At 45.1% G+C, this 71,424-nt stretch overlaps 1 protein-coding gene and 1 pseudogene across 5 annotated transcripts; both read left to right on the top strand.

The window, feature by feature from the left end:
• The window catches only part of LOC118255541 (myosin heavy chain, skeletal muscle, adult-like), a 17,546-nt pseudogene extending 14,563 nt beyond the window's left edge, over positions 1-2,983 (top strand).
• A 12,593-nt stretch (positions 2,984-15,576) lies between these two features.
• LOC118255546 (myosin heavy chain, skeletal muscle, adult) lies at positions 15,577-35,780 on the top strand. Of its 5 annotated transcripts, none has more exons than XM_035561829.1 (38): positions 15,577-15,783; positions 15,872-16,015; positions 16,108-16,264; positions 18,205-18,232; positions 18,331-18,442; positions 18,522-18,614; positions 18,742-18,805; positions 18,898-18,996; positions 19,103-19,206; positions 19,295-19,433; positions 19,965-20,083; positions 20,169-20,318; positions 20,932-21,102; positions 21,748-22,054; positions 22,169-22,242; positions 24,936-25,023; positions 25,107-25,224; positions 25,736-25,859; positions 26,500-26,636; positions 26,998-27,253; positions 28,128-28,370; positions 28,719-28,895; positions 28,975-29,120; positions 29,220-29,310; positions 29,398-29,787; positions 29,934-30,060; positions 31,203-31,321; positions 31,720-31,916; positions 32,332-32,515; positions 32,604-32,769; positions 32,942-33,066; positions 33,225-33,533; positions 33,700-33,903; positions 34,189-34,314; positions 34,409-34,579; positions 34,666-34,770; positions 34,909-35,004; positions 35,625-35,780. In XM_035561829.1, the coding sequence occupies exons 1-38, from the start codon at positions 15,577-15,579 to the stop codon at positions 35,778-35,780; spliced, it is 5,823 nt and encodes a 1,940-aa protein (XP_035417722.1). The 5 variants fall into 5 exon arrangements, with proteins under 5 accessions (XP_035417722.1, XP_035417724.1, XP_035417720.1 ...); XM_035561831.1 differs by having other exon boundaries at positions 21,748-22,059; positions 22,192-22,242; XM_035561827.1 differs by having other exon boundaries at positions 21,748-22,059; positions 22,171-22,242.
• Positions 35,781-71,424: the final 35,644 nt, after the last annotated feature.

The following is a 71,424-nucleotide window of genomic DNA, read 5'->3' as shown; positions in this document are numbered from 1 at the left end:
GTCCACCCACCACTCCACACGGGTGTGTGCCTGCAGTGATGAGAAGAGACCTGTCACCCTGGTGTGTGAGGGCCCTTCCCTTTATGCCCTATGTCTGACCATGCCTTGTTTCACCCTTCCCTACAGAGGAGATTTCTGACCTCACGGAGCAGATTGCAGAGGGAGGAAAGGCGATCCACGAGCTGGAGAAAGTCAAGAAGCAGATTGAGCAGGAGAAATCTGAAATCCAAGCTCCCTAGAGGAAGCTGAGGTACAAAGTGCCCATAATGAACGGTGTCCACAGACTGAAAGAATGGGGGAACAGAAATCCGCAGATGTGGCAGGAAAGCCAAACTGTATTTCAAAAATGGTATTGTATTAGAGATTACTTAGAAAGCAAGCCATAGTTTTATTCACTGTTCCTACTAACTTGTCCAGGCCTCCCTAGAACATGAAGAGGGGAAAATCCTGCGCCTCCAACTGGAGCTCAACCAGGTCAAGTCTGAGATTGACAGGAAGATAGCAGAGAAAGATGAGGAAATCGACCAGCTGAAGAGAAATCACCTCAGAATTGTGGAGTCCATGCAAAGCACCCTGGATGCTGAGATCAGGAGCAGGAATGAAGCCCTGCGGCTGAAGAAGAAGATGGAGGGAGACCTGAATGAAATGGAGATCCAGCTGAGCCATGCCAACCGTGTGGCTGCAGAGGCACAAAAGAACCTGAGAAACACACAGGCAGTGCTCAAGGTATAAACCAAAGTATGTGCACGCAGGCATCTATCTTGCCTCATGTTACACCAACATCATAACTGTACAAATAATTTATTAAAAGAGCAGGGAATGTCTCTGATGTCTCTGTCCAACAGTGCTGCAGTGATCAGCCACCTCATAATCTCTCTTTCTCTCTACAGGATACTCAAATACACTTGGACGATGCTCTCAGGACGCAGGAAGACCTGAAGGAACAGGTGGCCATGGTGGAGCGCAGAGCAAACCTTTTACAGGCTGAAGTTGAGGAGCTGCGGGCAGCCCTGGAGCAGACGGAGCGGTCAAGGAAAGTGGCTGAGCAGGAGCTTCTGGATGCAAGCGAGCGTGTGCAGCTCCTCCATACCCAGGTCGGATACTTTGCTGGAAATGAATCCCGTTGTGTAGACACCACAGGAGATAACATAGAATGAGATTGCTATGTATCTTGCTTGTTGCTATGCATCTTACCGTGTACGTATTTGAAGAGCAAAGCTGTGACATGACCAGTCCAGCCAGGCACACGTCTGGTTTGCCGCTAGGGCTTTAAAGAGGACCTTTGAATCCTTTAAATTAAAGACTTGCATAAAAAGATTACTCTCACTCCCAACTCTTGATGTGGAGTTGTTAGATCTGACAGTACAAATCCTATCCTTCCTGTTGCACAGAACACCAGCTTGATCAACACCAAGAAGAAGCTGGAAACAGACATCGTGCAAATTCAGGGTGAAATGGAGGAGACAATCCAGGAAGCCCGCAATGCTGAAGAGAAGGCCAAGAAGGCCATCACAGATGTGAGTTGGGGCACTCTGTCACTGAGGATGGTGGATGTATCCTCCCCCAAAATGTCTTCGGCCCCAACCTGGCTTTGCTGCTTTGCCTCTCCAGGCGGCCATGATGGCGCGAAGAGCTGAAGAAGGAACAGGACACCAGTGCCCACCTAGAGAGAATGAAGAAGAACCTGGACATGACGGTGAAAGACCTGCAGCACCGTCTGGATGAGGCTGAGCAGCTGGCACTGAAGGGAGGCAAGAAGCAAATCCAGAAGCTGGAGGCCAGGGTGCGTAGGGATGGTATTTGTGCACAAGCGAGCATGTCATGAAGGGAGCCACCTGGAAAGCTCCAAACATGGGCTTCTCATTGCAGGTGCGGGAGCTGGAAGGGGAGGTAGATGCTGAGCAGAAGCGCAGTGCTGAAGCCGTGAAGGGTGTGCGCAAGTACGAGAGGAGGGTGAAGGAGCTGACCTACCAGGTAAGGCAGGAGGCGTCTTTGTGCTGACGCACCCTTCTCACAGAAAGCCAAAGCATTTTTCCGTGAACTCCAAGAGGACGTTTTCTGGTGGCGTGGGGAAACCAACTCTCTCTCTTTCCTGCTTACCAACCACTCTAGTCTGAGGAAGACCGGAAGAACATCCTCAGGCTCCAGGATCTGGTGGACAAGCTGCAGATGAAGGTGAAATCCTACAAGAGACAAGCTGAGGAGGCTGTAAGTATTGCTTGGAGAATGGCCATGAGCACCCTTCCATCGGGGCAGCACAGTCATTGAGATGAGCACGAATACAAGGAAAGAGGCATGAAAGTAACTCCAAAGACACAACAGTCTTGGCCACGTGGTTCATTCCCGTGTCAGCAGGCCTCGCCTTCTTCTGGCCATGCTGCACTCAGGGATGAACCAAGGGTTATTCTGCTGCCTGTTTGATTCAGGAAGTCAGACCAAAATTCCTGAGGGCCTCGTCCATTGACTGAGAAGCTCGTGAATCTCTGACGCTGGTAACAGCACAGGGTTTCTGAGTCTTTCTCAACCTAATAAACCACATGGAAAATTGGGCACCGAGTAGTGGGAGAATAAGCACACAAAATGAGAACACCACGTGACAGAATTGCTCCTCAAGAGTGACACAGTACAGGTGCAGTTTGCAACAGTGGGGTCTGAATAAGGGAGGATGATGAGCTCTTTGAGAGGTTTCTGGGTCAGCAGTGGTAGGTAGGAGACAGGAGGTCTGTGCTTTCTCCGCGTAATCACCAGAGCCCCTCAAGGCCCAGACGCATGAGGAGTGAAACCCCTGCCCTGGGCTCTTCACCACCAACTCCCTCTCCCCACACAGGAGGAGCTGTCCAATGTCAACCTCTCCAAATTCCGCAAGATCCAGCACGAGCTGGAAGAAGCCGAGGAGCGGGCCGACATTGCAGAGTCGCAGGTCAACAAGCTCCGAGCGAAGAGCCGGGAGTTTCATGGCAAGAAGATAGAAGAGGAAGAGTGAGGATGTCGTGTGGCAGCAAAGTGGCCTGAGGGATGCACAAAATGTGAACCCTCTGTCACTTCTTCCATAATTGGGATTTGTAGCCCCCTGCATACATAGGGAATAAAGTCTGTAGATTACTTCACGTACCCACCATGAGCATTAGTTGTCATCTGCTTCTCTTCTCTTTTACTGGTTAGGTCTGTATCATCATTTGTTTTTGGGCGCAGTTTTGGTTATAGCCTCTGTATACCAACATCACGGTACAGCTTTCTGTCCCCTAGTTCCCGATGGCTCATCCCTTCTATATCACTTAGGGACTGGGGCAAGATTGCAAGTGGCAATTCAAAGGCAGAGAAATCACAATAGTAGTTCCTGATAGTGACTTCTTCCAGTTCAGCCTGCTTACGGTTTGGTCCCAAACCTCTGGTGTTATGTTTGCCCATACAGCGCCTCAATCGCCTTCCAGTTGTGCAGCAAGCAACAAAACAGTTAACCTAGACAATGTCAGGTGTGAACTGCTCTTTTAGCTAGCCACTTTGGAAGGCGGATTTTTGTGGAGGGCCGATAACTGACAGAGTTTATGTTTTGTTGGGAAGCTGATATAAGGTGCTCTTTAGCCTCCAGTATGTTTGCTTCATTAATTTGGTTAGATGGGGTTGGGGGACTGTGAAGACTGTTGTGCCCTTCCGAAGAGATGAACCCTGTTAAGTTCAAGTCCACCTTATATCGGGATCAGCACAGAATCCTTTGAAAGGGTAGATAAGCCTGTGGATGGGGAGACCCATGCAATAAAACCCATGGGGATTCCCAACCCTTTCAGCAAGGTCTCCCAACAAAGGTTTTGGCAGAGAGAGGAAGCCATGGGATAAGAAGGAACCTTCTCGCCTGTCTAAATAATCCTCAAAGACACAGAACGAAGGAGGAGTTATCTGTGAGTGGTCTGTGCTGCCAAGCTATCCATAAAGCAACCTGAAGAGGTGCTGAGCGGGAAGGTGCGCAGTGTTTCCTGATGAAATAATACCATTCCAGGCAGTAAGGCCAATGACTGATGCCTAAGAACCAGAGAAGGCTTTAATGGCACTGAACAGACAGACATTAAAGATAGCATACAAAATTCAGTACAGTTAAAAAGAGGCACTTGGGGGAACATAACGCAGTGTCACATACAAACGGGTGGACACTAAGCTGACGATTACTGGTCAGGAGCAAGCTCTTCCACATGTGCTGGATAACTGCGTGAAGACATCAGCTCACATCTCAGCAGTCGTAGCAAAAGGCAAAATAAAAAGAGTCAAACTGATTTTGCAAGGAATTATGAGTGGGCACAACAGAGACAACGATCACTCCACTGCATTGTGATCAGAAGTGTGATGACATTTTGAATACCACTCACAGTCTGATTCCTCCCATTTTTAAAAGGGCGCAGAAGGAGCAGAAAAAAACATTCCAAAGGTGATGAAGATGACCAGATGCAAGGAACAGCTTCTATAGGAGGACCAATTAGGCAAACCCAGAAATTTAAAATAGTCAAGCAGACAACCAAGTGAGATACAAAACAGACGTATAAAGCTGGCACCATGTGGAGAGGCCTGAGAAGGATCAACATTCTAACTGGCTCTGGCTTTAAAAGATACAGGAGAGTGTGGACGTTGCAAGGTGGGGGACAGTGTGTGTCTGTGTCCTTTTGGGGGCCAGAAAATGTGGTTCCAGTCAGAACACACCCACCAAATCAGGCCCGAGGACACACAGGGATAAAAAAAATTGTTGAATCCCACTGTTTGTGTGCAGGGAAAGTTTGGCTTGTGTGCTGCTTTTACCTGAGATAGAGTTAATTTTCTTAGTAGTGGCTCATATGGTGCTATGTTTTGGATTTGTGATGAAAACAGTCTTGATTAGTGTTACACTGATGTTTTAGCTGTTGCTGAACATTGCTTACGCAGTGTCAAGGTCTTTCCTGTTTCTCCCGCTGCCCTGCCAGGAAGTAGTCCTGGGGTACACAAGATGCTGGGATAGGAAACAACCAGGACAGCTGACCCCAATGGACCAAAGGGACGTCCCATGCCATATAATGGCATGCTCAGCAATGAAAGCTCGGTGAAAGAAGGAGGAAGCAGGGACATTCAGAGTTACATCATTTGTCTTCCTGAGTAAACATTACACATGATGAAGCACTGCTTTCTCTGGAAATGGATGAATATCTGCCTGTTGATGGGAAGCAGTGAATGAATTCTTTGTTTTCCTTTGCTTGCACACTCAGATTTGCTTTACCTGTTAAACTGTCTTCATCTCAACCCACAAGCTTCCTCACTTTTAGCCTTCCAATCCTCTCTCCCATTCCCCTGTGGGGGGAGTGAACAAGCATCTGTGTGGTGTTTAGTTGCCTGCCAGGGCTAACTCACAGCAGCTGGCTACAGTAATGGCACTACTGGACTGTCCGAGGCTAAGAAACACATGGGAGCATTAGCCAGAAATGTGGTGTGCCTATTGTGTTTCACAGACAGAAGCAAAGAAGGGGGAGGTAGGCTTCTGCATCACTCTGCTGCGTTTACATGCCCGTTCTTTGTACGGCTGTCTCTTTGGAAGCCTACACACTTCTTCAGATCTTATCCTTGTCAATTTGGGCAGTAGCTAAGATGGCAATTGCCTTGGGGGCTTCATTCCCCGCACTGCATGCTCTGGCAAGAGGGCGGTGCAAGGGAAGTCTGGGGAGTGATCATCACCTGCTCAGTGGTCAGCAGTCCCCAGCCATAGACCACAGCACCCAAGTTTGAGGCAGCTGGTCCCTAAAATCTTCAGAGCTTGAATTCCCACAGCATTTCAAAAGAAGGCTTGCTAGTGGAGCTCCTGGGAAGTGGGTCATTTTAGCCCCCCCAAAAGAGTCCCAGCATGCTGATGTTGAGGCACACTGCCCTGCAAAGCTACTGCGTGAGAGCTGAGAATAGGCTAACTCAGGGTGTGTACCTCCCTAGCTTCTGAACCTGGGTCAATTTTAGAAGTAGGCAACTGCACCATGCTCTAAGAAGGCAGACGCTGCTCTTCTCTCAGAAAGATTCACTTGGGCACAATTCTCCCTCATGGCAAAAAGAGAAGGGGGTGAAGTCAACCCAGACCCTGGGTTCTCACCGGCCTCTCTTGCCACATGGTACCCTATCAGGAACAGAGCAGCTGCATCAGGGGAAAGCCTTCTGCATGGCAAAGCGTATTAGATTCACTCCCACAGACTACTTTCACACTGGCTCCCTGACCAAAACAATAGAGATCGTCGTAATAATTGTCCCAGTGGAGAGAATGTGAAATAGCAAGCGTGGTATCACTGTGAGCCTAAGCAAGACACACCCAGACCTTCACTGGTCGCACACAAAAGAAGAACAGGGCCGCAGTGCGAAGAGGGCATTCTGCCCCTCACCTCCCTCTAGTCAGCTCCATGTTCCAGGGAACACAGCTCACTGGGAAAACCACGAGTTTCTAGTGACTATGATGGAATAAAATCAACCTTTATACTAAGCACAGGCACCCGCTCTTAAGAGCTGAGTGCCAGGATCAACAGGTACCTCCCACTGCTTCCGTGCTGGTGGTCCAAGTGCAGTGCAGTGGTCCAAGAGTACTGCTGTTACACACGCATTCCCCTGGCTGGTATACCTGTGTTGTGCTCCACCTTTACGGATCTGAAGAAACTCCTAAGGAGGAGCAAGTACGCTGCTCACTCAGGGTACTGATCTTCATCAGCCAGTGGTCAAAGTACTGACAGATACAAGTATGGAAAGGAACTGCCCAGCAAAGTCTGCTAGGCAGTGCCGAGCTTCAGTGACAGGAGACACAAGGACATCAGGCCTTCTGCGGCCGAGCCATCATACCACTCACTGCCTGTTACCCCAGCTTAATGACTATGATAGTCACATGGTACTATGATGATTTTACACTCCCTGGAAATAACACGGGGATTTTAGAGAGCAGCATCAGAATGAAAAATAGAAGGGTAGAAAATTAAATGGGCAAATTGGAGCATAGCTCTCAAATCCATAGGGAGAAATTTGACAACGTACAAGCACAGCAGTGCACAGGGGAATTTAAAAATAGACACCAAAATATAGATATGCTCAGCCAGGAAAAGGAGATCTGCAGGCTCTAGTGAATCCAAAACTCAGGATGAGTCGTCAACGTGATGACGTTGCCAAACAGACAAATGCTTACGCTATGAAAGGCCCTGACCGTCACAAATGGGTGCTGGCACCCAAACCGCCTGTTGAGAATGGACCTGTGCAAATGCTACCTCTCAGGCCATGCCCAGGAATTCCTAAGGGAGGGCTAGCTCGAGGGCTATCCCCGATCAGACTCCTAGTTGAGGCAGCCTTGTTATACAAGAAAGAAATCCACCCGTCAGTCTGTGTGTGTGAGGACTGTGTCTGCCAATGTATTGGTCTTTCTCCTCTGGAACTAATGATCAAAAAAGAGCTTTTTCTCTACTTTGGCAACAACTTCCAGTTTCATAAGCACATATGTCACGTGCTCAATCAGCTGAATTGACTGTGTTTTGCAGACTACTTTCTGAGCGATATAAAATCAAATGGATTTTGGAAGATATCACAGTAACTTCCTGCAACAGATGCTCTCGCACTGAAAATACTCTTAGACTCATCAGCTCCTTGATGTACCCATGTGAGAGATTCTGAGGAATGTCTGACTCGAGTTGGTTGACTGTAACCATGTACTTGCTTAAACTTATGCTATAAATCTCAAGGCCTGCTACTCGTAATGCCACTCTCACCAGATTCAGATCCACCCCACGCACTGCTGCTCTGCTGACCAAACTGCTGATGGAGAATCCCCAGAGTGTGGCAAATAAGAAGCATCTAAGGAAAACACCGCCGACAGAGACTCTGACGATGCTCAAAGCTTTGGAATAGGAGCCTATAGAGGTAAAGCCCAAGTTTAGCTAATGTACAAGGCAGCCAGCAGTGCAGGGTCATAGGATGGCTCTGTTCCAAGACCCTCCAGGCATTCTGCAAGATAATGGCTAACTGGAGGCATTTCTCGAGGAGCTGAAGAGCCTGATCTGGGCGGCAGGCGACATACACCTGTGCTGCTTGGCAAAGCAGTGATAAAAGTGCAGTGGCCTTTGCACCTTGAACTGGAAAGGATACAGGATACATTTTCCCCTATTCGACCTGCTTGGAGCTCAAACAGTGTTGCCATCACTCTCAGGTTAAACTCATGCCTTCCCAAATACAACCCACACGGATATAAAGATCAGTTCCTAGCAGACTTTAGTAGCATGAGCAGGGAATGTCAACAGGACAGGGTGTGCAAGCACCGTTAGATCCTCTAGCTGCTAGTCTCCCCCACAGGGCACCAGCACCCTAGCACCCTTGTGGCTGGCTGCCTGGTGGGAAGTCACCATCACTGTTTCCTGCTGGAGCTGGACTGCTTTACACAGATGATTTACCATTCAAGTGGGCAGGGGCTTGTACCCATCCTCATGGACCAGAGATGGATCGCATGCAATAAGCTAAAGAAGCCTGCCCAAGTCAACTCTACTGTCTCGACATGAGCCAGCAGTGCGCGCCTGCAGCCCAGAAGCATGCTGTGTGCATCAACAGAGGAGTGGGCAGCAGGTTGAGGGAGGGAATTGTCCTCCTCTACTCTGCCCTTGTGAGGCCCCACTTGGAGTACCGTGTCCAGGTCTGGGGCCCCCAGCACAAGAAAGCTGCTAACCTGTTAGAACAGGTCCAGAGGAGGGCCACGAAGATGATCAGGGGGCTCTCTAGATGCTCTCTAGATGCTCTCAAGATGCTCTCTATAATCCCATAGATGCTTTAAGCACTGAAGTTAAAGGTGTCGATATTGCACCCTTCCTCAGCAGTCCAGCAGTCAGACAGAAAAATCAAGCCTGTATACAGCCACAGTGGGAGAACCTTTCTGATCACCTCCCTTTTTCAGGAGTAGGTTGCCTCCTCTTTTATTTTTTTTTCTTACTAATTAATTTATGACTTGCCTCCACCCCTCCTCTTACCACACAGGCTTCTTCCCCTCCTCACCTGCTCTGTAACAGGAGCCTTCCAGTTGCTTTGATGGGTTATGGAAAGAAAGGCTATTCAGAAGGTCACCTTCTCAGCCAGGACCTACTGCCCAACTGTGATTGCTTCCAGTGACATTAGCTGAGAACAAAAGAGGCGTCTGAGTAAGTGTGTAGCTTGGACGCTCATTCAAGTGCAGCCCATCTTCAAATGACAGGTCTGTCCTACCAGCCTCTCTGCTTACCTGTCTGGTTAGGCAATCTATTCCTTCTCCACTGAGATGCTCGGTGGTTTTCAGGCAGCAGGATGCCATGGTAAGAAGGTCATTGCTGGAAAGAGAAGACACAAACTATACAAAGAGCTGCAAATCAAACTCCCTAAAGGAAAGATGCATTCACTTCCCTTTTGCCTTCCTGCAGCAAAGACCTGCAGAAATCGGTCTCTGGGTGGAGGAGCAGGATTAAGAGATGGCAAAAGGCCATCCCAGTCTCTTCACGGCTAGCGTGATACAGTTTTTGCCTTAACCAAATAACCCACAAATGGAGTAGACATTAACCTACACGGCATAGAGATGGTATGCTAGGAGTGGAGAAAACACTCCTTGTATTTAATTTAACGCGACTCAATGCCCATCAGCAGAACAAGCAGACTTCTTAATGAGAAACGTGGCCATAGCATACCCAGGCTCCAACGCTCAGCCATGTCTTAGCAGAGGGACAGCAAAGAGGACTTTTCCTCCGAAGGATTAGAGTGCCAGCATTTCTGTTCAGCTATGTCTAGCATTTCTGAGAGTTCTCCTTTTACACAGAGGGCAGCAGAAACATTGCTGAACACATGGGCATTCCCTGTCACATGGCCCATTGGGTCCGATGACATCTCTCTCAGCATGCCTAATGAAATAATTGCAGCATAACTGACAACACCATTTGAAAGCTGCACTTCTTGCCACGGACGTTTTCAAACACCTCTTGTCTCTGCTAATACTGGAAATGCTTTTGCTTCATTGCTAAGAACCTTGGCTTATTGATAAGCAAACACAATCCCAACTCATTATGTGAATGGAAGTTTATAGTGGCTTTATTTTTTTCACATATAAAGTGTTGTATAACCCCACCCATGAAAGACACCATCCCATTAGCCCTGTGGCAGAAAATTCACTGTGTGAAACAAATCACAAATGAAGAAAGGAAGGAAGGAAGGAAGGAAGGAAGGAAGGAAGGAAGGAAGGAAGGAAGGAAGGAAAGAAATGTGGGTGCTTTGATGACACACTGACATCTTACCTCTGCTGTAGCTGCCACTTCAGCAACCAGCATTCTCCATCAAGTCTGCTTTGCTACACGTAAGCCTGAGGCCACTCTTCCATGTCACAGTATCCACGGGCAATTCACAGGGCACACTGATCTCTACAGGCATATTCTGCTAATCCCAGCAGCATGGCTGATAACAACACTAGCATGCTGCAAATCCAACAGGGATTGCTTTTTCCAGTCTACCAGGACCGCAGACTCTATCCCATGTTTCTGGGATTAGCAGAAGAGTAGTAGGCTCAACAGCATCCCACATAAGCATTTAAGAAACCATTGAGAAAGAGTTTGACTCCATTCTGGCCTCTGCAGTTTCTGGGGGTGGCTGATTCTTTTATCTGAGACATGTTAAGGACTGAACTTAACAGGATGTGTAATAGATAAGTGAAACGATGGCTCCAGCAGCATCTGGGGCTCCTAGCCCAGGTTGGCTGGGAACAGGCACTGTGAGGCCCAGGACAGGTAAATGCTTTCTGCCAAGCCTCAAAAGGCCAAGCCGAGACCTTGTATGAAGCAGGACTGAGGTCTAAAAGAATGTTGGCTGGCTGGTATGAATCAGTATCCCTCCTGCAGCGCGCAGGACCAAGAGACACCTTCCTGGTCACCGACAGTCACAGGTTTCACTGTCAAAAGGAAGCACTGCATGACAAAAGAAATCAGTGGGCAGGCTGGAAACATGTTTGAATTATGCTTTGTAGTTTGCTGTTCTTGGGGACATGTCCAGCAAAGTGACCAGCGTGCCAGAGTGGGAAGGAAATGTTACTCTTGTGTGCGGGTTTGTTGGCTTCTTTCAACCACACCCGTTCAGTAGCACAGACCTCTTCCTCTCTGGTTGCTCCATGGGTCTTGCCACAGTCAGGAGACTTTGAAGAAGCAACTCAGTCATCAGTGCTGAAGGGATTAATTGGAGCAGCTAGCTAGAGCTGCCAGCAGGGCATAAGCAGCCGGGGGATGTGGATGTAAAGAAGGAAGGCCTAGCTGGAGAGATTGGTGGAGGGAAGAGTAAAGAGCTGGAGGAGCTCCTGGGAAAGGAGCAGCTAATGAGAATGGCCAGGTTAGCAGGAGCAACTAGCTGCTGTCAGTTTAGGCCATGCTGTCCAGTGTGGCTCAAGACAGCTGTGCAACCTCCATGAGCTGTGGCAAGATGTTCTACGGGAGGAGGAAGAGACAGATAAAACTTCAGGGAAGAAGAGGACTTTACATTATCACCTGGCACTTCAGGATGGCTTAGGAAAGGTGGAATGGTTTATTGTATCATGTCCCCACGAATACATCTCCTCAAAATGTTTGTGAAGTCCATCGTTCAACTGCTTCATTATGGCCGCATGGTTAAAGGAATCTAATGACAGTAACAAAGGTACCCGATGCTATAGTGAAGCATTAAGCACAGACTGTGTGGTGGTGACCTTGATGCTGTGCTCCTTCAGAGACTTAGAAGAGAGCTCACCAACAGCTTCTTTTCTCTACTGGAATTCACCAGCTGCTAAGGTTAAATCTTACGTCAAACATATTGACTCCTAAGAAGATGCCTTCTTGAACTTTCCTTGTTGATTCCCACATGGTCCATTTGGGTTGACTTTGCTTGCTTCTCTCTGGGCAGAAAAGAAGACCAACGGGTCTGAAGAGGGGGCCAGGCCAGTGACTTGCAGCCATGCATCTTCTCCTGTCATTGCAACTAGCTAGGAGGTCCTGCTCAGATTGGTCCAGGTAGAAGGAGCAGAGGACCTAAGCAGGAGATAGCGGGTGTGGAATTTCCTTCTAACTAGACAGGTTACAAGGTTGCTGCTGCTGCTCTAAAAAGCAGAGCTGAGAGTGTGGTTTGCATTGGGCCACAAACTCAACAGTCCTTGACAGTGCTCCATGCTTGTACTTCACTGGTGCTCACGAGTGTCTGTCTCAGTTCATGCTCACTGAAGACAAGGCAAGGAAACTCACATCATAAGGACTTGCAGAAAGTTAGGTGGAATCTATTTCCAGCATGTGCGAATGCCCTCTCCTCTCTGGGGAATGTCAGCATTCCAACACAACGCCCACACAGTACTGCTGTGCAGGAATGCCTGTTTCCAGAGATTTCTCTCATTCTGTCTCTTCTGGTTGTGCTGTGCTTTGCTTCTAGTCCCAGTGGGCTCCAGGCTCTGTAGCAATGAAAACAGAAGTGACAGAAAGTCAGTGGCTGACAGGACCCTTTTGAACCGACAGAAGGGTAGGGAGGCGCATCTGGCACCACTTACCCCCTCAGTGGTGGGAGTAGCACTACTCGATGGAGAGGCTGTGTAGTTTTTGGCTAAGCTCACTACACAAAAGTATTTTCAGCATGAAGACTGAACCCCCATATGCAACAGTCTGGAGAATTTTGCTTGGAGTATTTTTCATTCTAAGTCTGAATGAAAGTCAGCTCCTTACCTCTCCCCTCAACTCCACCCATGGTCAGTTGGGCTCACAGTATTTATACAGGAATTGTCTTGGAATTATTGTCATCCTCTAACTTCTGCATGTGAATGGAAATCAGAGATTGCCCAGGGAGGCTGGATTTCGGATACACCCCTGAAGCGCATTTCCCACTGACTGGCTCTGGTCTCCTCCATGGCAGAGTGCAATGTGTTTCCATCAGCCTCCCCATGACCTGTGCAGGGAGCCCCAGGGACAGCCCTGGGCTTGGGCTCCTGGCTGGGGCCCAGGACACCCAAAAGGCGGGTGCTGCAGTGCCAGAGTCCTCCTTGGAACAAGCTCTTCAAGCACAGGACAGTGCCTGGTGCTGGCTATTGGATCGTTTTTCTAACCTTGTCCCCATGGTATTCACTGAGCTTCATGCACAGAGCTTTTAATAACCAAAATGCCAGTGATCAGAAGAAGAGCATGTTTAGATCTGACAGCATTTAAAGCAGCTCAAGTGACAGTGCCCTTTTCCTAGAACTAGATCACTAGCTCTCCAGGACTACCAGCAAATTCCTTCTTTCTCAAAAGCATCAGCATTGTACAGGACTGCCTACCACCTCTCATGCTCTGATACAGGCAGCATTGTGTTGATCGCTTTTTTTTTTTTTTTTTCTGGAATGAATGTGTAAGTGTGCAAGATATTTGGGATGGGATGGGAATGCTGGACTGGGAATGTGTCAGAGCACATAGGATCTCAGACTGTATGTATGTGATTTTGTGCAGAGTTCTGGTTGGGTGGAGGGGTTTGTGTTTTTTTGCTGTTGTAGGTAGTGAAGGCCTACAGGGGCCTCCATGGATTTCTGGCGTGGCTGAGGATATTGCTTGATGGATGTTGTCAATGGGTACAAACAAACGTGACATAGGCATAAGGTTTTCAAGGCATCTGAACAACTCTGTTTGAGTGAGGGGAAATGAAGTATACCACTATGCATTTATGGAGTATATGCACATTTGTTGTTGGAGTTTTTTAACGGTCTGTGTTAGTTTTGCATGTTCATCTCTCATGTCCCTTAACATATCTTCAATAAAAGTGGGGAAACATAAATAACTATTAACGACTTCCCTATTAATAGAAGTTGCAATACAAATGTTAATAATTTCTTCCAAATCTGTTCCGTGAAAGCAGCTCTGAATATTCTAAAACCAGAACTCTTTTGAAAGAAATTATTTTTCTTTTTCATCATTTTCTTTTTTTGGGTACATTGTACTGCAATTATTTATAGCTGTTTTTGCTTAGACTACGTGAGTCTTTAGTATCATTTGTGACTTACTGCAAGAATAGCAAACATTCCATTTGGTTGCCTTTTTTGAGTTTTTTAATTTTTGCACAACACCAAGTGGAGATTTACTCAAAGTGATACTTACTTTAATTGCTAAGGAGTCAGCTTTCATGCTCTAAGCAGAAATTACATGTCCCAAATTGTATTTGCATTCTGACTTGTTATTTTTTAAGTTTGCTCTGTATCTAGTACTATTATGGTGAAAATCCTGTCCCAAGAAATGTGTCTGTTTTTCCTCTTTTCCTTATAACCTACAATGAATTAGTGAATGACATCCATAATTTGTCTATTGTAGAGTTGTCTTTTCTGGTGCTGTAAAGGCTTTCCTTAAATTTGCATGACTGTGTACAGAAGATACATTGTATTATTCCCATTTTACTTCTGAAATACTTGCAGTACAAAAAAGCTGAACAACCTGGCTTAGGTCACCAGCAGAGACCTGCAGAGAGAGTGAAGGAACCTATAAATTCTAATATAAGTTCTTTAAGTTCTTTGACTCATCAAGAGTCCCTTACTAACAGCCCTGTCAGATTATTTATAGTAGAGATATCCACAGGAATGGTAAGTTAAAACATTTCTAAATATATCTTGTCAAATCAATTATGCCATTAGTTACGTTTGCCAGACAATGTTTTGCCAAAGAAGGTTTGCCAATTATATTTGACTGAAGGAAAAGGAAACATCCAGAGCATCTGCATACCAGACTCTATAAAAGTCTCTATGGAGTGCTGTGCCCAGTCTCAACAGAAAGTTTCAAGGTAAGTGTATGACTCCTGTGAACTTCTGGGCAAAGCATATACTTCTTTATTCCATTTAACTACCTGTAAGTCTTGGATACCTATTTCTGTGAGGGACCATCTCTATTTCTAGTGATTTTACCATAGTTTTGAAACTTTTTTGTCATCCATTCATTCATTAGCTCTGGATATATTTTATCTGTGCAACACAAAAATAGTTGAAATGTTTTGAAACAGTAGTGACTATCTTCCAGACTCTGCCATCGGAATTAACAACAAAATTTATCAGCTTTTAAAGTAGGAAGTAATCCAACCACTTAAGATTTTGAGGAAACAGAGTAGGCAATCATGATATTTTTGGCTCTAATAGTGCAAGACAAATTGTCCATAGCAAATAAATTTTACAATGAAAAGCCTCAATTTGCTATCAGACAAGGAAGTCTTTCAAAGACTTTGAGCTACTGTCTAAACCAACATCACAGACTTATTTCTTCTAGAGTATCTGCAATAGCAAAATCCAAATTCATTATAATCTATGAAGAAAAATAACACTATGTAAATGAACTGCAATACCACAGAACTCTAAAACTGTTCTTTACTTTCTTTCATAGCCAGGTGTGTTAGGAATTAGCCTTAATTTCTGAAAATAATACAGGTGTTCTCAAGCAAGAAAGGGAAGTTTAAATCAAACTATTGAGTTGTTTATACCTACTAAAATATTTGAAGGGATGGAACTGTGAAAGATTTTCTCTCTTCTACAGAACGCTGTTTACTCACTTACTCAACACATCTTCTTTTCTACAGAGTACTCTTCTGACTGCCTCCTGTGTAAGTGCAGACATGGCCTCTGCAGACTCAGAAATGGCTGTTTTTGGGGAGGCGGCTCCCTTCCTCCGAAAGTCAGAAAAGGAAAGAATTGAGGCCCAGAACAAGCCTTTCGATGCCAAGACATCAGTCTTTGTGGTACATCCAAAGGAATCTTTTGTGAAAGGGACAGTCCAGAGCAAGGAATCAGGGAAGGTCACTGTCAAGACTGAAGCAGGAGAGGTGAGTGAAAAACAAGGCTGAAAGACACCATTTGATTCCCACTCTGGGCTATAAGCTGACATACAAAGATCTTTCATTTCCTTGGCAGACTCTGACTGTGAAGGAAGATCAAATCTTCTCCATGAACCCTCCCAAGTATGATAAAATCGAGGACATGGCCATGATGACCCACCTCCACGAACCTGCTGTGCTGTACAACCTCAAAGAGCGTTATGCAGCCTGGATGATCTACGTAAGTACCAGCAGCTGTCTTCCTTTGGGTAGCTGGAAGGCCTGCTGTGCCAGGCTGAGCAGAAGCCAACGTGCTGTCTCCCTTCCTCGCAGACCTACTCGGGTCTCTTCTGTGTCACCGTCAACCCCTACAAGTGGCTGCCGGTGTACAACCCGGAGGTGGTGTTGGCCTACCGAGGCAAAAAGCGCCAGGAGGCCCCTCCACATATCTTCTCCATCTCTGACAATGCCTATCAGTTCATGCTGACTGGTGAGAAAATGGCAATTTCTTTATGGAAATTTATTGTTCTTTGTTGTTGTGGCTGTTTGTTTGTTACAGTTTTGGTTTTGTTTATTTGTTTTGTTTTGATTTTTTTTTAAATCAGTCTGGGTAAAGATGTAAACCTCAGCATGAACCTTTAATTAACTGTTATTTTAACATTTGCTGGTATTGTGCATGAGACACAGTACTCTCCTATTTCTGAAGTCTAATGCATAGCATGAAATCAAGGGCATTGAAAAAATTTACACTGAAGAATAAGTAATGGGACAAATTGAGTCAGATAAAACAAATATTCTCCTCTACTCATTATTTGAATCTCATTTGCTCGAAGTATGACTTGACTCACAAATGCATTCTGACAATTTAAGCAATCTTTCTAAATAGTATATTATAGATTAAGTTGTTGGGGTTTTTTTTTGGCCTCATGAAAACATAGATTAAAAAACCAAAATGCTCATTTCAGGTATTATTCTGATATTTACAGCTTATTGGGAGAGAACAGGAGCCAGGATCTCAGCAAAGTTGCACTGTCCAGAAACAATGATAAAGGTGTTCATTTCCAATTAGCTGTTAGCTAATACTCCCATATCATGGATTTGGTTCTTCTCAGGCATGAAGCTAGCTTGACCAGAACAGACTAGAATCCTTGCACTGAAACTGCAGTTCACTGAAGGGAATCAAAGATTCATGAATCCACAGTAGTTTTATAAACTACTTTTTAAGAGGGATGTAACTAAACATCACAAAATAATAATGCTGACTGTACTAAATAACCCCCCTGAATAATAAGGGGAAAAGAAAAAGAAAAAGAAAAATAATTTATTTTTTTTTCCTTTTCCACTTTAACATAGGAACATGAATGACAAGTAATTCATGAACTTGAATTCATGAATGGAATTCATGAATGACAAGTAATTTAGCATTTTCTTTCACACATGCTTTCTTCATTCTTCCTACTAGTTTCCTACTTTTAAAAGAAGACTTGCAAAGACAGAAGTAAACCAAGAATGAACAGAAACAATCTGAAACAAAAAACAGCCCAAACTATATAGAGATATTATTCCCCACTTTGGAAAGAATTAATTCCTTTGAAAAAAAAAAAGAAGATACAAGGAAAAAAAAGGAAAAAGAAAACGAAAAGAAAAAGGAAAATGGAAAGAGAAAGGGAAAGGGAAAGGGAAAGGAAAGGAAAAGGAAAAGGAAAAGGAAAAGGAAAAGGAAAAAAGTCATGTTTAACAATTTCCAAGTATAATTAAATCTCTACAATTTTAGAACTTAGAGGTTACTGAGGAAAGAGAAAAATGAAAAAAAAAAAAGGAGTTTGGTAAGAGGGGAAACAGAATTCTTTTGATGCAGACATTTATTGATTCTAATTCCTTGGTACGTGGAAGGGGAAGCTAATTTTGCTAAAGAGATGTGGAAAGAAACTTAAGAATCTTAGATTCTTACACTAAGGACTCCCTGATGCATAAGCCTATAGTCATACTTTCTGGGAACTTCAAATGACACACAAATACTAGGTGATGTCTGTAAATTCTACAGGGAGTTCTTTCATACAAATGTTTTGTTCCAATGTCTATAACACAGACTTCTCAGAGGAACAGAATTTCCTTAAGGGAACCTAACAGGAATACTTACATAACTATTTATGTCATATTCAGTCTGACATAAGAAAAAGTCAAATTTAGAAGAAGAAATACCCAGATTCACTGCCTCAAAAGAGAGTTTAAATGAATACCGAGGAGGTGAAAAAAGCATTGTAAAATTCAACAACGGAGAACAGAAGGTATTTTTCTCCCTCAAGCTTCCTGTACATAATACCTTGGATATCAAAGAGTACTGTTTACATTTATATTTGTCTTACACTGTGAGTTCTGTATTACTCAAGACCATTACTAACAACATCTTTATTTCTGCCTCTTTCACAGACCGTGAGAATCAGTCAATCCTGATCACGTAAGTACACACCCTGCTAAGGTCATTGTGGGGCTGCCCTGTGCCAGGGGACATGCTGCCTGACCACACACTCTCTGCTACTCTGTTTGTTTTGACAGTGGAGAATCTGGTGCAGGGAAGACTGTGAACACAAAGCGTGTCATCCAGTACTTTGCAACAATTGCAGCTAGTGGGGAGAAGAAGAAGGAGGAGCAGTCTGGCAAAATGCAGGTGAGTCAGGAAGAAAAGACTGAAAAATCAGCCTATAATTGCAAGTGAAACAAAACACTGAATATTTATTGTCCTGTAGGGAACTCTTGAGGATCAAATCATCAGTGCCAACCCACTGCTGGAGGCATTTGGAAATGCCAAGACTGTGAGGAATGACAACTCCTCACGCTTTGTAAGTTGCTGCTTCATACAAAATCCCTCCCTCCCATTACAAGACAAGTGATGCACCCAGTGGTATTACACATTAAGATGTCAAAATAATCCATCCAGGCTGAAATGGTTCTTTTTCCCCTCAACAGGGCAAATTCATCAGAATCCACTTTGGGGCCACAGGCAAACTGGCTTCTGCTGACATTGAAACTTGTAAGTGACATCCTGGCATGATCACATCCCTTCCTAAATTCCTACCTCCACGTCCTGTCTCATTCCTAACTTCTTTCTTCCTGCCTTGCCAGATCTGCTGGAGAAGTCCAGAGTCACTTTCCAGCTCAAGGCAGAAAGAAGCTACCACATATTTTATCAGATCATGTCCAACAAGAAACCAGAGCTGATTGGTAGGAAGGATCATTATATCTTCTTGAGGAAGATTGCTGAGCAAATGTTCCCTCTACTATCTAGCTGAAAGAACTAAGCCTGTGTCCTTCCTCTTCCTGCTTTCAGACATGCTTCTCATTACCACCAACCCATATGACTACCACTATGTGAGTCAAGGTGAGGTCACTGTACCCAGTATTGATGACCAGGAGGAGCTCATGGCTACAGATGTGAGTATCAGAGAAAAAGATATCAACTGTGTATGTCTTGCAGGGTGACTTACTTAATACATATTTAACTTGACTGTTTCTACTGCAGAGCGCCATTGACATCCTGGGCTTCACTGCTGATGAAAAGACTGCCATCTACAAGCTGACAGGGGCTGTCATGCACTATGGGAATTTGAAGTTCAAGCAGAAACAGCGAGAGGAGCAGGCAGAGCCAGATGGCACAGAAGGTACCAGAAAATTCAGCTAGTGAAAAATAAGGAAAAGCATCTTTGTTCGTTGGCTGTCTAATTGCAGAGGTGCATCCCCAGTCATGGGAAGTACCATTCTTTTATCCAACAGATACTTCCCAAAAGTACCCAGCCTGAAAACTGGTACTTTAGCACAGGATCTCTCTCACTCAGTAAAACATTCGACCACTATATCACCATGATGTACTAAGAGATTTTTCACCAAATATACCATGCATTCTTTGCTGTGCAGAAATTCAGTTGTCACAGAACAGGAGAGGAAACAGGATTTTGGAGTGCTTCTGGGAGCTTCTGGATTCAAGCTGTTCCTACTCAAGCCATGCCTGTCCTTGCTTTCAAGAAAGGCCAGCATTTGTTTCCATAATCCTTATTCCTTTCTAGACCTTCTCAGTAAAACCAGACCAATACTTTGCCATTTCTAGAAAAGTGAACAGCACAGCTGTTCACACTGACCAAATTCTAGCCATTGTCCAATGATAAATGCTTTTATCTCTCTTTCTCCCTCTTTAGTGGCCGACAAGGCTGCCTACCTGATGGGCCTGAACTCAGCTGACCTTCTCAAAGCCCTGTGTTACCCTCGAGTGAAGGTTGGGAATGAATTTGTGACGAAAGGTCAAACTGTCGAACAGGTAAATAAAGATGGCTTCAAAAAAGAACAGGAGCATTCTTCTTCTGCCCTCGAAGGTATGTCCAGTACTTTTTTCTCTTTTCTAGGTGAACAACGCAGTGGGTGCCTTGGCAAAAGCTGTCTTTGAAAAGATGTTCTTGTGGATGGTTATTCGCATCAACCAACAGCTGGATACCAAGCAACCCAGACAGTACTTCATTGGTGTCCTGGACATTGCTGGTTTTGAGATCTTTGATGTGAGTAACGAAGATTTGGCATCATAGTTATGGAAGGGACAGGAAGAGATCATGAGGTCTCAGAAACAGATTTCTTTTTGGACTAGCCAAGGAAAAGGAAGTGCTGTGGGAAAACCCACAGCATGTTCCCTGTGTTGTGAATGCAGTCCTGATACTAGGGCTTCTGTGTCAGATCAAAGAAACTCCTGGAGTCTTGATTTGAGGGCAGAGAAATTTCTGGGTGGGACACTGAACAAGTTTCCATTCTCCAGGAGGTGAGAGAGCTGAGACACCTCCACGGTGCAGCAGCTAAGCTTATTGAAGGATCTGCTTTTGCGTAGAACAGTAAAAAAGAATTTTTCCCTGTAGATTGATTTAAATAACAATAATAATAAGAAAATCCTGCAAAGACACCTTATTTATTTATTTATTTATTTATTTACTTATTTATTTTACAATAGGAGTCCTGCTAAGGAAATGTATGCCATTACATAATGGTTAGGTGTAGTGTTTCTGCTGGGGAACTTCAAAAAGAATCAGCAGAACACTAACTGTGCACTAATCAGCAGAACACAGAACCCTGTGGTCATTGCTGTCCCTTGAGAACCTGTGCAACTCTCCTTGCTTTGAACAGTTCAACAGCTTTGAGCAGCTGTGCATCAATTTCACCAATGAAAAACTGCAGCAGTTCTTCAACCACCACATGTTCGTGCTGGAGCAGGAGGAGTACAAGAAGGAAGGAATCGAATGGGAATTCATTGACTTTGGGATGGACCTGGCTGCTTGCATTGAACTCATTGAAAAGGTACCTTTTCCATTCAAGTGTATGATGTATTTTGGAATTTTGTGATGTTTCTGAGCCTGATTCAGATGGGAAAGGACTTATGACCAGCCAGTCAGTTTCAGTCAAACAAAGCATTTTGCAATGGAATTTATCTTCGTGTGGAGCAGAGAAATTAGGAAGGCTAGATGTAAATCTTTGTCACCAGTCCTGCACCACCCTGTCTTTGGGTGTGGAAAAGGTAGCCCATGCTCCCACCAAAAGAATTCTTTGAAACAAACTGGAGTCTGTCTCCTTTCCTTTTTCTCCTGAAGATTCAAAACAAAACTCCACACACCATTTTGGGAAATAAGTGTTGCTTAGTCTGATTTCCCAAGACAACAGGCCTCTTGTAGCTATTATATTTCCATCCACCCCTTCTCCCTCTGCCCATTCCACTGCCCATTCTAAACTGAACTGGAATGATATTCTTGCCAGTTTAGTGAAGACGGGCTGCTGGAAGGAAAGGGGAGGCACAAATAAGCTCCCTGGCTGAGAACAACTCCCAACCAACTTAGGCTCTTATCCAGGCTGAGATGCTACCCACAACATAAAGGTACCGCTGAACCTCACAGCATATGCCCCACACTGTTGCGATCTTTCTCTGTTACTTCTTTTGCTATCTTCCAGCCCATGGGCATCTTCTCCATCCTGGAAGAGGAGTGCATGTTCCCCAAGGCAACTGACACCTCTTTCAAGAACAAGCTTTATGACCAGCATCTGGGCAAGTCCAATAATTTCCAGAAGCCCAAGCCTGCAAAAGGCAAGGCTGAGGCCCACTTCTCCCTGATACACTATGCTGGCACAGTGGACTACAACATCTCTGGCTGGCTTGAGAAGAACAAGGACCCCCTGAATGAAACTGTCATTGGGTTGTACCAGAAATCATCTCTGAAGACACTGGCCTTACTCTTTGCGACCTATGGTGGTGAAGCTGGTAATGTCTCTATAGTTCACGTTTCATACTTTCATACTGAATATTGATGAACCTCAAAGGCAACATTCTGATTCTGACTCCTGATTAATTTTTATTTTTTTTCCAATATTGCAGAGGCTGGTGGTGGTGGTAAGAAGGGTGGTAAGAAGAAGGGTTCTTCTTTCCAGACAGTCTCAGCTCTTTTCCGTGTAAGTACAGAATTTGTTCTCTGTCCAAAGAAAGAATGCAATCTCATTCTGAATCTGAAAGATCTGTTTCAATTTTGGTCTTGTCATGTTTGACACTTCAGAAACAGGACCTCAAAATACCATGAAACCTCTACTGTAATGTATGTCTGGTCTTCCTTTCATTTCAGCAGACAGAATGCTATGGTCACCCTCCCAGAACACCCTAAGTAATTTCTTTAGTCCTTTTTCTCCAAAAAAGCTATTTATATTGCATCCTTCGCTGTGTTCTTCTAACTGTCTGCCTTCATTTTGCTCTTATCTGCTCTGGGTTCTATAAAATTTGCAAAAGGGTGAAGTTCACCCACTTAGATTGAGAATGAATAATGAATGAGACGAACTTCTTCGGTATCTCTGGAAGCATCAGAGAATTTTCCCACACTTATTTTTAATATATTATAAAATAGAAGATAATAGATCAAGCATCAAAAGAAAAAAAAAGAGAAAAAAAGACAAGATTGTAAGATTCTAAAGCAATTATTAATTTCAATGGAAAAGGGAGTGGATTTTAAATTGCTTTCTAGTTAATGCATTTTGTGGGCAGATTTCAGTTATGTTTTCAAGGTTTCAATTTGGCTCAGGTTGAGATATTTAGCGAGGCTGAACTACTCCTAACACCATTATTTATTTAGGCCTCACAATTATTCATTTCCAATTAAAACAAACAAAAACTATTTAGCCAAACCTATTTAGCCCTGAGTGATGTCCCTCAGGGGTCTGGATTGGGACCAGTACCATTTAATGTCTTTACTAATGACATAGTGGGACTGAGTGCACCTTCAGCGAGTCTGCAGATGACACCAAGCTGAGTGGTAGAGCCGATCCGATAGAAAGAAGGGATGCTATTCAGAAGGATCCGGACAGGTTTGATAAGGGGGTCCACAGTAACCTCATGAAGTTCAAGAAGGCCAGGTGAAAGGTCATGTAACTGTGTTGAGGTAATCCCAAACATAAATACCGGCTGTGCTATGAGTGGATTGAGAGCAGCCCTGCAGAGGAGGACTAGGGGGTAATGGTGGATGAAAAACTGTATATGAACCAGCAGTGTGTGCTTTCAGTGTAGAAAGTTGATCATATCCTGGGCTGCACCAAAAGAAGTGTGGTCAGCAGTTCAGGGAATGTGATTCTCCCCCTCTATTCCACCCTTTTCAGACACCACCTGGAATACTGCATCCAGCTCTGGGTCCCCAGTCACAGGAAAGATATGGACCTCTTATAGCTAGTCCAGAGGAGGGCCGCAGAAATAGTTAGAGGCCTGCAACACTTCTGTGAATAGAAGATGAGAGGGCTGGGGTTGTTTTGCCTACAGAAAAGAGGGCTCCAGGAACGCATTATTGCAGCCATTCAATAATTAAAGTGAGCCTATAAGATAGATGGAGGGAGAATTTTTACAAGGGCATGTAGAGGACAGGGAGTAATGGTTTTAAACAGAAAGAAAGATTTAGATTAGATGTAAGGAAGAAATTCTTTACTATGAATCATGAAACCATCGAATTATAGAATCATAGAATCATGATATAAAGCCAGGATGCCATTGGCCTTCTTGGTCACCTGGACTCACTGCCAGCTCATGTTCAGGTGAGCACCGACCAACACACCCAGATCCTTTTCTTCTGCACAGCCTTCGAGCCACTCTCCCCTCAAGCCTGTAACATTGCATGGGCTGGTTGTGACCAAAGTGCAGGACCCGGCACTTAGCTGTGTTGAACCTCATCCCCTTGGCCTCTGCCCATCGATCCAACCTATCCAGGTCCCTCTGCAGGGCCTTCCTACCCTCTGGCTGATTGACACTTCGCCCCAGCTTGGTGTCATCTGCAAACTTACTGAAGGTGCACTCAATTCCCTCATCCAAATCACCAATAAAGATGTTAAAGAGGATGGGCTTCAACACTGACCCCTGGGGAACACCACTGGTGACCGGTTGCCAGCTGGATTTCACTCCATTCACCACTATCCTTTGGGCCTGGCCATCCAGCCAGATTTTAGCCCAGCAAGGGATGTAGCTGTTCAAGCCCTGGACTGCCAGCTTCTCCAGGAGAATTTATTTTACTATTATTATTATTTTTTTTGTTAATTTCAAATATTTTATTCTTCACAAGTTGCATGAGGGTGGTGAGGTACTGCAACTGGTTGCCCAGAGAAGTTGTGGATGCCCGATCCTTGGAATTGTTCACAGAAAGGTTGAATGGGGCTTTCAGCAGTCTGATCTAGCGAGAGATATCCCTGCCATGGCAGGGGGTTGGAACTGGATAATCTTTAAGGTCCTTTCCAACCCAAAGCATTCAATGAATATATTCTATGAAATCGGCTACCAAAACATAATAGTCAGGCTTAGCCAAGAGCCCTGATCATCAGTATCTATAAATTAAAATGTTCAATTATCTTTTGCAAGACATACTATCTGGAAGGAAAACTGTAAGATGGCAGCTGTGTACTTGTATGAGGAGATTAAGAAAAAAATAATATTAATTATTATTCAATGAAGGAACTTTAAAACCAACAAAGCTGGGAGCTTTCAATTTCTGAGTTTCCCTTTGGGACATCTATAAGGTGTTGGAGAGAAAACAGGTCTGCATCCAGAAACACTCAGTTTGATAAATACACTATTAAGCATGCAGCACTTACAATTAATTATAATTCATCTTATGATCTCACAGGAGAATTTAAACAAGCTAATGGCTAACCTGAGAAGCACTCACCCCCATTTTGTACGCTGCATCATTCCAAATGAAACAAAAACACCAGGTAAAGGGAATCAAACAGCAGGAAAATTTGAGCCAAAGGAGCCTTTCTCCTGTGTGTCAAACAGTAATCATGGTGTTTGTTAGGTGCCATGGAACATGAGCTGGTGCTGCACCAGCTGCGGTGTAATGGTGTGCTAGAAGGGATCAGGATTTGCAGGAAAGGATTCCCCAGCAGAGTCCTGTATGCTGACTTCAAACAGAGGTAAGAGTGCTCCACCTTTCTGCTCATTTGGACCAAGAAAAATAACCTGAATATCCTAATGTACATGAAACAATACACTTTATGTTGGTACTAAGTAGTAATATAGAAATGTTTCACTATCAGTTCATGATGATGTGATGATATTGCTGAGGATTAGGTTTACCTTGAAGTCTGAAATTACAGTAAATGAAATCTCCATATCCTGTTCTGGAAGCATGAACTACCTTCAGGCATCAGACTAATTCAGTGAGGCAGTCTGAGAAGGCTGTGGTTTTCAATTTCAGTGGTGGTTTAAGCAATGGTTATTTCTTCATGTTCTTGAGGATTAGGATTCTCTCAGATTTTGAATTAACAGTATGGAAACGTCACTTACACTGTCCTGAAAGGGTGGGCTGTCCCTAATACACGTTACCCAACTGGCCAGTCCGATGTAGCTGAGAAGGCGGTGGGGTTCATTCGCAGTAGTGGTATTGGCAATAGTTGTTTCTTCATGTTCTGTTTTCTCCTACAGATACAGAGTGCTTAATGCCAGTGCTATTCCAGAGGGACAGTTCATGGACAGCAAGAAGGCTTCAGAGAAGCTCCTTGGGTCCATTGATGTGGACCACACTCAGTACAGATTTGGCCACACTAAGGTAGAAAGAGCTCCTATGTTCAGGGAGAAATAATGGCTGGTTTCTCCCTCAGAGAATGAAAGTGCAGTGCAGTAACACAGATGGCAGGTTAGGGGCCTGAACCAGCAGGAAACCAACCCTACAGTATTTAAGAAAGTAGGGAAGACCCGAGGATGATAACCAGGTTTAAACATGAGTCCAGATCATCTGGCATGTTTGTGACAATATGGAAGGTTTAAGATGAACCCATAAAATTTTGGTTTTAGAGATTGGTCAGGGCCAGGTCTACGTAGGATAACAAGGGTCAGGCACTACCCAGTAATTCCTGGATGGATCCATAGCAATGAAAAAGATCTAACATCAAGCCAGGAAGTAAGTCTGCAGGTCATATTAGAGTTCACTGGTGACCACAGCCAGGCAGAGGCATGGCTGATGCTATGGCTGAATGGGAAACCAGTAGTCCTACAACATGGTTCAGACAGGGACTGAAGGCCTAGAGCTGAGCTTTCAAGAAGCTCCTAGGCCCATGGGAATAGATTTGGGAGGAGAGCTTAGGTGAGGCTGGTCAAGGCCATTGAGGTCTCTTCCAGAATAAGGAAAGTCTCTGTACCTCTGTTCTATCTAACCTGACAGTGACAGGCTGACAATTTCCTTTCTTGAGGTATTCTTCAAAGCTGGGTTGCTGGGACTCCTGGAGGAGATGAGAGATGATAAGCTGGCAGAAATCATCACTCGCACACAGGCCAGGTGCAGAGGTTTCCTGATGAGAGTGGAATATCGTAGAATGGTGGAAAGGAGGTAAATATTTCCATGTATTTAGTTTACTCTCACAGTGCTTGGTTAATTATTAACCAAGCACTATTATTACTGTAAATTAATAACATGTGAAAGAACTTCACGGTGAGGGTGACAGAGCAACAGAACAGGCTGCCCAGGGAGGTTGTGGAGTCTCCTTCTCTGGAGATATTCAAGGCCCATCTGGATGCCTACCTGGGCAATCTGCTCTAGGAAACCTGCTTTGGCAGGGGGGTTGGACCCAATGATCTCTTGAGGTCCCTTCCAACCCCTACAATTCCGTGATTCTGTGATCCTGTAAAATTAATTGAGTCTAAATTTGTAACACACAAGGCATGTAATACCTATGCAAATTTTATATCAGGGAGTCCATCTTCTGCATCCAGTACAACGTTCGTGCATTCATGAATGTCAAGCACTGGCCCTGGATGAAGCTGTTCTTCAAAATCAAGCCCTTGCTGAAGAGTGCAGAATCTGAGAAGGAGATGGCCAACATGAAAGAAGAGTTTGAGAAAACCAAGGAAGAGCTTGAAAAGTCTGAGGCAAAGAGGAAAGAACTGGAGGAGAAAATGGTGGCCCTGTTGCAGGAAAAAAATGACCTTCAGCTCCAAGTGCAGGCGGTGAATATCACTGTTTATTTGTTCCTGTGAAAACATGTTATACAGGCAGATTTCATTTTTCCCCCAAGCAGAGACTTACAGGAAGCTGACTAAATTGCAATAGAAAAAAAGTCACACACTCAAAGTTACTGTAAAGTTGAGTAACTGTGAACACTGCCAGGGGCACAACAAGTTCCCTGTCAGTCAGTGAGGATAACTGTAAGTGCCAAATGAGACTCAGCAGCCCTGCTGTCCTGAGGAAAGAGCCAAGTAGCGCTAGCCAACGGGTGATATGCAGCAGACACCTTTGTGTGACCTGGAAGGGAAGCATCTCCATCTGTTCAACTTTCAAAGCTGTGTGTCCATGTAACAGAGTAAAGGCAACCCTGAGAAGGACCCACTTTACCTAAACACAGATACACTATAAGGCCTAGATTACCTTCACACGCACAGATCCTTGGTATTCAACTTCAATCAGGAACAGGCAGTTTCTTAACTCCAAGCAAAACACTACTTTCTTCACTGTATTATTCCCACAAATGGAAAAACCTTGGCTACCCAAATATGATAACGATCATGGTGAGTCAATTATAAAATAGAGGCTATTGAATACTGAGTCTGTGAGGGAAAAAGGCTCCAAATCTACGGCCTTGCTGAGAGTTGTCACTGTTCTGTCATGCTCAAGCGTGTATGAGGTATTCTCATAGCTACCACCTCTGTGAGCCATTTTAAAGAAAGAAAGAAAGAAACAAACAAACAAACAAACAAACAAACAAAGGAATTAACAGTGATGTCAGATGGTAAGGCCTCCACGTTTTAACATGTGCCTACTTACAGGTACACAACAGAAATTTCAAAACGTTATAACCCACAAAAATCTCTGTCTCCCCAACAGGAAGCAGACAGCTTGGCTGATGCCGAGGAAAGGTGTGACCAGCTCATCAAAACCAAAATCCAACTGGAAGCCAAAATTAAGGAGGTGACAGAACGGGCTGAGGATGAGGAAGAAATCAATGCTGAGCTGACAGCCAAGAAGAGGAAACTGGAGGATGAATGTTCAGAGCTGAAGAAAGATATTGATGACCTGGAGTTAACCTTGGCTAAAGTTGAGAAGGAAAAACATGCCACTGAAAACAAGGTACACACATGGAGAGTCACACAAAGGGAGAAGGGATAGATACCTCCCACATTAGGCTGGCATCCCCCTAGTTTGCGTTAACCGTCCAGGTTCTCTCCCCTCCCAGATTCTTGCGCACCCACAGCCCCCTTACAGGCAGTGAAGTATGAGAAGCTAAAAAGTCCTTGACTTAGCGCAAACACTGCCTGGCAACAGTTAAAACCAGTGTGTTATCAACATTATTCTCATCCTAGATCTGAAACACAGCACCATACTGGCTGGAAATGAACTCTATCCTAGCTGAAACCAGGACACTGCACCAGCAGTCAAGTTTTTGACTGAATATTAAATATTTTATCCAACTTACAGGTGAAAAACCTCACAGAGGAGATGGCATCCCTGGATGAGACCATAGCCAAGCTGACAAAAGAGAAGAAAGCCCTCCAAGAGGCCCACCAGCAGACACTGGATGACCTGCAGGCCGAAGAGGACAAAGTCAATACATTGACCAAAGCTAAAACCAAGCTGGAGCAGCAAGTGGATGATGTAAGCACACGTGCCTCCAGCAAGACAGGACAGGTATGGAGTTCGACCTGCCTGGCATTAATGGTGTTGTTGTGTTTAGCTGGAAGGGTCCCTGGAGCAAGAGAAGAAACTGCGCATGGACCTTGAAAGGGCTAAGAGGAAACTTGAGGGAGACCTGAAGCTGGCCCATGACAGCATAATGGATTTGGAAAATGATAAGCAGCAGCTGGATGAGAAACTGAAAAAGTAAGTGTGGTTGTGAGAAACCTGAGTGTGGGTCAGGTGCATTTATTAGGTAGTTTTATTCAGGTGTTAACACTGTGATTCTGTATGCTTTGTGCAAAGGAAAGACTTTGAAATCAGCCAGATCCAGAGCAAAATTGAAGATGAGCAAGCCCTGGGCATGCAATTGCAGAAGAAGATCAAGGAGCTGCAGGCAAGTCTCTGGTCCTTGCCCTCCACCCTTCAGAAAGACATCAGTACAAGGAGGGCATGGGTGTGAAGGGTCTTGCATTTTCCCCAGGCCCGTATCGAGGAACTGGAGGAGGAAATTGAGGCAGAGCGAACCTCTCGGGCAAAAGCAGAGAAGCACCGTGCTGACCTCTCCAGGGAGCTGGAGGAGATCAGCGAGCGCCTGGAAGAAGCAGGAGGGGCTACAGCAGCTCAGATTGAGATGAACAAGAAGCGTGAGGCAGAATTTCAGAAGATGCGCCGTGACCTCGAAGAGGCCACGCTGCAGCACGAAGCCACAGCTGCCGCCCTGCGGAAGAAGCACGCAGACAGCACAGCTGAGCTTGGGGAGCAGATCGACAACCTGCAACGAGTCAAGCAGAAGCTGGAGAAGGAGAAGAGTGAGCTGAAGATGGAGATAGATGACTTGGCCAGTAACATGGAGTCTGTCTCCAAAGCCAAGGTAAAGAATTGCAGTAGAATTCACAGGGCCAAGGTACAGCACATAGCCTGAATCTACTAGTCGCACTCTCATATAAGAATCCTGCTGTGAGAATTAGACAGAGTCCAGGTGTTCATTTCCTCTCCTTCTTTGTTTTTGATACCTAGGCAAATCTGGAGAAGATGTGCCGCACTCTGGAAGACCAGCTGAGTGAGATCAAAACTAAGGAGGAGCAGAATCAGCGCATGATCAATGACCTCAACACTCAGAGAGCTCGTCTGCAGACAGAAACAGGTGAGACATCCTCAGTCCTGAGGTGCAATGGCAGAACCTGAAAATCAGGAGGATACACCATGGTGCAAAGGAAGAATTGGGCTAACGTCTCAAAGCAACCCCAGATTACAGGGCTTTACAGCGTTCTCCAGGGCTAAGTATTGGGGACAGTTTTGTTTAACATTTTGATCAACAATCTCGGTTGAGGGGACTGAGTGCACGCTCAGTTATTTTGCAGACAACACCAAGCTGGACAGGAATGTTGATCTGCTTGAGGACAGGAAGGCTCTGCAGAGCGATCTGGGTAGGCAAGATCAATGGGCTGCAACCAATTTTATGGTATTCATCAAAGCTAAGTGCTGGATGCTGCATTTGGGTCACAACAACCAAGTGCAGCAATATAGGCTTGGGGAAGAGTGTCTGGAAAGCTGCTCAGCAGAAAAGTATCTGGGGGTGCTTGTCCACGGCTGTCTTACCATGAGCCAGCAGGGTGCCCAGGTGGGCAGCAATGTCATCCTGTCCTGTATCAGAAACAGCGTGGCCAGCTGGTCTAGGGAAGCGATTGTGCCTGTGTATTCGGCACTGGTGAGACCACATCTCAGATACGGTGTTCAGATTTGGGCCACTCTCTACAAAGAACATACTGAGTTCCTGGAATATGAAGAGCAAAGAAGCTGGTGAAGGGACTGGAAAGCAAGACATGCAAGACATGTGAGGAGCAGCTGAGGGAACTGGGTTTGGTTAGTCTTGAGAAAGGGGGATGAAGGGAGACCTCACGGCTTTCTACAACTACCTGAAAGTTGGTTGTAGCAAGGTGGGTGCTGGTTTCTTTCCCCAGGTGACAAGTGATAGGACATGAGGAAATAGCATCAAGTTGCATCAGGGGAGGTTTAGATTAGATGTCAGGAGGAATTTCTCCGTGGAAGGAGTGGTTAGGCACTGGAACAGGCTGCCTAGGGAAGCAGTAGAGTCTCCATTCCTGGAGATATTTAAGAGATGAATGGATGTGTTGCTCAGGAAAATGTTTAGTAGTGAACTTGGTAGTTCACTATAGTGTTACATCATGGTTGGACTTGATGATCTGATGGGTCTTTCTAAATGATTCTATGATTCTACTGTTAGTGTAACTTTATTTATTTATTTATTTATTTTTCACTTGCCAGGTGAATATTCACGCCAGGTGGAAGAAAAGGATGCTTTGATTTCTCAGCTGTCTAGGGGCAAGCAGGGATTTACCCAACAGATTGAGGAACTGAAGAGACATCTAGAGGAAGAAATAAAGGTCTGGAAGTGCCCTACTTCCTGCAAGCCACATCACCCAGAAATGCATGAGTTATACTCATCACAACACACAGGGAAGGAACCGTAGTGATTTTGATGCTAGAGGAAGTCATCCACAAGCCCTTAATGAGATTCTGATGCCCTCCAAGACAGCATGAACACACATTTGTAGGCACATTTACAGAAACAAGAGATTAGTGTCCCCTGGCCACCTTTCACTAACACATCCTAATCCTCTAGCACACATTTATGAGGGATTCATCATCTCCCAGCTATACATTTTTCTCTTCAGAGTTTACCCACCCTTTCCCTGGGGCAGTTCTCCTGTGCATGACAATTTCACTGTCAAGATGCATCTCAAGATGTGTATCCAGGTTACTAATCCCGGTGTCCCCACAGGCCAAGAACGCCCTAGCCCATGCCGTGCAGTCTGCTCGCCACGACTGTGACTTGCTCCGGGAACAGTATGACGAGGAGCAGGAAGCCAAGGGTGAGCTGCAGCGTGCCCTGTCCAAAGCCAACAGCGAAGTGGCCCAGTGGAGAACCAAATATGAGACGGATGCTATTCAGCGCACGGAGGAGCTGGAGGAGGCCAAGTACGTGGGAAGTGGGATGTTGAATGAGTGGAGAAGACTGAGACTGCTAAGGGTATTTGGAAGGAGTCTTTGAGGATGGGTCAAGATAGGGATGGGATGAAGGCATCAATAGACTCTCTTTGTGGTAGAGGGCAGAGAGGGAGAAAGATGAAAAGCATTTTGTGGAAAAAGTTCAGACTGGGAGGACAAACTTGCCCTTAGGGTGTTAGAAGAGCTAAGACAGTCTGAATACTCAGTTGGTGCTAGGGCAGAGATGCGATAGGCCCTTTAGGCTGCATGCTGCCTTGGACAGAATAAATACTGTGGACAGCTCAAGGAACTAAGTCCCCTAAGCAGGCAAGTGCCCTCTTTGTGAATCTTATAAAATTGGCTACCCTTTACTCTCTAACCTGAAGCCGTGATCATCTCCTCCCAGAAAGAAGCTGGCACAGCGCCTGCAGGATGCAGAGGAACACGTTGAAGCTGTCAACGCCAAATGTGCTTCCCTGGAAAAGACAAAGCAGAGGCTGCAGAACGAGGTGGAAGACCTGATGATTGATGTGGAGCGAACAAATGCTGCCTGCGCAGCTCTGGACAAGAAGCAGAAGAACTTTGACAAGGTATTCTGGCCCCTGGCCCTGTGCTTCCTGGGCAGAGCATTCCTTCACAATTGCCACATCCATACTCACACCCTGTTGATCTGCCCAGATCCTGGCAGAGTGGAAGCAGAAGTATGAGGAAACACAGGCTGAGCTGGAAGCTTCCCAGAAGGAGTCTCGCTCTCTCAGCACGGAACTCTTTAAGATGAAGAATGCCTATGAGGAGTCCCTGGACCACCTGGAAACGCTGAAGCGTGAGAACAAGAACTTGCAGCGTAAGTCCCTAGCCCTCTGCTGCTGGCCAGGCTTTCCCCCAAGCTTGTCCACCCACCACTCCACACGGGTGTGTGCCTGCAGTGATGAGAAGAGACCTGTCACCCTGGTGTGTGAGGGCCCTTCCCTTTATGCCCTATGTCTGACCATGCCTTGTTTCACCCTTCCCTACAGAGGAGATTTCTGACCTCACGGAGCAGATTGCAGAGGGAGGAAAGGCGATCCACGAGCTGGAGAAAGTCAAGAAGCAGATTGAGCAGGAGAAATCTGAAATCCAAGCCTCCCTAGAGGAAGCTGAGGTACAAAGTGCTAATGAACGGTGTCCAGACTGAAAGAATGGGAACAGAAATCCGCAGATGTGGCAGGAAAGCCAAACTGTATTTCACGTGGTATTGTATTAGAGATTACTTAGAAAGCAAGCCATAGTTTTATTCACTGTTCCTACTAACTTGTCCAGGCCTCCCTAGAACATGAAGAGGGGAAAATCCTGCGCCTCCAACTGGAGCTCAACCAGGTCAAGTCTGAGATTGACAGGAAGATAGCAGAGAAAGATGAGGAAATCGACCAGCTGAAGAGAAATCACCTCAGAATTGTGGAGTCCATGCAAAGCACCCTGGATGCTGAGATCAGGAGCAGGAATGAAGCCCTGCGGCTGAAGAAGAAGATGGAGGGAGACCTGAATGAAATGGAGATCCAGCTGAGCCATGCCAACCGTGTGGCTGCAGAGGCACAAAAGAACCTGAGAAACACACAGGCAGTGCTCAAGGTATAAACCAAAGTATGTGCACGCAGGCATCTATCTTGCCTCATGTTACACCAACATCATAACTGTACAAATAATTTATTAAAAGAGCAGGGAATGTCTCTGATGTCTCTGTCCAACAGTGCTGCAGTGATCAGCCACCTCATAATCTCTCTTTCCTCTCTTACAGGATACTCAAATACACTTGGACGATGCTCTCAGGACGCAGGAAGACCTGAAGGAACAGGTGGCCATGGTGGAGCGCAGAGCAAACCTTTTACAGGCTGAAGTTGAGGAGCTGCGGGCAGCCCTGGAGCAGACGGAGCGGTCAAGGAAAGTGGCTGAGCAGGAGCTTCTGGATGCAAGCGAGCGTGTGCAGCTCCTCCATACCCAGGTCGGATACTTTGCTGGAAATGAATCCCACCCACAGGAGATAACATAGAATGAGATTGCTATGTATCTTGCTAGTTGCTATGCATCTTACCGTGTACGTATTTGAAGAGCAAAGCTGTGACATGACCAGTCCAGCCAGGCACACGTCTGGTTTGCCGCTAGGGCTTTAAAGAGGACCTTTGAATCCTTTAAATTAAAGACTTGCATAAACATTACTCTCACTCCCAACTCTTGATGTGGAGTTGTTAGATCTGACAGTACAAATCCTATCCTTCCTGTTGCACAGAACACCAGCTTGATCAACACCAAGAAGAAGCTGGAAACAGACATCGTGCAAATTCAGGGTGAAATGGAGGAGACAATCCAGGAAGCCCGCAATGCTGAAGAGAAGGCCAAGAAGGCCATCACAGATGTGAGTTGGGGCACTCTGTCACTGAGGATGGTGGATGTATCCTCCCCCAAAATGTCTTCGGCCCCAACCTGGCTTTGCTGCTTTGCCTCTCCAGGCGGCCATGATGGCGGAAGAGCTGAAGAAGGAACAGGACACCAGTGCCCACCTAGAGAGAATGAAGAAGAACCTGGACATGACGGTGAAAGACCTGCAGCACCGTCTGGATGAGGCTGAGCAGCTGGCACTGAAGGGAGGCAAGAAGCAAATCCAGAAGCTGGAGGCCAGGGTGCGTAGGGATGGTATTTGTGCACAAGCGAGCATGTCATGAAGGGAGCCACCTGGAAAGCTCCAAACATGGGCTTCTCATTGCAGGTGCGGGAGCTGGAAGGGGAGGTAGATGCTGAGCAGAAGCGCAGTGCTGAAGCCGTGAAGGGTGTGCGCAAGTACGAGAGGAGGGTGAAGGAGCTGACCTACCAGGTAAGGCAGGAGGCGTCTTTGTGCTGACGCACCCTTCTCACAGAAAGCCAAAGCATTTTTCCGTGAACTCCAAGAGGACGTTTTCTGGTGGCGTGGGGAAACCAACTCTCTCTCTTTCCTGCTTACCAACCACTCTAGTCTGAGGAAGACCGGAAGAACATCCTCAGGCTCCAGGATCTGGTGGACAAGCTGCAGATGAAGGTGAAATCCTACAAGAGACAAGCTGAGGAGGCTGTAAGTATTGCTTGGAGAATGGCCATGAGCACCCTTCCATCGGGGCAGCACAGTCATTGAGATGAGCACGAATACAAGGAAAGAGGCATGAAAGTAACTCCAAAGACACAACAGTCTTGGCCACGTGGTTCATTCCCGTGTCAGCAGGCCTCGCCTTCTTCTGGCCATGCTGCACTCAGGGATGAACCAAGGGTTATTCTGCTGCCTGTTTGATTCAGGAAGTCAGACCAAAATTCCTGAGGGCCTCGTCCATTGACTGAGAAGCTCGTGAATCTCTGACGCTGGTAACAGCACAGGGTTTCTGAGTCTTTCTCAACCTAATAAACCACATGGAAAATTGGGCACCGAGTAGTGGGAGAATAAGCACACAAAATGAGAACACCACGTGACAGAATTGCTCCTCAAGAGTGACACAGTACAGGTGCAGTTTGCAACAGTGGGGTCCTGAATAAGGGAGGATGATGAGCTCTTTGAGAGGTTTCTGGGTCAGCAGTGGTAGGTAGGAGACAGGAGGTCTGTGCTTTCTCCGCGTAATCACCAGAGCCCCTCAAGGCCCAGACGCATGAGGAGTGAAACCCCTGCCCTGGGCTCTTCACCACCAACTCCCTCTCCCCACACAGGAGGAGCTGTCCAATGTCAACCTCTCCAAATTCCGCAAGATCCAGCACGAGCTGGAAGAAGCCGAGGAGCGGGCCGACATTGCAGAGTCGCAGGTCAACAAGCTCCGAGCGAAGAGCCGGGAGTTTCATGGCAAGAAGATAGAAGAGGAAGAGTGAGGATGTCGTGTGGCAGCAAAGTGGCCTGAGGGATGCACAAAATGTGAACCCTCTGTCACTTCTTCCATAATTGGGATTTGTAGCCCCCTGCATACATAGGGAATAAAGTCTGTAGATTACTTCACGTACCCACCATGAGCATTAGTTGTCATCTGCTTCTCTTTTTACTGGTTAGGTCTGTATCATCATTTGTTTTTGGGCGCAGTTTTGGTTATAGCCTCTGTATACCAACATCACGGTACAGCTTTCTGTCCCCTAGTTCCCGATGGCTCATCCCTTCTATATCACTTAGGGACTGGGGCAAGATTGCAAGTGGCAATTCAAAGGCAGAGAAATCACAATAGTAGTTCCTGATAGTGACTTCTTCCAGTTCAGCCTGCTTACGGTTTGGTCCCAAACCTCTGGTGTTATGTTTGCCCATACAGCGCCTCAATCGCCTTCCAGTTGTGCAGCAAGCAACAAAACAGTTAACCTAGACAATGTCAGGTGTGAACTGCTCTTTTAGCTAGCCACTTTGGAAGGCGGATTTGTGGAGGGCCGATAACTGACAGAGTTTATGTTTTGTTGGGAAGCTGATATAAGGTGCTCTTTAGCCTCCAGTATGTTTGCTTCATTAATTTGGTTAGATGGGGTTGGGGGACTGTGAAGACTGTTGTGCCCTTCCGAAGAGATGAACCCTGTTAAGTTCAAGTCCACCTTATATCGGGATCAGCACAGAATCCTTTGAAAGGGTAGATAAGCCTGTGGATGGGGAGACCCATGCAATAAAACCCATGGGGATTCCCAAACCCTTTCAGCAAGGTCTCCCAACAAAGGTTTTGGCAGAGAGAGGAAGCCATGGGATAAGAAGGAACCTTCTCGCCTGTCTAAATAATCCTCAAAGACACAGAACGAAGGAGGAGTTATCTGTGAGTGGTCTGTGCTGCCAAGCTATCCATAAAGCAACCTGAAGAGGTGCTGAGCGGGAAGGTGCGCAGTGTTTCCTGATGAAATAATACCATTCCAGGCAGTAAGGCCAATGACTGATGCCTAAGAACCAGAGAAGGCTTTAATGGCACTGAACAGACAGACATTAAAGATAGCATACAAAATTCAGTACAGTTAAAAAGAGGCACTTGGGGGAACATAACGCAGTGTCACATACAAACGGGTGGACACTAAGCTGACGATTACTGGTCAGGAGCAAGCTCTTCCACATGTGCTGGATAACTGCGTGAAGACATCAGCTCACATCTCAGCAGTCGTAGCAAAAGGCAAAATAAAAAGAGTCAAACTGATTTTGCAAGGAATTATGAGTGGGCACAACAGAGACAACGATCACTCCACTGCATTGTGATCAGAAGTGTGATGACATTTTGAATACCACTCACAGTCTGATTCCTCCCATTTTTAAAAGGGCGCAGAAGGAGCAGAAAACATTCCAAAGGTGATGAAGATGACCAGATGCAAGGAACAGCTTCTATAGGAGGACCAATTAGGCAAACCCAGAAATTTAAAATAGTCAAGCAGACAACCAAGTGAGATACAAAACAGACGTATAAAGCTGGCACCATGTGGAGAGGCCTGAGAAGGATCAACATTCTAACCGGCTCTGGAATTAAATGTAATAACAGAGCGTGGAGTGTGGAACATGGTGGAGAGTGTGTATGTCTCTTTGCAGGAATGTGTGTGGAAATCAGATGAAACTACTTGAAGGCAAGGTATTCAACAGTACAAAGATGTGTGGGTTCTTCACAAAGTGTGTGCATAACCTATGAAACTCCTAGTTGTCCATGTACGCTGAAGGATTACATTGATTCAAAACAAACTTGCATATGCTAACAAAGGAGGACTTTAGCAGTAGTTACCAACTACACAGAAACCCTGCCATGTCACATTGGCTTAGAGCTATACAGGAAGACAGAGAGCACTCAAGGTGTAACAGCAGACATATTGTATCTTTTCTTGTAGACCCTACTTAACTACAGCAGAGCACAAACCTGTTTGTGGTAAAGGGAGAGAGCATCCTCCACTCCAGTTCTATCTGAGCTGCAGAAAATGAAGCTACCAGTGAGAACAAGACCACCAAAGCAGAAAACATAAGGGGCAAAGGGGGAACATGTGGTTTGGGAATTAAAAAGGGTCTTTCGGTTTGGTCTCATGTGTTTACACACCTGTGCTCTACATAGCTAGTCCTCTGGATGTCCAGCACCTGGTTTAGGGCTTGCCTTAAATGCTATGGTGAATTTGGGCTGTAGCTTTGACTGCAGTTGCCTTGGAGCTGGATTGTCTAGGAGGGTAATGCAGTGACAGCCAACCATCATCTGCCTGGAGGTCAGTCATGACATGCAGACCATGGCTATGTCAAGTCCTGAGGTCAATGGTCCCTAAAACTTTGTCTCCTTTTTCATCTACAGAACTTTCAAAGGTGAGCATGCTAGTGGAGCTCTTGAGGTCTCCTAGAAATTGCTGAGGGCTGACAGTGGACCCTCAGTATGTATGTAGAAACCAGATGGGTTTTGCTTCCAAAGAAATACTCGGTCTGCTGGAAACTTTCAGCCAACAGCTCCATGTCTGTATGGCTAGACAGAATTATCGTAAGTGTTATCCATCTCCAAGATGTAAACTTACCAACATACTTGTGAGGTTGTCCTGTTGTCAGTAGTGTGGATGAGAGCAGAAACTCAAGACTCCTCTGCCACCACCATCTGAAAGAATAATGAGAATGAGCTTTTTAGATTTGTTTTCAGCCACAAAGTTTAATAATTCCAGCTAACACCTAGCACTTCTTTCTCATGACATGTTAAAAAAACTTTTTCACTCTTTTTTATCCTCTGCACTCATTCTCCACCACAGAGACCAGGACAGACTCTGTTTTCTGATACATTCTTTGCCATCTTTGCCATAAAGGCAACTGTATCCTGAGCTGTATAAAAAGAAGTTTTGCAGCCCAGAAAGACAACTGTATCCTGGACTGCATCAAAAGAAGCTTGGCCAGAAGGTCAAGGGAGGTGATTCTCCCCCTCTGCCCCCAGCTGGGCCCCCAGCACAAAAAGAACATGGAAGTATTTAAATGGGTCCAGAGGAGGGCCAAAAGGATGATCAATATGCTGGAGCACCTTTCCTATGAAAGCAGGCTGAGGGAGAGCATATTTAAGAAAGGGATAAAATCTGCTGCACAACAGCAGCTGGGTGCGAGAGGAGTGAGAAACAACCCTGCAGACACCAAGGTTAGTGAAGAAGGAGGGGAGAAGGTGCTCCAGGTGTTGGGACAGAAGTTCCCCTGCAGCCTGTGGAGAGGCCGATGGTGGAGCAGGCTGTCCCTCTGCAGTCCATAGGGTACCACGGTGGAGTGTATCTTCATGCTGCAACCCACGGCAGGTGGGTTGGAGTTAGATGATCTTTAAGGTCCCTTCCAACCCAAACCATTCTATGACTCTATGATCAGTTCAGTAAGGACTGCATCCTGTGGGAGGGACCCCATGCTGGAGCACGGGAAGAGAGTGACCTTGCTGGAGCAGCAGATGATGAATTGTTCTGGACTGACCGCAACCATCATTCCCCATTCCTGTGTGCCTCTCAGGGGGAGCAAGTTGAATAATGTGCAAGAGGGTGAAGATGTTTTCAGTTTGCTTTTAGTTTCTCACTGCTCTAGTTGGTTAGTAATAGGCAATAAATTATATTAATCTCCCTACACTGAGTCTGTTTTGCCCATGAAGGTAATTTGTGAGGGAACTCCCCATCCATATCTCAACCCTTAAGCCTTTTATATTTATCATATTTTCTCCCCCTGTTACTTTGATGAGGAGGAATGAGACAGCAGTGTGGTGGAGTTTAGCTGCCCATCAGTATGAAACCACTACAGAGGGCTATAAGGATGATCAGAGGGCTGGAGCACCTGTCCTATGAAGACAAGCTGAGACAGCTGGGATCATTCAGCCTGGAGAACAGAAGGATCTTTGGAGTCCTTATACGGCTTTCCTGTACTTAAAAGAGGGCCTACGGAAGAGATGGCCAGGGACTCTTTATTATGGAGTGTAGTGATAGGACAAGGGGTTTTAAACTAAAAGTGGGTAGATTCAGATTAGATATTAGGAAGAAATCCTTTACCGCGAGAGTAGTGAGGCACTGAAACAGGTTGCCCAGAGAAGTTGTGGATGCCCAATCCCTGGAAGAGTTCAAGGCCAATTTGGAGGGGGCTTTGGGCAACCTGATTTGTTGGGTGACACCCCTGTCCATGGCAAGGAGGTTGGAACTAGACAGGCTCTGTGGTTCCTTCCAACCCAAACCATTCTGTGATACTGTGATCAGTTTATCTCCCTTTCACTGCTCCTTGTGATTGCCTGAACATTCTCTGCTCACACCAAGATGCTTAAGTTCATTAAAATCTCCATTACTGTAGAGCAGGAAATATGGTTCTTGCCATTAACAGTCAAAGACATCAGAGGGGATGTGTAGAGAGGATGGAGCCAGTCTCTTTTCACTTGTGCCCAGCAACAGGACGAAAGGCAATGGGCACAAAAAAGCACAGGATGTTCCAGCTGAATATGAGAGGACACTTCTTTACTCTGAGGGTGACAGAGCACTGAAACAGGTTGCCCAGAGAGGTTGTGGAGTCCCTTTCTCTGGAGGTATTCAAAACCTGCCTGGATGCCAACCTGCACAATGTGCTCTGGGTGATCCTGCTTGGCAGGGGGGTTGCACTAGAGGCCCCTTCCAACCTCAGCCATTCTGTGATTCTGTGATTCTGTGACCTGACAGTGTATGGTCTTAGGGCTTGTCTGCACCTGAATTGATTTAAGGTTGTTTTAATAACTGTTTATTAGTCAAATGACTACTATCTAATCTGTTTAAGATTAAACTTTGTGAATACCATATACAGTAAAGGTCTGACAAGCCTAAGTAGCCACTGCATAATAAAGAACTGCTTTTCATGGTAACTGAGACAGAAGAATCTAATGCACACCTTTTAAACTTCGGTTGAGAAGCAATGAAAAGGAGGCAGACTGTGATAAGAAAATAAAGAAGAATAAACCCAAGCAAACCCAAGATCAATAAGAAGAAAAACCTATTGTGAACGTCATACTCCTTTTGGCAAAGACCTGAGATTTTTAATAACTCCTTTAGACTCCCTCCTTGCCCCACCAGAATTCTTAAGCAAGACTGAAGAATAGACCTTAGGACAAAAAGTAACATTAGAAGGGTCAGTATAATAAGACACAAATGAGGCTGATATAAGAAAGTATTCTGCATAAAAAAAATAACTGTTCTATCAATGAGGCTTTTCTGTATCAATGAGATTGTTAAGAACTAGAATGTGTATTTAGATCTATATATATGATCTGTATACTGCCCACAGCAAGGAACTATTTCCTTTCATCTCCCCACTTTGTCAGGATATGTGAACCTCCATTTAGAATAGATTTTAAAGACATTTAAAAATGCTCTACAGAAAATGCACAAATTACTGTGCAATCTTTAGGGTATATCAGCACCTGCTTAGTATCAGGGATCCTTCCTATTAGAAAAAAGTGCAAGACAGAATGGGTCTTAATTAAATGCAGTTTTCCTTTTGGGGAATATAAGATAATTGCACAGAAAGAAAAGGGCAAATTACATTTCTGCAAGAAGATATTCTCTTTTCTGGAAATGTGTAAAATGTCTTAAGAGATCCTTTACCATCTAGCCATACAGATCTGAACCCTGTAGGTAGACCTAAAATCTGTAAGGTTTCTGCACATGCTCAGTGGAAAAGGTATGAGGCACATCCTTCTGCACAGCTGTCAGGTTACAATGAGCAGAGCCTGCACTACCAGGAGGTGTGCTTGGTTCTTAGTCTTTGTTAAGAGTGTTTTGGAGAAACAGATTGTTAACAGTCTGCTTAGACAGGTCATGATTTCCTTAGCTGTCCTCAACCCTTAGAAAGCTGGATTGAAGTTAGATGATCTTCCAGTTCTCAAAGTATGATAAGTACGATACTAAGCTAGCGTGCCATGTACCAACACAATAAATATTACCAGCCCAGTAAAATTCACCTCATTATCCCAGACTGAAACGATACAAGTGAGGCAAAATTACTCAGCAGCTCCAGGCCAGAGGCCTGCACTGAAAACACAGCTAGCTGTGGCAAAGCCCCACTGTGGGTGCCACTGTAGGCTGCACCCAGCATCACCGGGAACCAGGAGAGAATTGGGATAGTCTCTGGAGGCAGAGGCATTTCCTCACTCCTGAGTAAGTTTGCCTACTGGGGACCTCATCACCCAAGGTATAAATGGGGTAGTGACCTCTCCCCCGAAAAGCACCCGCGAGCAGGATGAAGAGTTGACTCCTGCCCCAGCCCTCTCCACAGGGATTCCTCCACTGAACTTGCACTTTGTGGTGCAAACCAAACTGTGGGACACTAAGCATTAATGAAGACATGCCCAAAGACTAAGCATGCAGATACTGCTGATTGCACTGCGGTGGCATGTGCAGACCCCAGGTGAGTCAGGGGCTGGGTGACACTGTCTCCCAGAGATGTTGTCCCTGTCCCAGAGGAGAAGGTCCAGTCTGCGAGTCTGTGAAGGCAAGACTTAATGTGCAGAAGTGCCCTCTTGCTGCAGTGCTCTTAAATCTTCTTTCTCTTGCTGACAGGGATGAATTCTTTTCTCCAATTCTGTTCTGGCCTGTAGAGATGAGCTAGCCACAACTGCAGAAGGAGAGAGCTTTGGAAGACCAAGAAGAACAGATATTTGTATTAAGCTGTGCTTCAAGACTTTGGCTGTGTGGATCCCTTCTCCAAGGAGGTGCCTGTATGTCTCTTGCCCAGAATGTGACATTTCGTTTATGGTGCAGCTACTGAGACAGAAACAGGCTGTACTAGCATGAGTCTGACAGCGACCTTCACCTCCAGGGGCAGGAAGGTCTGGCATAACATAAGGAGAACTGTCCATTCAGTATCCTCAGATAGAAGTTAGGATCCTGATGAGTTAGGCTAAATGAGCATAAAGAGACAGAATCTGCTCTATGTGGTGCATTACGGTAATATAAACATATACAGAGAAATGAGTCGGGGCAGAAGTAAGCATAGAAGTTGTATGGAAGTGGGCATACGCATATGAGGCTTGTGCTAAGGAAAGAATTGACAGTGGCTCAAATACCTGGGCTATGGGATGGAAAACTGTTCCATTATATGTGAAAGGTTATATGTAAAAGGAAAGGATTAAAAAAAAGGAATGAGGACGTGGGAATGAAAAGCAAATTGATGCCAGCTTTAGAGGAAGAAGAGTGAGAAAAACATAAACCATGGGCTTGGAAGAGTGCTACAGGTAAGTGTGACAGGAAAGGGAAAGAAGGAGGAGACAGAAATGGGCAACAGTGACAAGAAGATTTACTGCTATTTTCCTAAGAACTGATAGGGTTGAGACTACCTTTAAATGTGTAAAATGGGTACAGTTATGAACACACAAGCAACTATAACCATAATTACTACGTTATTATAACTTAAGGTTTCATTTAGTTTACTAATGAAAGATAATTTGAGCACATGGCAGACCATAAGAAAGACTCTATCTTTGTTTTTCTTTCTAAGCAATAGATAAGGTCACTGTAAGCATCTTGGATGAATGAAAATGTCTATAAATCAAAGTACACCACAGTACAAAAAGGATGTGAAACTGTTGGAGAGTGTCCAGAGGAGGGCTATGAAAATGGTGAAGGGGCTAGAGAGGAAGACGTATGAGGAACAGCTGAGGTCACTTGTTCCGTTCAGCCTGGAAAAGAGGAGGCTGAGGGGAGACCTCATTGCGGCCTACAGCTTCCTCATGAGGGGGAGTGGAGGGGTAGGCACCGATCTATTCTCTTTAGAGACCAGCGATAGGACCCAAGGGAATGGTGTCAAGCTGAGGCAGGGGAGGTTCAGGCTGGATATCAGGAAGAGGTTCTTAACCGAGAGGGTTGTCGGGCACTGAAACAGGCTCACCAGGGAAGTAGTCATGGCACCAAGCCTGTCTTAGTTTAAGAAGCATCTGGACCGTGCACTTAGTCATATGGTCTGAATTTTTGGGTAGACCTGTGTGGTGCCAGGAGTTGGACTCAATGATCCTTATGGGTCCCTTCCAACTCGGGATATTCTATGATTCTATGATTCTATTAGCAGATGAAGTTTTTGTGTTAAATAAAAAATGCTATGCTGGCATTTCTGAAGACATAAAGAAAATTTGGTATAATCAGTGTAATTTGGAAAAAAGCCATAGGTCAGTCCAAAATTATTTTTTCAGTTACTAAACTGAAACATTTATTAATCTGTGTTGATACAATATACAATACTATTTGTTTTTTGTCTGCTTTCCATTTGTTCAGTGACCGGAAAAATTATTGTGGCGGAATCAGATGAGCAGACTTGATATCATTCATATCCAAAGCCATGGCATTATTTTACAGGGAGATTTTACACACCAAAGACTTGACAAAAATTTCTTTGTCATGTCAAAAGTATCAAAGACTTTACATGTTTGATCTGACACTTTCTTTGAATAGAAGATGAGTACTCTATAATAGAAATTTAAGTTTTCTGATTGACTATTTTTAAAAGTAAAATATTAAACTACATCTATGGTTAACATGCTGTACATGTTCAATGATGCTGATGTTTAATAGCAACTGTTTGACCTCCGTGTACCATCAGGATGCATATGTCCAGCCAAAGATCAAAAAATAAACATCATGTCCTAAATAATTTTTTAGACCTTGTGAATCTGGAACTGCTTCTTATTTATTTCAGTTAAATACCTCATTAATTCATAGAAATGAAATTATATTTCATTTCCCATATGTTTGTAGTTCAATACCATACCTTCAGTATCAGAATCAGTCTGTATAAACACCCTGTGGAGTCAGATTGCCTATTAGCTGGTAAGTAGTGCAAATGTCACTGACCTTTAAAAAAAAACATTGGTCCAGAATTACCATAAAGAAACATCTCTGAGAGAAATTTAATACAAGTTCAGCTAGTTACTCCAGTAGAGCTGCATGGATTGCAAAATCTCGCAGAGCTATGATAACTTGTTCTACAGAATGAAGCTTCTACTCAGTGAATTTTGACAAGCCAAATTTATCAGTTCAGTTCTTCACAAGTCTGTCTGAACCCTGAAAGTAGTTACCAGCTGAGAAAGATCATGTATTTTTCATGAAAGAGAGAAAGGAAGAAGTCTGTTAAAACATTTTATTCTACTCATCTGGGTAGCCCTTTGGAAAACAAGTGTACTGGTGGGAATATATGATTCCACATACAGAAAGACCCGAGACTGGGGGTACTAGTAGGTGAAGTCCAAGGTTAACATATACTCAGGGCAGAGAGAGCACTGTGCAGAGCATTAACACCCTCATTCTGTGGCAGATTTGCCCAGAAGCCCCTAGGGGTCACCCTGCTCCAGGAGGACATAGACCAGCTGGAGAAATCCCTGAGGGAGCAGCAAAGCATCACTGAGTTGACAGCATGGATGAAGAAGTCAAAGGTTACACCTGCATGCTTGTCAAAGCAGTGATTAAGTGAAATGGCCTTTATAGCTTTAGATGGATAGGAAATATTCACGCAGAGTTCAGGCAAATCACAGTTTAGTTGTACTTTCCATTTATAGTGTCTGAGAGTCACTCATCAGAGTCATGATAACCTCATGACACCTCTCCAATTTTGTGACAGATGGAGGATCAGCTAAGGAATATGCCACCTAACATCTTTTCCTGAGTCATTTGCATCCTAATGTTAGTATCATACTATTAACCCTAATTTCCCTTACATCCACCTGCTTGTCCTTCTCTGACTTTTGGCCACCTGTTATTCCTCTGCTTTCTGCACTTACCCAGAGAGTTCTAGGCCTTTTCACTGCTCTCACCCATTCTGTAACTGGAGTCACTCAGCTGCTTATATGTGTGAAGGAAAAGGTATTCTGAATGTCACCATCTTCATCTAAAAGTCACTTAATATTTGCTGTGGAAATAGGACATGACTGAATTGTAAACCCTGATAGTACAGTACTGCTTGTTTTCATTCACAAGCTGCATATTTACCCACCTCTTTTATGTCTAGTGACTGTTTCAGGACATTTTCAAGTGACTAAGTTGCTTTTAGTCTATGTGAGGAACACAGAGTTATTACTGGAAAGAGAAGTCTTCAAGTGTATGCAAGTCCATTATCCCAATTCCCTATGTCAGGACATGGAATATTTGCTTCTCCTTTTATGCTGTAAGGCTGAATTACTAATGCACAAGGTATTGCAAATACTAATTCTTGAAGAGCAGGATTAGGAAAGAGGATGGCCGTATCTGCTGCTGACTTATCTGAACTGCAGCACAAGCTAGTCATCATCTATAGTATTCTCAGGAGATTTACATTTAGCTCCAGGCATTGCACCTTTCATTGACATATGTAGGTGAACTATTAGTCCCAAATACCTTTAGTCCTGGAGAGTTAGTCCACAACTCACATTAACAATTGTGATTAATGATTTATCTCAAGAAATTAGTTCAAATTCTATCTTTTTTAACTCCTCTCCTTTCCTCTTCAACACATGAAGTCTTTATCAGGAACATTCAAACAGATCTTTTGTGAATAATTTTAGAAGGCAAGACAACACATGAATCTCCATATTTAATAGACATGTTCTACAGGGAATACAGAAAGTATTCTCTGTAATTAATTTAATGTGATCTAATACTTATCAAATCTAATAAAGAAAGTGTGTCCTTACCATTTCCAGGTCCTGTTCACAGCAACATGTTAGTCAAAGTGTAGCAATGAGGAGATTTGCTCTGAAGGATTAGCGTTCTGGCATTTCTGCTTATCATCTGCCAACATTCCTGGGAGTTCTCCTTTTACCGAGGGAACAGCAGAATGAGACTATGTTTTATACATCATGCCATATACACTGACAGTTTACAGGCCACATTGATGTTCCCAAGCACATGCCCTTCTAATTCTGATAGTATGGCTGACAACAGCATTCGCAAGTTGCACATCACAGAATAAATGCGGGTGTTTTTTTAATTTTGTTTTTGTTTTTTAAAGGAGTGTACCAATTACCTCAAGAAAATGTATATTCTACCTCAAATCTTTTTTTTTGTTTGTTTTTTGTTTTAATGGAGATGGTAATAGATTTCATTTTGTGGATGAACTACCAGGAGCAGAAGAAACAGTACTCAGCTGACTGATCTCTGAAATTTAATTCTGTTGCTTATCCAGGAGTTGTGTTAAACTCGTTGTCCCATGTCAGCGATAAATACAGACAAAATTTCTGAAAACACTTTTTCAATACAATTTGTCAATAGTCTTAAAGCCAGCATTGAGAAATAGTCATTTCTACCTAGTTTGACAAGTCTGTTTTACAAATGGGATACTGTCACTTTGTTAAATTTTCTGCAGTCTGCTCAAAAGCTTAGTATCCCATACTTCTTAGATACAATAATTAGTGCAGAGCATGATATAAGTAGACATAAAGTTTAGTTCCAACATTCTCTATAGAGCTGCTCTCAAAATCACCTCAACTGAGTACACTTAAATGTCTTAGATGAGAATATCATTAACTTCTTACAGTTAAACCTGGCATAAGAAATGCCATATTTTGATCCTCTGAAAAGAACTTATGGATTTTCTTGTTACTTAGTTTTTCCCCAGATTATAAATTTTTGCTGGCTTCCTTTGAACTGTTGGCAAACAGGTCTAGTGAAATCTACAGCCTCCTAACTGCCTACATTTTTTACCCATGCCACAATAAGCTGTTAACTTACTCATCCATAAAAGCTGTATGATGTAGCTATGAGGATTTTTAATCTCATCAATAATATTATTTATTATTTCAACCTCCCCTTCATGTTGCAAAGCTTCAAGTTTTCCCTTGAAATCGATGCATTCACATTTTTAGAATATTGTGTACTTTTATCCTACAACACTTTTTGAAACTTATTGATCTTGGGCACATATTGGTCTTCCAGATCCATTGTGTATTTTCAGTCATTACGTAGCATTTGAACATATACAACAACTTGACGTACATAAGACTTAGGACTGCCTTCCCATAAATTCCATAAATTCCTACTGAGGTTTGTGGGTCTCTTTGACCTTTCCTCTTTTTGACTATACGGCTAATCAAATAGCAGAAATTCATTGGTGAATGTAGAACAAAGAACAACCTCATATCACATTGGCTGCCTTCTTACCTATTGTGCAGGTTATTGGATTACCTATTTGGGAATAGTACAGTTACCCACCAGTAACTGGATACTCTCTTTTTCAAAAAGGAGTGTTCCAACTTCAGTACTACTTGAGGCATAGTTAATGGGATTTTTAACCGTTCTTATTTCAATGTCTGTTAGAGGAAATTTTATGAGAGTATATCCTGCTTTCGGGTCAGTCCTCCTCTGTACAAAGACTTGGGCTCCTGAACCCTTTGATAACAAAATATCTTGATACTTACCTGGCTTTCAGGATGGATTTTAGGTCATTCTGCTGAAAGACAGATCAGTACTTTTAGGAAACGTTCTTTACCACTGGGCTAGCTAACTTGTAAGACAATCAAGCTTAGATTTATGGCTTATGAGCTTGCTTCAAAAATTGGTGGAGTGCCATTATTCCTGTACTTTGAAAAAATCTCTAGGCATAATGGCCTTTAATTGGACTGGAAATATATGTAGAAACTGTTGTACTTATTTTTTCCTTCTCTTCCCCCTTTTATACTCTTTTAACAATCCTCTTATCAGGATTGTTGTATTTAAGAGAATTAAGGTTATTTTCCCCTATTTATAATGTTGAGGCTTATAATAGAAGAGTGTGAGGCTCACTGCTACTCCAGTGTTGCTGTATCCCTCTCTCTATAGCATTGTTTTCTTATAGTAAAGCCTTCTAGTAGGCCTTAAGTGATGTAACCCATGTGCATCTGCTATTTATAGACATTGATAAGATCCCTCCTGAACCTTTTTGTCTCCAGGCTGAAGAGGCCCAGTTCTCTCAGCCTCTTCTCGTAAGTGCTCTGCTCATCTTGGTGGCCCTCTGCTGGTCTCTTGCTGTATGTCCATGTCTGTCTTGTTCTGGGGGTCCAGAAATGGACACAGTACTCCAGGTGTATTCTCACCAATGCTGAGTAGAGGAGAAGGATCACCTTTCTTGACCTGCTGGTGATACTTTGCCTCATGCAGCCAAGAATGCTATTAGACTTATTAGCAGTAAGGGCATATAGCTGGCTCATGTTCAGCTTGGTGCCCACCAGGACTCCCAGGTCCTTTTCTGCAGGGCTGCTTTCCTGCTGTGTGGCCTCCAGCATGTCCTGATGCCTGGGGTTGTTCCTGAGCAGATGCAGTGGTTTGCATTTCCCCTTGTCGAATTTCATGAGCTTTTTGTCAGTTCATGTGTGTGTGTGGCCATGGGGGTCGACAAGCCCCATGGTTGGTGATAACATCAGACTCTTAACGATGAGGCCATCATGAATGTAAAGAGTTTAGAGGGGACAAAGAAGGGTGATCCAGGAGATGCCTTGTGTGTTCTCCAGCCCTTAAGGCATGGAAGTTGCTGGGTGTTTGTGGTTGTCGGGCAAAGTTGTTTGACCAATGAATAATTAGTGGAAAAGTACTGCTGTGGGGCGAATGGTATAAGAAGGGAGATGAAATTATGCCGTCAGGGTAGGAGATGAAGTTATGCCCTCAATAAGAGAGAGTTGAAGTTATGTCATCAATAAAGTAGTAGCAGTTACTGATCCTAAAAGAACCCTGGTGTCCGTGTGGTCATTATGCCACAAGCTCACCCCTCCAGACTTTTAAGGTCTCTCTGTCTGCTTGCAAGACCCTCTCTCTGGTGAGTCACACACTTCCCCCAGTTTTGTGTCATTCACAATTTTACTGAGGGTGCACTCTACCCCATAGTCCAGATTGCAAATGAAGACGTTAAAATTTTCAGTCCACCTTACTCTCTACTTATCCAGCCCATACTTCAACAGCTTCTCTATTAAGATATTATGTGGTTGTCACAGTAAGGGGCGTAGCCAATTAACTGTTATGAGTCTGGTCGGATTCATGGTACTGAACTATCATGGTCACAGATTCACCAACAACATAGCACGCCCTCACTCTAGTCGCGTTCAATGAGAACTATCATGCCTAGGAACAATGCAATTAAGTGTAATACAGGCACACAGCCTGGCTATTAATGTGTTAAAAGGCACAAAGACTCTAGAGATTTCTAAGTTTCCGTGGAGACACCTGGTACAACCAAGTGTTCAAATCTTACCCCATGGCATCCCAATGGGGGAAGGGGAAGAGAGGCTCAGCCCGTCGACTGATCCCAGAAGTCAGAACGTATCCTTCATGATGGTATCTTCCCTAACATCCCCTCTATCTTAAACCAATTTATATTATTTTCTATCTTTTAGGTGGAGCTTGAGTGACTCTAGTCAAGTATATCTTGGTTATGATTGGTAAAAAGTTTTCTCTCTTTCGTTTAAAGATATAGGCTCTGAGAAATTCAGAATGCGTGGTCAGTGAGGGGTGGTTGCACCTTGGAGGTGGGTAGCTTTTGGGACGGAGGTGTGTTTTGGTATTATAATGATATTATAATTATCAGAAGTTCACTAGAGTGCAGCATTTTGTCAAAAACATGACAGGTCGTTCGCTCAGGGCAATAAATGTGCAGCTTATTGGTTTTGGTGTGCACAAGAACAATCGAGTCCCCATCTTGCCACAGAGCCTAGCCGCCGTGTCTCCACTCCACTCTACGCTCTGTACTGTTCCTTAGAGTCAGCGCACCAGCTTCCCCTAGTGCGATAGAATCTAAGGTTGGAAGCCCAGGGAACGCTTAGGTAGTGAAGCTACACTCCACCCTGAAAGCTTCTTCAATGCTATACATTTTCTTTAAAATGTGAATATTAGTTTAATTTTCCTAGTTACTTTAGGCAATTACTCCACAGTAGTACAGTGTCAAAGGCCTTAGAGAAGCCCAGGAAGACAACATACGCAACTCCCCCCTCATCCATCAGGCTGGTGATTTCGTTATAGAAACTTATCAGGTTGTTCAGGCATGACTTCACATTGGTGAATCCATACTGACTACTCCTGATGATTTTCTTCTCCTTCATGTGCCTGGAAATGGTCTCCAGGATTAGCTACTTCATCACCTTCCCAGGGATTGAAGTGAGGCTGACTGGCTCCCTGGGTCCTCCTTGTTAACCTTTTTAAGACAGAAGTGACATTTTCTTCCCTCTAGTCATCAGGCACTTTTCCCAGGTGCCACAATCAAGCAAAGATTGTAGAGAATGACCTTGCAATCACAGCTGCTGCTCCTTCAACACTTGTGAGTGCATGTCACCATGGCCCATAGACTTGCATACATCCAGTTTGCTCACGTATTCCCTGACCCGATCCTCTTCCACCAAAGATTCATCTTCCTTGCTACTGCCATTCAGTCTGTTCTCTGGGACCTGGAGTTCCTGAAAGCTGATCTTGGCGGCAAGGCAGGCATTCAGTACCATGGCGTTTTCACTGTAATTAATGACTTTCCTGTAAAAATACTGGTACAAAGGTTTAAAACTGGAGTTTGATCTGAATGATTTAAGACTTGGATCAATCTGACATCTGATGATTGTTCTAACTTGTTGCTAGAAGGACAGAGTCTTCATTCACCATCCAACATTCAATAATTTCCTTACAGAACATTGTCCTCAGACAGGATCCTCAATAACCAATTCTCAGAATCACAGATACAGGTAGAACCTTTATATTTTGGCTGCAGCCATGCTCCGCTGTCTGTCCTGATTGACGACATATTCAAGAATCCCAATGCAGTTCAAGAAAAGTGGCTTCTGCCCATGAAAAGTCTATGGTTTTAGGAGCTGTTCAGAACACCTGCATTTCATTCTCCAAGGTGTATCATGTCGGCCATGCCAGAATGAAGCTTTCACTTTCAAGAGGGGTCCTGTGGCCCTTGCTGATTATATTTAATAATCACTGTTGATTCTTTGGCTTCATAATTTAGCAATTCAATTGATGATTTTTCTCAGGCACATGGAAATTTTGGTGTTTCATTCAAACTAAAATCTGGGGTAATTTACTATCTCCCCCCAAAAAAAGAGTAGTGGGTTCTCACATGCAGACTAGGACAGAGGGTCTTATCTCAGTATAATCACCTCAGATTAGATTGAGAAGAAGGCCTAATCTCTTCCATTATTACTCCCTTCACTTACTTTGTCATAGAGAGCAGTTCAGCATTGAGTTATGGGAAGCAGCCAACAGACTAGCATACTAATCACTGCCTTTCACTCACTGTTTATCTGATTAAGTACATAAGCTGTTTTTTGAAGTTCCTTGGAGTAAGAATAGTTTAATCTTGCAACACAAATGTTTTCTCTTCCTTCCTTTTTTTTTCCTGATTTTATCATAAAGAAAATTAACCTGTAAAAATCAATATGATTCTGTTTTGATCAATGCACCAGAAGAGCAACCATAGAGGTTGATTTCTTGGCATAGCAGTACCTACCTCTGTGCAAGGACTGACATCATTGTACATTCTCTGAACAAACCTTTCTCTATTCTGTGATGACAGAACTTGCTCTAACTCCCAGAAGCACTCCACAGGAAAGTGTCAAGTCCTTGCCATGTTTTCCTATACAAAGATCTTTCTCTGATTGCGAGGTCCTCTGCCAGTCACACATCTGAGCCACTTCCTTTTCATGCATAATGCTGGTAGGATGTTAGGTATAGTAAACAATGTATCAGTGTGGTCTTAAACATTTTCACAATTCTTTGTATAATTGCAAAATATTACAAGGGTTAAAATGATCCACCTAGATCAAACAGTTATGAAATGCCAAGCCAGGACAAAAAAGACACTGGAGATAAGGAGTTGGACAATCTGATACTTTCAAAGTGTGTGTAAAAGAGCCTACTGGAGAAAGACTTCAGAGTCCTTCTTTTTAAGGACTGCTTTGAAGACATTGGGGTCCATCAGTGCTGGTCAGTTTAAGCACCACCTCCAAAGAGCTCACAAACAGGCAATTCCAAAATGTCAGAAGTCAAGCTCCTGCCAGGTCACCTGCTCCTGCATGGGCTCCTCTCCACGGGCTACATGTCTGGCCTGGAATCTGCTCCAGCGGGGGTCCTCCGAAGGCTGCAGCCTCCTTCAGTGCAGGTCCACCTGCTCCACCATGGTCTCCTCCATGGGCTGCAGAATGGAAACCTGCTCCACTGTGGTACTCCATGGGCTTCAGGGGGACAGCCTGCTTCATCATGGTCCTCACCACAGGCTGCAGGGGACTTCTGCTCCGGCGCCTGGAGCACCTCTCCCCCTCCTTTTTCACTGACCTTGGTGTCTGCCAGGCTGTTTCTCACTTCTTTCTCTCCCAGCACTTTTTTCCCTTTCCTAAATATGCTCTCACAGAGGTGCAAACAACATTGCTTATTGGCTCAGCTCTGGCCAGTGGCGGGGCCCTTATCTAACATGGGGCAGCTTCTGGATTCTTCTCGCAGAAGCCACACCGGTGGTCCCCCCAGTACCAAAACCTTGCCACATAAACCCACTATACACTGATGAATTATTCTTTAAGGAACTGAAAAGATACTTCTAGATCAGCTGCCCTTGTCCTTATGGGGGATTTCAATCTGTCAGATAGCAACTGGTAATCACACATAGCTGAGACAAACAAGTCCAGGAGATTCCTGAAGCACCTTGATGATAACTTCTTGGTACAGGTACTAAGAGAGCCAACTAGGAAAGGTGCCCTCCTAGACCTGTTGCTTGTAAACAGGCAGAGTCTGGTGGGTGAAGAGGTGATAAGTGACCACCTTGGCCATAGTGACCATGAGGTAGTCAAATTCAAAATCATTGGTGATAGAAGGAAAACTGCCAAAATAACTTCGACCCTGGATTTGGGGAGAGCAGACTTCAGACTGCTCAGGGAACTAGTTAGTGAGGTCCCCTGGGAAACTGCTTTTAAAGACACTGGATTCTATCAGTGTTGGTCGTTTTCTAAGCATCACCTCCTAAGACTGCAGCAACACACAATTCCACAGTGCTGGAAGTCAAGCAGAAGGGGCAGAAGGCCAGCCTGGCTGAGCAAAGAACTTCTTCAAGAGTTTAGGCAGAAAAAGAAACTGTGTGGCCTCTGGAAGCAAAGTCGGATGACATGAGAGCAATACAGGGATGTTGCTCCCCTTTTTAGGGAGAGAATCTGCGCTGTGAAAGCTCAATTCAAGTTGAAGGTGACCAGCAGTGTGGGGGACAATAAAAAAAGCTTTTTTAATTATGTTAACAGGAAAAGGAGGACCAGAGCAAACACTGGTCTGATACCTGATGAGGATGGTCTCCTCACAAACAGGGACATAGACAAAGCAGAGACATTTGGTGAACAATTGGCTGATGGGTCAGGCCCAGAAGGTTCTTGTAAATGGGGTTGCCTCAGGCTTGCAACCTGTCACTAGTGGGGTTCTCCAGGGCTCCATGTTAGGACCAGTAATCTTCAATGTTTCCATAAATGATTTGGATGAAGGACTTGAAGGTTTTTGAGCAAGTTTGCAGATGATACCAAATTGGGTGGAGCTGTTGACTCCGTTGAGGGTGGTGAGGCCTTGCAGAGAGATCGGGACAAATTAGAGAGCTGTGCAATCACCAACAATATGAAGTTTAACAAGAGCAAGTGTTGGATTCTGCACCTGGGAAGGGGCAACCTTAGCTATACATACAGACTGGGGGATGAGACGCTGGAGATCAGCCCTGCAGAAAGGGATCTGGGGGTTTTGATCAACAGCAAGCTGAACATGAACCAGCAGTGTTCCTTGGTGGCCAGGAGGGCCAACTGTATCCTGGGGTGCATCAAGCATGGCATTGCTAGCTGGTTGAGGGAAGTGATTATTCTGCTCTACTATGCACTGGTGCAACTTCACCTCCAGTACTGTGTGCAGTTTTGGGCACTGCACTAAAAGAAAAACATGAAGCTGTTAGAGAGTGTCCAAAGGAGGGCAACAGAGGTGGTAAAGGGTCTAGAGGGGAAGACGTATGAGGAGCAGCTGAAATCACTAGGATTTTTCAACCTGAACAAGCAGAGACTGAGAGGAGACCTCATTGTGGTCTACAGCTTCCTCACAAGGGGGAGTGGAGAGGCAGGTGCTGATCTCTTCCCTCTGGTGACGAGCAATAGGACCCAAGGGAACAGCTTGAAGCTGCAACAGGGGAGGTTATGGCTGGATATCAGGCAAAGGTTCTTCACCAAGAAGGTGGATAGGCACTGGAACAGGCTCCCCAGCGAAGTGGTCATGGCACCGAGCCTGCAGGAGTTTGAGAAGCATTTGGATAACACTCTCAGGCACATGGTCTGATTTTTTAAGTTTTTATTTTATTTTATTTTATCTTTTGGGTGGACAAACCCAGGAATTGGACTCCCTTGATCCTTGTGGGTCCCTTCCTGCTCAGATATTCTATGATTCTATGATGACTTCCTAAAATGCTGATTCATTTTAGCACAGTTCATGCTCCATAACAAGATCAGCAGTAGCCACACAATGTTAGTGAATCACTGAAGAAATTCAACACCTTATTTAACAGTAAAAATGGCACAGGTGTATCACACTGACATCTCTGGACTTTGGCATACCTCCAGGAGTGTTTAATTTCTCTTCACAATGAGCAAAACAAAGCTGAGTATTTTTCATATCAGCTAGTAGCTTAATTCTCCTTCAACAGGTGTGACCAGTACCCCCTGCTCCTGAGTCCTGGCAGTATGATTACCATAACCAGCTATAAGGCAAATATCTATAATATGTAAGCAGGCTATTAATATATACCCCTGCCCCCTTCTCCTTCTCCCCTCTGTGGCCCCAGGGTGTGGGGACACCCATTATCAGGGTGATAAAGGGTACTTACTATTATCAAGACCCAAGTGCTGAGTCACCAAGAGTGTATGGGTAGCACCAATTCATAGGGTAGTTAAGCCTATCAGCATTATCAATAACCAGGTGCTGGGATGCCAGGAGATGATGACATTTTTCCTGTAACAGGGAAGCATAACAGCACAGGGAGCACTGTCTATAAAATCAGGCAGCCACGAGCCCTAACTTGGACATACATGGGACCTGCAGCTGGATGGCAAAACCTGTGGTCATAGAATCATAGAATGATTTGGGTTGGAAGAGACCTTAAAGATCATCTAGTTCCAATCCCCCTGCCATGGGCAGGGACACCTCCCACCAGACTGGGTTGCTACAAGACCCATCCAACCTTCCCTTGAACACTTCCAGGGCTGGGGCATCCACAACTTCTCTGGGCAACATGTTCCAGTGCCTCACCACTCTCATAGGAAATAATTTCTTCCTTATATCTGGTCTAAATCACCCCTCTTTTTTTAGTGATTACTCTTTGTTCTATCACTCCCTGATAAAGAGTCCCTCCCCAGCTTTCCTATAGGCCCCATTTAGGTACTGGAAGGTGGCTATAAGGTCTCCCTGGACCTTCTCTTCTCCAGGCTGAACAGCCCCAACTCTCTCAGCCTGTCTTCATAGGAGAGGTGCTTCAGCCTCTTTGTGGCCCTCCTCTGGACTCATTCTAATAATTCTGTGTCCTTCTTGTGCTGGGGACTCCAGAGCTGAACACAGTATACCAGCTGGGGTACTTCAGGTGATCCCATTGTGGCCAGGCATGCCTACACTGTCGTCTTCTTCCAAGGACTGATTGAGTGACTAATATCCTTTTATGTAAAAACTGTGTCTGGATAATGATTGCATCACATGCTGGTTGATCAGAATTTGACCCAATCTGCAGAGGGTCTGTCCAGGTAACTGAAAAGCCTGTGTACCGATGCTGATTATTATTTATTATTATTATTATTTATGTAATAATAAATCTCTAATTGTAACCACAACTCTGTGGCCAGTCCTCATTCTGCCAAGGATGTCTAAAGAATCTGCCTGTACTCCATAGTGCTGGGTGACAATAGTTTTCTTTTCACAAATTTTGCCTGTACAGTTACACCATTATGCATGCTAGTAGTTGAGTGTGATCATGAGCATATCTAACTGAGATAATTGTAGCTGTCAAAGCACCAAAGCCATCTTAATATATTTCTTTTTCATTTAAGTCTTCAACACCCAAATGAGGCATAAACCTATGCAATGTGTTTTCATGTTATAGAGGAATCCATCCACTCAAGAGACACCAATGGACACCAGAAATTTTTGGGTACCAGATAATATAATTCTCAAGGAAAGATGATTCTCTGCCATCACAAGATTCTTACTCAGTACAGATACTGCTTTATGAAGGGCATGTAAACAAAACCAGAGGGAGGACAAAACCAAAAGGGCCAATGATGATCATGAAGAGTCTAAGTGTAGAGCTGAGCAGAGAAACAAACTCTGGTCCTGTAATAGACTCCTGTGAAAGAGCAGGAGGCAACTAAAGTGTGGAGAAAAGCATAAGGAGCCAATTCTGGGTGAGAATGGGTGTCAGAGCTCTCAGAGAAAAGACATGAACAGCATGTCCCAGTGGATAGCTCACAGAACCTCTTTTCTCACAGCTAATCCAGGAGCTAGTTCTGATTTTAGCTGCCTGTTCTTGCAGGCTGGACTTAACTGTTTACAGTTTATGGTTTGGAGCAGTGCCTGAGCTGTTCAAAAATCTACCTCTTCCATACAGCATGACAGATTGCTTAGGATGCCAGGGAGTAGCTAGATGTCACAGGAGCCCAAACAGGAGTCTTTGCACCTGCCTGAAGCACTGTCTATTGGTGACAAGGTAACTGGCCTTTGCATTTCCCTATTGATTTAAGTTCATGGGCAAAAGAGAGCTCACGCTTTCTTAACTAGACATTTCCTGAGACAGGAATCTAGATAAACTGGTGACCCAGCGGAGGAAAGACAAAGTATTATTTTGAGCATGTGTTTGTTAATAAAACAAATCATCTGAGGCTGAATTGCACTTCTAGAGTGAGAATAACTATTCCCAGGCTTTCCTTGTGCTTCCAAAGAACTCTGATGGATATTTTACCATGTGTTTGGTAATTACATTCCCGGGTATAGTTTCTTCAGATTTGGGTTCCTTAAAACTATTTTTGAAAGTGATTTAAAACACTGGTTTCACTTTTTCCATTCTTTACATACTGAGAATGAATGAAAAGTTAGGTTTATAAATTTTTATTTATAAATTGGACCGAGACATTCTGAAGCTGTTAGCCATCCTGGCATACAACTCTGCAAGGGTTGTTGCATTCTGCTCTTGGCAAGTTACCAGGTTCCAAAACCTCCTCTTTGGATAGGCAGCTGAGGGAGCTGCCAGGACTCTGCAGCCCTCTTGAGGGCAGCTGATGAGGTGTGGGCAGAGCCAACAGCCCCCCTGCAGTACAAAGGCAGCCCCCAGGGCTCGAGCAACCAGGAGCGCAGCAAACAGGGTGGGCAGTCAGGGCGTGGCACAGCAGTCAGGGCGTGGCAGTCAGGGTGTAGCACAACAGCCAGGGCGTGGCACAGCAGTCAGGGTGGGGCACGGCAGTTTGCGCAGCAGTTCACACAGGCAGCGTGAGCAGGGAGAGTGGAGGATCCCTCGCCACTCTGGAGACCGGCTCACCTACCAGCTACCTCCCGGACAGCAACCCAGACATGGTCACCGCCAGGCAGCAAGTGCTCGCTAAAGTGCTCGTCAAAAGGCTGTGGTGACCCAGACTGAGTGTCTGCACAAAGATGTGGCTGTTCAGGTCTTCGGCTGCAGGGAGTGCATAATCCTGTTGCTGTAAATGGATGTTTTGCAGAGATACTGCCTGCATGAGGTGCAAGGAGGTGGAGGATCTGATCAGCCTAGTGGCAGAGCTTCAGGAGGTGGAGAGATTAATGACCATCAGGGAGTGTGAGCAGGAGTTAGACCAGCAGAGTCACTCCCTGTCATGCCTGAGAGAAAGGCACCAGAAAAACACACCCCAAATAGTGATGGACCCAGTGCCCTGTTGCTTTCGGGCAGAGGGAGGGGACCTGGAAGATGGAGGGGAATGGAAGCAGGTTCCTGCTCAGTGTTGCAGGTGAGCACCCTCCCTACCCACCTCACCTCCCCAGGTGCCCTTACGTAATAGGTTTGAGGCCCTGGACCTAGAGGGACAGGGTGGTGAGGATGTGGGGGAAAGTCCAGAAAGGAGGTTGTCTAGGGCAAGGAAGTTGAATCGATGCCTCAAGACTTCCTCCAACAAGAAGGAAAGAAGGCTAATGGTCGTAGGGCCATTTCAGTTCCCTTCAGAGGGGAACAGAGGGCCCCATATGTCAGCCAGACCCGTAAGGATGTCTGCTGCCTACCTGGGGCTTGGGTCAAGGACATTACCAGGAAACTTCCTGACCTTGTTCGCCCCTCCAATTATTGCCCCTTAGTCATAATTCAGGCCGGCAGTGATGAAATTGCTGAGAGAAGCCTGAAGGCTACAAAAAGGGACTAAAGGGGATTGGGGCGGTTACTGGGTGGAGTGGGTGTGCAGGTAGTGTTTTCCTCTATCCCTTCAGTGGTAGGGAGGAATATTGAGTGGACCTGGAAGGCCCGGCTGATTAATACATGGCTGAGAGGCTGGTGCCTTCACAGGAATTTCTTTTTTTTTTTTGGTCATGGGTGAGGTTTACTTGGCACTTAGCCTGATGGCTGTCGATGGGTCCTGCCTGTCCCAAAGAGGGAAATGGACTATAGCCTGGGAACTGGCAGGGCTCATCGAGAGGCCTTTAAACTAAGTATGAGTGGGGGTGGAGGGGAAATAAGACTCAACAGGGATGAGCCTGGGGGAGCAGTTCCAAGGTTGAGGGCAATGACATGACTCAAGTGCATCTACATCATTGCACTTAGCATGCATAACAAACAGGAGGAGCTGAAAGCAATTGTGCAGCAGACAAACTAGGACCTTGTTGCCATCGCTGAAATGTGGTGGGACCACTCCCATGACTGGAGTACTGCAATGGATGGCTACAAGCTCTTCAGAAGGGACAGGCAGCTAAGGAGGGGCGGTGGCATGGCTCTCTATATTAGAGAGTGTTTCAATGCTGTTGAGATTGGGGTTGGGAATGAAAAGGTAGATCCTTACCCTTGTGGATAAGGATCAGGGGGTGGACATCCTGGTGGGGGTCTGTTCTAGAGTGCCAAACCAGGATGAAGAGATGGATTAGGCGTTCTGTAAGCAGCTGGCTCAATCACCAGTGCTTGTCCTCATTGGCAACTTTAATTTCCCAGACATATGATGGAAATACAATAAAGCCCTGAGGAAGCAGTCTAGAAGGTTTCTGGAGTGTGTGGAAGACAGCTTCCTGACTCAGCTGGTTAGTGAGCCTACCAGAGGGGGTGCCCCGCTAGACCTGATGTTCACGAATAGAGGACTGGTGGGAGATGTGGTGGTAGGGAGCTGTCTTGGGCAGAGTGAGCATGACATGGTAGAGTTCTCTATTCTTGGTGAAGTCAGGAGGGGGATCAGTAAAACTGCTACCTTGGGCTTCCTCAGGGCAAACTTTGAACTGTTGAGGACACTGGTAGGAAGGGTCCCTTGGGAGTCAGTCCTCAAGGACAGAGGGGTCCAGGAAGGCTGGATGCTCCTCAGGAAGGAAGTATTAAAGGCTCAGGAGCAGGCTGTCCCCACTTGCCATAAGATGAGCGAGCAGGGAAGAAGACTAACACAGCTGAATAGGGAACTTTTGCTGTGTATTTGGGAGAGAGTTTATGACCAGTGGAAGAAGGGGCAGGCAACTCGGGAAGAGTACAAGGAAATTGCCAGAATATCCACAGAAAAAATCAGGAAGGCCAAAGCCCAGCACGAGCTCAACCTGGCCACTATGGTCAAGGATAACAAAAATGTTTTTATAAATATATTAATGGCAAGAGGAGGGCCGAAGAGAATCTCCATCCTTTACTGGATGCAGGGGGGAACATGACTTCTGAGGATAAGGAAAAGGCTGAGATTCTTAATGCCTTCATTAAGTCTGTCTTTACTAGTCAGACCACTTATCTTTGGGGTACTTAGCCTCACGACCTGGAAGTCTGGGATGGGGAGCAGAAGAAGCTCCCCACAGTTCAAGTGGAAACAGAGACCTGCTGCACCACCTGGACTGTCACAAGTCCATGGGGCCAGATGAGATCCACCTGATGGTGCTGCGGGAGTTGGCGGATGTGATTGCTGGGCATCTCTCCATCATCTGTGATCATCTGGAGAGGTCCCGAATGGCTGTAGTCTTGCTAATGTGACACCCATCTATAAGAAGGGTCATAAGGAGGACCCAGGGAACTACAAACCTGTCAAGCTTGACCTTGGTGCCAGGAAAGGTGATGGAACAGGTCATATTGAATGCAATCACACAATGTATGCAGGACAACCAGGGGCTCTCATCCAGTCAGCATGGGTTCATGAAAGGCAAGTCCTGCCTGACCAACCTCATCTCCTTCTATGACCAGATAACCCACCTGGTAGATGAGGAAAAGCCTGTTGACATACTCTACCTAGACTTCAGCAAGGCCTTGGACACAGTCTCCCATAGTATTCTCCTAGAGAAGCTGGCAGCCCATGGCTTGGACAGGTACACTCTTTGCTGGGTTAAAAACTGAATGAACAGCCAAGCCCAGAGAGTGGTGGTGAAAGCAGTGAAACCCACCTGGTGACTGGTCACCAGTGGTATTCCCCAGGGGTTGGTGTTGGGGCCCATCCTCTTTAATATCTTTATTGATGATTTGGATGAGGGAATTGAGTGCACCCTCAGTAAGTTTGCAGATGACACCAAGCTGGGGGAAAGCGTCGATCTGCCAGAGGGTAAGAAGGCCCCGCAGAGGGACCTGGACAGGTTGGATTGATGGAGAGAGGCCAAGGGGATGAGGTTCAACATAGCTAAGTGCTGGGTCCTGCACTTTGGTCACAACAACCGCATGCAACGCTACTGGCTTGAGGGGAGAGTGGCTTGAAAGCTGTGCAGAAGAAAAGGATCTGGGGGTGTTGGTCGGTGCTCACCTGAACATCAGTCAGCAGTGTGCCCAGGTGGCCAAGAAGGCCAACGGCATCCTGGCTTGTATCAGGAATAGTGTAGCCAGCAGGACCAGGGAGGTGATTGCTCCCCTGTACTCAGTTCTGGTGAGGCCACACCTCGAGTACTGTGTTCAGCTTTGGGCCCCTCAGTACAAGAACGATATTGTGGCTCTGGAACGTGTCCAGGGAAGGGCTACAAAGCTGGTGAAGGATGTGGAACACAAGTCCTATGAGGATTGGCTGAGGGAACTGAGGTTGTTTAGTCTGGGGAAGAGGAGGCTCACGGGAGACCTTATTGCTCTCAACAGCTACTTGAAAGGAAGGTGCGGGAAGCTGGGGGGTGGCTTCTTCTCATAGGTAACTAGCGACAGGACAAGAGAGAATGGCCTCCAGTTGCACCAGGGGAAGTTTAGGTTAGAAATTAGAAGACATTTCTTCTCAGAATGAATATTCAGACATTGGAACGGGTTGCCCAGGGAAGTGGTGCTGTCACTGTCCCTGGGGGTGTTCAAGGAAAGGTTGGGTGTGGTGCTTAGGGACATGGTTTAGTGGGTGATATTGGTGGTAGGGGGAAGGTTGGACCATATGATCTTGGAGGTCTTTTCCAACCCTAATGATTCTATGATTCTATGATCTGCTCTTGCAGATTGTTACCATGTTTTCTGCTTCCGTGGAAGACAGGGAGCTGCTCCCTTTCCCTAGGTAGGATTCTGTACTGGAAGGATGGAGGAAAATACTACCTGTGCACCTGATCCTTCAACCAATCACCCTAAATCCCTAATGTCCCTTTTGATCGCTCTTGGACTTCTCTTTGCTATCTCATCACTGCTGACATGAAAAACCACTAAAGGCTAATAATCAGAGGGACATACCAGGCAAGTGACTTTCCGAGCGATTTCGCTAACCCAAGCCCCAGGGAGACAGCAGACTTCCCTATGGGTTGTGTCTGGTTAGGACCTCTGTTCCCTTCAGAAAGGAGTCCTCTATAACTATAACCCTTCTTTTTTTTTCTTGGTGGAGGTTGTTGTGATGTGGGCTGTAGGTTGACTTGCCCTGTGCAACTCCACAAGTGTGGATGGACCTTTGTCCACATCGTCTTCTGCTTGCCCATCAAGTTTCAGAGCCTCATATCTGTTGTGTAGGAGCTCCTGGGAAGGTGAGGTAGACAGTGGGGAGGTTCACCTGCTGCGCTGCCCCAGAACCTGCTTCCACTCCCCCCTGTCTCTTAGGTCCCCTCCCTCTGCCTGGTGGTGAGGGGGTAGGGAAACCTTCGTTCTTGTGTACTGGCTGGCTGAGGAGCCTGTTTCAGGGATGGCAAAGCTCTACCCCACCAGTAGATCTCCTTGTCTGACTCCCTGATGCTCCTCAGCCTACCCACCTCGTCCTGAAGCTCTGCCACCAGGTGAGGCAGTTCTTCAACGTGGGCACACCTCCCACAACTGTGCTCACTCCTCCCATCCTGTACTGGCCTAAGAGTAGTGCACACCTGGCAGCCTGACACACCTGGGTAGCAGCATGTTCCCCCTGGAAGTCTGTCTGGGAGGCTGCATCAGTTGTGGTGGGGGTTGAGCTCTGTGAGGCCATGGCCATCTACTGAGTGGATACCACTGCTCCCTGGTCGAACTGGCCAAGCTTCAGTGCCCTCCCTGTTCACCCTCCCTGTGTGCACTGCTGCGTGACCTGCCACGCCACGCCCTGACTGCCTGCTCTGTTCCCCGTGCTCTTCATCGCTCATGCTCCCCAGGGGCTGCCTTTGTATGACAGAGGGGGGGGGTGCTCCTGGCTCCCCCCCCAGCCTTGTCAGCCAGCCTGGTGAGGGCTGCTGGGTCCTGGCGGTTCCTTTGGCTGCCTCGAGAGGCTTCGATGTAAGAAACCCCCAGCAGGCTGCAATCCCCTGCTCCGCTGCAGAACACATCTGCCCAGGAGCCAATTGATCTGTATTCATCCCAGTTCATTGTTTGCTGTCTTGCTATTTGATTGGCATTTTCCATGAGAAACTCTGATGGCCTCATTATTTCATTGTTCTTTTTGCAGTTCATCAGTATTTCATGTAGAGAATGCAGTAGAAGAAAGGCCTCTGTACTAATGCAATGTGATACTAGCATGAAGGAAGCAGAAGCAGTTTCTGGCTGTATCAATCAAAAAAAAAATGTTGATGCTGCAAATGAAATACTGAAAAAGCATGATGTTTCAGGCTCTAACTTTGACTATGGCTTCCTCTGAACTCCAGGAAGTATTATTCTGCAATATCTGTACCTATGGTTTCATGTTTCCTGTCCGAAAGAGACACTAGTGCTTTTTGAGAGATGCAGGAAGTGGTCTTGGCTTAATAATCTAGACAAAATTAATTCTGAATGGAGCTAAGACTTTATGTTAAAAAACAGGGGACTAATTAAAAACAGAAAATAACTCTCTGAGCAAAATGAGAGAAATTGAACATAAGGGTTATTGATTAGAATTCCATTATCAAAGAGACAGAGAACAAGGTATTTTATACATGAATTGTAGTTCCTGATTGGAGGACTCGGTTGCTTCCAGCAGCTTTGCAGTGAACCTCACTGGTGTGTCTCCTCCGCCTGTGGTACCCCATGAGTGGGATTCACTCAGCTGTCAGCAGGCCCATCTCTGCTGCAGTCACACCTCGGCATCTGAACCCAGTGAGTGTACAAGGTCATGGCCTGGCATCCATGGAATGGGTGATAATGCCTGCCCAGCTGCCACACGTTCATGCCACTGAACTGCTCTTGCCCCTTTCTGACATGGCACTTTGCTGGCTCCTCAGCAACACCAAATCCTCTTGAGCATGTCTCAGGACTGCCATCAGTCCCAGTCATTCAGCTCCTTCTCTCCTCATGACTTGCAAGCACAACTTCCCCCTTCTGGAGCTCCTTGTCACTTCTGGGACTTGGTTACCATCCCAGCTTGTACCAAGGAGCTGGGCACCCAGGTAACTTACTAAACCAAATGCTGGCTATGTGCATTAAGTCAGTAATCTTTATTCCCAGACAAAGGATGGTTGTTCCCATGTCATGGTTTTGGTTGGATTAGAGTTAATTTCTTTGTAAAGGCTCATATAATGCTGTGTTTTAGATTTTCGATGAAAATAGTGGCGATGACACACTGATGTTTTTAGTTGTTGCAGAGCAGTGTTTACACAGGGACAAGGACTTTTCTGCTTCTCATGCTGTCCTGCCAGTGAGGAAGCTGGGATTGCACAAGAAGCTGGCAGGGGACACAGCTAGGACAGATGACCCAAATAGACCAAAGGGATGTCCCATGCCACATGGCATCACGCTCAGCAATAAAAGCTGGGATAAAGAAGGAGGAAGTGGGGGATGTTTGCCTTCCCAATAAATTGTTATGCATGATAAGCCCTTCTCTCCTGGAAGTGGCTGAATACCTGCCTGCCGATGGGAAGTAGTAAATGGATTCCCTGTTTTGCTTTGCTTGTACATGTGGCTTTTGCTATACCTAGTAAACTGTCTTTATCTCAACCTATGCATTCTTGCACTTTTACCTTTACAGTTATGTCCCCCATACCACCTGGGGAGAGTGAGCGAGCCTCTGTGTGGTGCTGAGCTGCCTGCTGGAGTTAAACCACAAAACTATATTTTGAACCTGCAGAGAAGTGAAGAGCTTCCAAAGAGACACTGACAAGCCAACCATTTGCTTTCAGATGGGGCAGGTTGCTTACAAAGCAATCCTATGGGCTCTCTCTCACATTCATTTCATGTTGATGACTTAGTAAACTAGAAACCAACAGCAGACTGGAGCCAGTATCACTGGGCATGGCAGGAGCTGTGTTGCCCAGACAACAAGAGGACACCAGCTTGTCAAGCTCCAGCAGCTTTGCTGTGAGCCTTGCTGGTGTGTCCCCACTGCCCGTGGCACCCCACAAGTGGGATTCACTTGTCTGTCAGCAGGCCCAGCTCTGCTGCAGTCACACCTCAGTGTCTGAACCTGGTGAGTGCTCGAGGCTGTGGCTCAGCAGTGGTGGGATAGAGGCATGGAGTGCTTCTCCTCCCGGGCATGCAGCCTGCCAGGAGCCATGGGCAGCAGCCATGTCTGAGGCTGCCTGTGCTTGGACTGCCTGGCCCTTGCAAGTGGAGGGGCATCCCCCTCCCAGGGAGCAGCGGCTGTCCCGGTACGGCATCAACAGCACCTGGGCTCCAAGCTCTCCATGTCATGGCCTGTTCTCAGCTGATCCTGAATGGGTTCCAAAGCTGTTGGGAGGCAGTAATAATAACCACAGTCATTTTCAAAGAAAATATAATTTCGCAGCTGTTCATGTCACCAAAGTTTACCGTAGGCAGAACAAAGAGCATCCCCAAGAAATGCAGCCATTTTGATTTAGAGCACACAGGAAAACGAGATAAAGTTGTTTCTCTCTCTGCCACACATGAAGTGTGCAATGACTTCTTCAAATGGACCAAGCTGGAATACAGGCCCTACTTGTGAAAATTCCTGTTCTATACTGGGCTCAGGAATCCAATAGCAAACACTTCTCTAAGGACCCCATAGCAGACAGTTATTTTTATGGATGTTAGCATGCTTGCTCCTTGGGGTTGGGTTTCAGCAGGAAGAAGCTAGACTTTCACTGACTTGTTAAGATATGAGGGCGAGCTTTGAGCTCGCTGAGGAGTGAGTGAAACATTCGGCTCTGGCAGCTGCAAAGGGAATATGATCTGAGCCAAATATAAGAACTCATGGATTTACATTTTCTTTGGATATCCTAAGTTAATTTTAAGAAATGATTCTCCTTGAACACATATACACCCATGTATTCACTTACACCTGCATGTACCCCCACACCAATTATGGTGCTCTAACATTTTCCTTCAGAGTTGGTCTTGCCTTTGCTGTGCAGAGCCTGAAGTGTTCCTGGGAAGAAATCACAGAATCATAGAATATCCTGAGTTGGAAGGGACCCATAAGGATCATCAAGTCCAACTCCTGGCACCGCACAGGTCTACCCAAAATTTCAGACCATGTGACTAAGTGCACAGTCCAATCGCTTCTTAAATTCAGACAGGCTTGGTGCAGTGACTGATCTCTACATGTTGTACAGAGTAGCTAATTCTTCCATAAACTTTTCTGAACATGACTGACATGACTGTCATTATACGTTTTTTTTTTGTTTGGTTGGTTGGTTTTTTTGTGTGTGTGTGTGTTTGTTTCATCACATTCACCGATCTCTTTATTAAGAAAATAAGTTCTTATGTGCAGGAGACTAAAAACTTCCTTCAGCTGACCAGGTAAGAGAATGGAGAAAGGTAATTTCTCCAGCACTTGTTTTGCACTGAGATGTGGATTAATTTTGACAGCAGGAGTGAGGTGGTAGATATGGTCCCCCCCACACACACACTTTGTCTTCTGTGGAGTACTGCTGGAGGGCGGTCTCATCTGTGGCATCAGTGTTACTGAGGGAAGCAGCAGCATCGTATTTGAGGGAAAAAAATGCATACCACTAATAAATGGTGGCAGCATTTTCTTTGTCCCTCCCATCTTTAATACCAAAGGGTTTACAAGCCTTAATTTAGCAAAACTACCTGGGAACTTTTCTTGAATTTTGCAGTGCAAGATATCACTTATCAATGTGGTACATGCTCAGAAGTGCTTTGTTATGCTTCAGCATTACCAGCCTGTCCTCAGGTCTTTTGGGAAAGGATAATTTCAGTGCAATTGTGGTTTGGGTTAGTCATCCCTACAGGAGCATCAAGTGAGGAAGAATAAGTCCATGTCATTGTCCAAGAGAGAAACAGTATGGATGGTCTGTACAACTGTGCTAGCTGAGTTCCCAGTATTTGTCTACAAAGATTTGGTCTTCTGAAAAGGGGAAGATGGTAACCTCTTTCCCTCTAGAGAGTCTATAAACTCTGTGAAGTTGTCCTGACAGTCAGCATTGTGGACAACACTGTGTATAACCTGTTACCCTGATTTATGTGATCACAATCAAATATCAAGAACTATAAACATTGTTTCTGGGATATCAGACAAGCCTTTCTACACACAAAATCAAGGATAAACCCTTTGCAGGCCAACAAAGAAAGCTTAGCCTGCATTGCAGCAGAAAGATGTGCAAACCATTATTTATCTGGAAGAGCCCAGTGCCAGCAAGACAGAACTCCCAAAAATATGGGAAAAAAAAAAAGAAAAAAAAAAGAACCATTTTTCTTCCCATCCCAAATCTTTTCTTCACACATGAGTTATGGAGAGCAGAACAGCAAATATGCCCAAGCTAGTATCTCTGTACTATTCCCTGGGACAGAATTCCCAAGGAATAATTCTTCAGAGTAAGCAACCCGGAGATAAAAATGTACTTCAAAATATATATAACAATCAGAGACAACCAATGACATGTAGGCCATCTAATTGGAAGCAGGGGTAGCCTGGTCTATGGATGTCTTAGAAGTGCAGAGACTGGTAAAGCTAAAGGCATCAGATATAAAAATTCACCATCAGGGTGAATTGCACCTGAAGAAAGATAAGTAGGGGCTGCTCAGACGAGTGATTCTGGTATGCTTCTGTACCCAATGTCCACAGCAACATGCTAAAGTTCACCTTGCTTGAGTGAGAGAGTTGCTCTAGGTGATTTCCACAGGTGTCTTCCAATTTCAACTTTTCTGAGATTCTACATGGAATAAAAAATGGTCCAAAAAATTGGACAAGCAAAAGGAATACCTGAAAGAATCAAAGACCAGGAACTGGTGTGAAAGTTAAAGGTTCAGAAGGTATATTAGTAATAGCAACTTTGATAGCCCATTTCCTCTTCAAAGTAATAAAGGACATGGACTAAAAAATGGCTATGTTCTCTGTTGTAATTAGAATTACATCATAATAATTGTTGAAAAGGGAAATATTTTACTTAATTTGTGCAAAGAAATGGAGATCAGTCATGACCAGCCAGACATGCCTCATGCTGGCATCTAGGAATTTCTGCTGTTCTGAAAAGAAAATATTTGAGAATTTAATGAAGTTTTTGCATGAGTTGTTTCTGTGACTCAAAAGAACTCTTGAACAGAAAAGAGTACTTCTTTATTACGTATGTATCTTTTATAAGTCAAACAACTACTTACTAACTACTTAGATATCTTCTCCATCTGCACTTATACCTGAGGGAACAGTGTATTTAAACATGTCTTAGTTTGTCCTGTCTAAATTTAGCATAATTTTGATCATGGGATGGTCTGGATGGTCTACATGATAGTGGACCTCCTGGTGCTTGATGGGATGAGCCTTTCGCAAAGGGGGAAAAGAATTTTTGCTTATGACTTAGCAAGGCCCATTGAAAGAGCTTTAAACTAGACTTGAAGAGGGTAAAAGGATAAAATCAGGCTTGACAGTGATAAGCTATGGGATGGCATGCCAAGGGCTGAAGAATCATAGAATCATAGAATATCCTGAGTTGGAAGGGACCCATAAGGATCATCAAGTCCAACTCCCGGCACCACACAGGTCTACCCAAAATTTTAGACCATGTGACTAAGTGCACAGTCCAAACTCTTCTTAAACTCCAACAGGCTTGGTGCAGTGACTACTTCCCTGGGGAGCCTGTTCCAGTGTGCGACCACCCTCTCAGTGAAGAACCTCTTCCTGATGTCTAGCCTAAACCTCCCCTGCCTCAGCTTGACACCATTCCCACGGGTCCTTTCACTGGTGACTAAGGAGAATAGGTCAGCGCCTGCCCCTCCACTCAGTTTTACATCCTTTTTGTACTGTGGTGCCCAGAACTGCACACACTACTCAAGGTGAGGCCACACCAGCGCAGAGTAGAGCAGGACAATCACTTCCCTCGACCAACTAGCAATGCCATGCTTGATGCATCCCAGGATACAGTTGGCTGTCCTGGCTGCCAGGGCACACTGCTGGCTCATATTCAGCTTGCTGTCAACCACAACCCCCAGATCCCTCTCTGCAGGGCTTCCCTTCAGCATCTTGTCACCCAGTTTGCACATATAGCCAGGGTTGCCCCATCACAGGTGCAGGATCCGGCACTTGCTCTTGTTAAACTTCTTGTGGCTGGTGATCGCCCAGCTCTCCAATCTGTCCAGATCTCTCTGCAAGGCGTTTCCACCCTCAACAGAGTCCACAACTCCTTCAAGTTTAGTGTCATCGGCAAATTTGCTCGAAACACCTTCTAGTCATATATCCAAATCTTTTATAAAAACATTGAAGAGGACTGGCCCTAAAATGGAGCCTTGGGAAACCCCATTTACCACAACCCTTTGAGCCCTGCCTATCAGCCAATTGCTCACCCATCATATGATGTTTTTGTTTAGCTATATGCTGGACATTTTGTCCAGTAGGATCCTATGGGAGACTGTGTCAAAGAATGGTTTGTTAGTTAGGTCATTCTGTTATCTCCATGAGGTACACATGTACACAGGGTACACTAGAGAATATTTGAAATGTGCATGGGTGAAGTGGCAATTGGCAGCCATCTTGGCCACTGTGGCCAAGAAGTAGTTGAGTTTAAACACTTTCCTGGGAAGAGAAAAAACACCAGCAAAACTTCAATCCTGGATATGGAGGGAGTAGACTTCCAGCTGCTCAGGGAACTAGTTAGTAAGGTCCCCTGGGAAACTGCTTTTGAAGGTATTGGGTGCCATCAGTGCTGGTCACTTTTCAAGAGCTATATCTTTAGAGCACAGGAGCAGATGATTCCAAAACATTGGAAGTCAAGCAGACAGGGAAGAAGGCTGCCTTGACTGAGCAGGTATCTTCTAGAACTTAGGTGGAAAAGGAAAGTGTATGGACATTGGAAGCAAAGTCAGGTAACAAGGGAGGACTACAGAGATGCTGTTTGCCAGCATAGGGAGAAAATTCATGTGGCCAAGGCTCAATTAGATTTGAAGCTGGCCAGTACAACAAAAAGGTCTTTTTAAATTATGTTAACAGCAAAAGGAGCACCGGAGATAATATTGGTCTATTACTTGATGAAGTTGGTCACCTCACAAATAGAGATGTAGATAAAGCAGGAATGTTTGATGCCTTCTTTGCCTCTGTCTGTAACACAGATGATGATGGGCCCTAGGACTCCTGGAGCCCTGAGTTAGAGAACCATGACAGTGGGAATAATAAACTCCCAGCCAACTATGAACTTGTGTGGTATTTCCTGCTCCAGCTGAATGCACTTATGGCTATGGAGCCCCACGATTCATCCGACCACGAGACCTCCCTCCATTATTTTGCAATCATCTTGGGAATCTGGAGAGGTCCCTGTCAATTGGAAGCTGGCAAATGTTGTCCCAGTTTTCAAGAAGAGCAAGAAAGAAGACCTTGGTAATTACAGTCCTGTCAGTATCAACTCAGTACCTGGTAAAATTATGCAGAAAATAATTCTGGGAGTTACTGAAAAACACTAGAAAGACAATGCAGTCATTGGTCATAGCCAACATGAGTTCATGAGGGGAAAGTCCTGTCTAACAAACTCAATGTTGTTTTATGACAAGATTACCCATCTCTTTGACCAAGGGAAGCCAGCAGACAGGGTCTTTTGGGTTTCAGCAAAGCTTTCAGTGTGTGTTTCTCACAGTACCCTTCTGGACAAAATGTCCAGCATACAGCTAGACAAGTACAAAATACAATGGGTGAACAATTAGCTGAAAGGTTGGGCTCAAGGGGTTATGGTAAATGGAGTTACATCAGGTTGGCAGCCAGTCACAAGTGGGGTTCTGCAGGGCTCTGTTTTAGGGCCAGTTCTCTTT

This window comes from Cygnus atratus, chromosome 18 (assembly GCF_013377495.2).
Source record: "Cygnus atratus isolate AKBS03 ecotype Queensland, Australia chromosome 18, CAtr_DNAZoo_HiC_assembly, whole genome shotgun sequence".
Classification (NCBI taxonomy): Eukaryota; Metazoa; Chordata; class Aves; order Anseriformes; family Anatidae; genus Cygnus; species Cygnus atratus.
The sequence above is the reverse complement of the archived record's forward strand: the minus strand, read 5'-3'. Positions and strand labels throughout refer to the sequence as shown.

Excerpts from the sequence above, each read along its gene's own strand:
- LOC118255546 (XM_035561826.1), top strand. The coding sequence starts at position 15,577 with ATGGCCTCTGCAGACTCAGAAATGGCTGTTTTTGGGGAGGCGGCTCCC. Across the intron at positions 25,860-26,499 it reads ACAGATTTGGCCACACTAAG|GTATTCTTCAAAGCTGGGTT; the intron begins GTAGAAAGAGCT and ends TCCTTTCTTGAG. Across the intron at positions 33,534-33,699 it reads ACACACAGGCAGTGCTCAAG|GATACTCAAATACACTTGGA; the intron begins GTATAAACCAAA and ends CCTCTCTTACAG.